At 32.9% G+C, this 60,948-nt stretch overlaps 2 protein-coding genes across 6 annotated transcripts; one reads left to right on the top strand and one right to left on the bottom strand.

Annotated features, from left to right (window-relative positions):
• Positions 1-2,908: 2,908 nt before the first annotated feature.
• Positions 2,909-14,355, bottom strand: LOC132730073 (surfeit locus protein 6 homolog). The gene is made up of 5 exons (XM_060715928.1): positions 14,256-14,355; positions 9,064-9,260; positions 7,423-7,578; positions 5,893-6,282; positions 2,909-4,536 (listed from the first exon to the last, which is right to left on the bottom strand). Exons 2-5 carry the CDS (start codon positions 9,203-9,205, stop codon positions 3,893-3,895), a joined length of 1,332 nt encoding a protein of 443 aa, XP_060571911.1. The 5' UTR covers positions 9,206-9,260; positions 14,256-14,355; the 3' UTR covers positions 2,909-3,892.
• Positions 14,356-14,381: 26 nt separating this feature from the next.
• LOC132730072 (calcium-binding mitochondrial carrier protein SCaMC-2-like) lies at positions 14,382-44,123 on the top strand. Of its 5 annotated transcripts, none has more exons than XM_060715922.1 (12): positions 14,382-14,654; positions 18,985-19,020; positions 20,036-20,068; positions 28,290-28,413; positions 29,527-29,614; positions 29,921-30,032; positions 34,895-35,053; positions 37,660-37,821; positions 38,675-38,782; positions 39,817-39,984; positions 40,690-40,834; positions 41,444-44,123. In XM_060715922.1, the coding sequence occupies exons 1-12, from the start codon at positions 14,499-14,501 to the stop codon at positions 41,614-41,616; spliced, it is 1,464 nt and encodes a 487-aa protein (XP_060571905.1). In that variant the 5' UTR covers positions 14,382-14,498; the 3' UTR covers positions 41,617-44,123. The 5 variants fall into 5 exon arrangements, with proteins under 5 accessions (XP_060571905.1, XP_060571906.1, XP_060571908.1 ...); XM_060715926.1 differs by having other exon boundaries at positions 14,600-14,654; positions 18,985-19,028; XM_060715923.1 differs by lacking the exon at positions 20,036-20,068.
• The last annotated feature ends 16,825 nt before the right edge of the window (positions 44,124-60,948 follow it).

The following is a 60,948-nucleotide window of genomic DNA, read 5'->3' as shown; positions in this document are numbered from 1 at the left end:
ATATCAATTTCGAGTGCATTGTTGAATAATGCACGCTTCGAGTTTAAATGCATTGGAATATAATTACGAAGGCCTAGTGCTGAATAATTAAAGCATCCTTAAATGGTTCAGTATTATTCCATCATGCATAACTTTCCTGACATCATTTGGTTGATTGACATTATATCTGGAGTCATATGACGTGTAATCATTCATACAAAGATTAAGCCAAGCCTTAAGCTCTGCATACAAATAATTTTCATTACCTCCCTTTACATCATTTATTACTTCCCTTTGTATCATAACCCACAGAGACACATGACCTATACAAGTGATGGATCTATTTTTATCAAGGACAACAAGGTGATGCTACATGCCAAAAATCTATGCTCTGAATACTGTAGGTTTTCTCTAAGAGACTTTTAATTCTTGTTAACTATATCAATGTATGTAGATTCAATCTATGTAGATTCAATATTGACTCAATCTATGTAGATTCAATATTGACTCAATCTATGTAGTTTTGATATTGACTCAATCTATGTAGTTTTGATATTGACTCAATCTATGTAGTTTTGATATTGACTCAATCTATGTAGTTTTGATATTGACTCAATTCATGTAGTTTTAATATGATTTTAATAAGGTACAATGGAAATCTACAATGCAATGCTTCATTGTAATTATCAAAGTTTAAAACATTTTTGTTTAACACAATAAGACTTAAATGTGTTTTATATGTAAATTGACCCCTGACCTGCATTTGGCTTTTCCTCTCATTACCATCAATATTTCTGCTAAATAGTTTTACTTTCCTTCAGTCAATGCAACAATGATAATCAATCAAGAGCAGACACACAATTTTGACATTCATTCATATTAACTAAGAGTGACATTGACCTTGTCTACAAGGGGCACATTCCTGCCAAGTAGTCTCAATTTCCTTCAATCAATCCATGCACATGGAATTGCTAACAGATGGACGAACATACGACCAGGGCATAACAATGAATCCTGAAATCTTTTGGGCATATAATAAAACTAAAGAAAGAACAAATAATGTTACTTTTTGTGTCGCCTCTACGGAGTAGTGGCGACATATAGGGATCACTTCTCCGTCGTCTGTCTGTCTGTCCGTCCGTCCGTCACAAAACTTGTCCGGACTACCTCTCATAAACTACTGGTGCAATTTCATCCAAACTTTACAGGAATGATCAGTATCAAGTCTAGTTGTGCATATTGTCAGCATTTTCCGGTTCAATGATTTTTGTCAGAGTTATGGCCCTTTAATAATTTTTAATTTTAAAGTTTGTCCGGACTACTTCTCTTATACCACTTATGCAATTTCAATGAAACTTTACAGGATTGATCTGTAGCTCAAGTCCTTGCGCATATTGCAAGGGTTTTGCGGTTGAATGATTTTTGGCCGAGTTATGGCCCTTTGATAAAAAAGGTGTTTTTTTCTCTGTGTTGCCAGATACACAAAAGCTTGTCCGGACTACTCCTCATAAACTACTTGTGCAATTTTATCCAAACTTTACAGGAATGATCAGTATCAAGTGTAGTTGTGCATATTGTCAGCATTTTCCGGTTCAATGATTTTTGTCAGAGTTATGGCCCTTTAATAATTTTTATTTTTAAAGTTTGTCCGGACAAGTTCTCTTATACCACTTATACAATTTCAATGAAACTTTACAGGATTGATCTGTAGCTCAAGTCCTTGCGCATATTGCACGGGTTTTCCGGTTGAATGATTTTTGGCTGAGTTATGGCCCTTTGATAAAAAGGTGTTTTTTTCTGTGTGCTGCCAGATACGCAAAAGCTTGTCCGGACTACTCCTCATAAGCTACTGGTGCAATTTTATCCAAACTTTACATGATTGATCAGTACCAAGTCTATGTGTGCACTGTCCGTCTGTCTGTCCGTCTGTCACAAAATTTGTCCCAACATGAAATTGGCCATTATGAGGCGACACATGTGATTACTGATCGCTCTTGTATAATTTATAAGTTTTAATTTTCATGTACACCAACAAACTTTCGTTGAACAATATCAATATCACCAAATATGAAATGTTTTTACTTTCTAGTGCCTGTCAATACAACTGTAATGCTATATGAATAAATTTTTTACCTGAACAATATAACAGATTCTAGTGTTATGCTTTGCATAAATTGAAAAAAATAATATTCAAACAGGTAACATTCATGTACATGAGAATACATATTCAGCTATCTGATACACATACTTGAGCAAAAGAAGAAAAAAATCCATTTCTGGTCCCCACCGACCTTTAAAGAGGAAAAGTAGGTAGGAACCCACCGTTTAAAGTATCCATGGGTGGCTAGAATTTGTTACCTTACTATTAACACAGTGCCCGTTTGATACACTATTTTCTAATATCCAAGTATTAAAGTGTTGAAGAAATTTGGCCCACAGGGGATTCTCTCATTTTTTTCCCTTTCCCACTACATATAAATATAACATGGGATACAACTCAAAATTGCTCAATTCATGAAAAAGTAAATAGAACGCAGTATACAACAGTTTTTTCTTTTGATTGTTGGACATTGATGAAAGGATCGATAATTTCAAAAAAAAAAAATGACTCACTTTGTTACATGGACAAGATATTATTAAAAATAACCTTTCAAGTTTCATTTTTACACACGTTCGTAAAATTTTGGAACAAATCTTATGCAAACGTTTGCTCATATAAGAAAGTTTAATCATGTAATCGGTTAAAAATCAATCATTTACCACCATCAATGATGCAATCATTAACTTCTGGTACAAATTATTGTAACAATTATTGTTTGTTTTGATGATTTCTATTCTTGGCTTCCATTTTGATGTTGCCCGTATGTTCCATGCGTAAATCCAACTTCTGTTAGTAACTGTCAATTTCATTGGCTAATGATAATAATAATCCGGATAATAACGGCGTATAGCCGCGACAAATAGCATTTTTTTTCCATCAGCCAATGGAAATACTCAGAACATAAACACACCTGCAAAATGGACGACAACTTGACAGCCAATGTAAATATTGAAATGTTAGCTATTTCCTGCAAAGTTACAGGTTTTAATGAAGAGTTTGTACTAAAACTTGGGTAATGACTCGTTCATATATTAACTTCTACAATAACTTTGATGGAATAAAGGATATTTTATACAGTTTACACGTGTGAATGCATTTTACGAACCTGTGTTGGTAGTGGCTACTAGTGCGAGGCCACAACATGTATCCCTTGTTTATATTATATATATAGATTTAATAAAATAATGACAGATTTCCCTGTGATTTGGCATATACAATAAATTTACTTCGATGTTTTAAAATTTATGCAATTGTTTTCTTTCTTAAGGAGAATATGATGAGACTTTATGGCATAAGAAATTCCAATGACTCTAGGACAGATGAATTTAGGGTACCCCATGAAACTTTTTTTTAATACAATTTCATATACATGTATAGTATGAAAATAATTTTGAAAATGCAGGCTGGTAATAAAACAATGTGTATGGTTGGTTGGCAGTTAAAAGAAGGGTAGGAGAGACCTGAAACGGACCTATTTTATTTTCCTTCTTCTCTCAACCTGTTGTATTCAGTATATATTAAGACACCATGCACCATTTTGGTTATTAAAGTTACCTTTCTTATCAATACAAATTAGTTCCTTACTTTTTATCGTATTAAGGCAAATTCCAAGTATCGAGGCAAATTCCAAGTATTTTCAAATTAAAAGGATTTCTGAGCCTATGGCCGAGTGGATCCAGTTTGCTTCTTAAATACCAAAATAAACTTAGTAACACTATGTAATGTCACTGTACAAGAATTAAATTTAAAACCTTCTTTTTTCTTCTTTTTTGTGTACAACATATGATAATTTTTCTATGATTTTTTTTGTACCTAAAACCCTGGTAGAATTCTTCCTTTCTTTTTCAACTGTTTCAATTTCTTATCTTTCATATTCTGTTTACGTTTCTGAATATTCTCTGTCCGTTTCTTTTGTTTCTCTTGTTTCTGTTTGTCTACATTCTCAACTCTATTCTCCCATTTCTTTTTCTTCTGTTCTTTCATTTTCTGTTTCTGCTTCAGCGCCTTTTTCAACAACTCTGGATTATCTTTCACCTTCTCCCCTTCTGCTTTATGTAAAACAGATTCCCACTTAAATTTATCCTCCAAAGCTTTCCCTGCATCCTCGTCCCTACTTTTCACCTTGTTAATTTTCTCGTTCCGCTTTTCGATCTTTTCTAATAACCGTTTGTAGTCCTTCCCGCGTAGGTCGGACTGACGTTTTTCCTTTTTGGCGGAATCGGTAAAATCAAACTTACTAAACACCATCTGGCCTTCTTTATTGTACACCGGCTTTGCTGGTGTAGTAGGTCCTTTATTTAAATTTCCTTTTACAGGCTTTGAGCCTGCACCACCTTGACTGTTTTGCTTGTTTTGCATTTTTTCTAATTTCCGTTTCTGTTTCAACTTCATTTTACTTTCCTGTCTTTTCAGTTTCTTTTTCTCTAATCTTTCTTTGTTACTAGGTTTCCTTTTGGCTGAAAATACAAAAAAAATCGCATTGTTATTGAATTACTTCTATGTGTTTTATCTCAATAAATATTTTGACTGTGATCTGAAATTGGCTATTTTTTTAGTTTGGGTATGACGCCACACCGACAAAGTATAGGTCATTTGGCGACGTTCCAGCTTTACTAGTGGAGGAAAACCTCAGGTGCCCTTCCGTGCATTATTTCAGGCAAGAACGGGCACCTGAGTAGAACCACGGATGTTCCATAAGCTAGCTGGATAGCTTCCTCACATGAAAGAATCCAAAAAGTCCCTGTCGGGATTCCAACCCACAGCAGTGAGGGGCAAGTGGTTGAAGTCAATTTGTTAACAGTTACCATAAATTACCAATCAGACATAATCTGATAGTTACCATAAATTACAACATATTAAACAACATTTTTATAGATTTAAATATTCATTTTCTACCATCAAATATTTTCCAAATAGGAAAACAGACCAAAAATTGTTTTTCAAAGCTAGGCAGAAGTACATAAGTTTACATTTTCTCACTTCCATAAAGCTTTCACCACTTACTATATCTCATCATCATATTCTACATCTCAAGCACTTAAATTCATCTTCAATCTAAACTTCACATTTATTAAATTTGGCACAAAGCTCCAACTCCTTTTGTAGTATTTATTGCCCTCTATAATGTGAACAATATGCCCCATATATTAATTCAGGCAAGGGTGGCACCTATTTAGAACCACAGACAACCCTAATCAACTTATTATGTTCTTGATGCAAAAGGAGTAAAGTCAACTACTTGCTTGTTGGGTTTTAAAGTCACATTGATAAGAAGTTTCAATAAATAATATTTCAACTACTCAGCTGCAGGACCTAAAGTTTGGCTAAACTGGCACTAGAATGCATTAGTTTATTCGAGTTTGTTTTATAGATTGATTGTGTTAGAAGCTATTAGCTTATTCAAGCTCTCTCAAATCTGTTTCTGGAACCAACCATTACTAAGCAAAGAGTCTAGTTTCTTTATCATGTAAACTAGACAGAGTTTGAACCCACATGGTCCTGTTCACCACTCGGCCATTCTGCCACTTATATATTGATACACTTTATATCAAATCAAAATTAAAACCTTGCTATATTTACATTATTGTTTTTAAATTCGTTCATAATACACTTATTCTGGAATTAAAAACATTTTTTCAAAGCTAATCCGGGGGTACAAACTTTTACAGTTGCAGCTTCGAAAATAAGAACAACAGGTTGACTTATCGTCAGTGCACTGTGAAGCTGTAACAGTAAAGGTTTGTTTGTTCTGGGAAAAAACCCATATTTGCTGTGTTCTGGTTAGTAACTATTTACAAAAAGAAAGGCTGTACCTTGTAATTCTTCAATTTTTGCCCGAAGTTTTTCCCGTTTATCTTCGATGCTGTTTATACTAGCAGCTTGTAGCATGTCACCTTCAGACACTGTTGTTATAGCACCTTTAGAAACAGATTGTCCAGCATCTGTATTGTTTACAGTACTTTTTTCAACCGAACTTTTGTCACTATCTTTTTTCACAGCAGCTTTTTTAGCATGAGGTTTCTCTTTCTTCTTTACATGTTTTACAGGAATGTTTTGCACTGGTTTAGACACGTTATTAGGCTTCGGGGAGAGTTGATCGGCATCCGATGACATCTCTGAGTCGGACGAGTGATCTACGTTATTTACAGATACAGGTTCCACTTTGTGATTTACTTTCTGCTTTTTAGGTTTTATATTTGTAACTAAAAATGAGAAGAAAACAGATTGTCAATTTATAGCAAGTGACATGAAAACATCAATAAACAAAGTTTTCAAAATAACAAAGGGTTATAAAATCCTGACTATGTCCAGTTGATGATAATTACCCTGACTGTGGAAGTTCACCAAGTCCATAAACAGAGTTTTGCCCAAGAAACCCTTGTAAATGATACATGTATATGGTATATAACTATCAGGACTTTTATGCCAAAGTGTTTATGACATGATTGTGTTTGTTTGTTTGTTTGTTTGATTGGGTTTTACGTCACATCGACACAGTATAGGTCATATCGCGACGAACGGGCACCGGAGTAGAACCACCGACGTTCCGTAAGCTAGCTGGATAGCTTCCTCACATGCAAGAATCCAAAGTTCCTGTCGGGATTCGAACCCACAGCGGTGAGGGGCAAGTGGTTTGAAGTCAACGACCTTAACCATTCGGCCACGGACGCCCCCAAACATGATTGTGTAAAGTTGAAAAATTGCAATATACCTGTACACAATCATAACATTGCATGCCATACCTAAATATTAAATATTGGCTGCCTTTTTATCAAAGTGAGAAAAAAATGGCCCATTAGAATCTCTTATTTCTCTGACCTGATTTTATCCCTAAAACAACTTTAAGCCTTACCAAGCTTAAAATGTTAAAAGGACTCAAGAGAGTATTTTTACAAGACGGGCCTAGAAATCTTTTTTCGATATTAATGTTCATTTGATGCATGTCTAGACCTATAGTGTTTCAGATCATTTGCTCACTCCATTTTTTCTTATTGTGAAAAATGTAATTTTCAATTAATTTCTGAAAATCTTTCTTAATTATCTTTTCTTAAGTTTATCTTTCTGCTTTAAAAGCCCAAGCTGATCTGTATATGAAATTCATTCTTTTTTCAGGAATTTGGACAAAAGTTCAGTTCCTTGAAATAAACTTTTATCTTTCAATCTGGCCATCTTTAGGGATGATTTTAAAATAATTCCTGACTGAATAACAATCTTGGTCTACATTAGTCAGATGGGCCAATTCGACTGGTGCAAGCCAGATAAGGGTTATACAAGGCATTGTACTGGTTGACTCTGGTCTAGACCGATTATATGCGAAGAATCAAGCAAGAATTTATACTTACAGTCTGAATCTTCCTCATCTTCCACATGTTTATGCTTCTTGGTCAACTTTTGTACATCTTCCTTTTTCGTCTCTTTTTCTTTTCTCTTTTTTCGTTCCTCCCTCTTTTCCTGCTTTTTCATCTTTTTCTTGAGCTTAGCTTCTGTCAATGCTTTCTCTAAAGATTAAAAAATATAAATAAAGAGAGATAGATATAAATAGCAAAAATTTAACTGAACTCACTACTTTTGTTTTATGGAAACAAGAAAAATATGTGAAAAAGATAATGATGATAAGCAAATATGTCAATCAAATGTTAGAATAATTGAATATATACACACAGTACAGCCTCTTCCAGAATCAAGAATAGTTAGCATTTGCCAGCAATGAAGAGCCAGGCTGGCCAACCAGTTCGATCACCCTCTATACTAAGTACTGGTAAATAAATTTTTGTATTTTGTTATTGAAATCCCTTTAAATTGGACTTTTTAAATTCAAAGCAAGGCAAATCCATTACTGGCATGCGAGCAGTTCCCGTACAGAAGCAGTACCCGTATTTTTCATTTAAACGCTTGATTTTTACTTGCATTCTTCAAAAATTCATTTCAAATCAAGCAGATACATAAACGAGACAAAATCTAAGTGTCAGTTCGGCAGTACGTATATAAAGTCTCATTTTAAATCACTTTCACCTGTGCGTCGTCAAAACGTGACCTTGTTTTCTCTGGGGGATTTCGTCCTTGTGCGCATGCGCAAAAATACTTACACATGAGGCTTGTTAAAGGGTTTTCCACTAATACCACCTGTTTACAAATAAGTAGGCAATGTAATGTAAACTTGTTTAATTATCAGAATGTTGACCAATATTACTATATATTATAATTTTATGGCTTTGATGCGTAAAATATAATGCATACAAGCATGCTATTGCATGTGAATGCGTTGGGGTAACGGTACCGGGTAATTGATACCCGCGTTTAGTCTACGCTCTATTTCCTGAATTACATCTATTTATCTCTTAGATAATGGTCTGTTCAACAATTGTAAATGAAAAATAGGTCCGATATAATAAAATTGTATAATTATAATGGGTTAGATTTTATGTACGGGAACTACTTCTCTTCATACAAAATAATGGATAATTTCGGTACCCCATATGAGGCCTCATAACTAAGGGTTATACTATGTTTAGAACATGATGGAATTTCCATGATTTGTGTGACGAGCTGAATATTGATGTGTAACATTCAAATTGTGGTGAGTGAGCGTAACAAAAAAATAATGTTTAAGTCACTACGATTTTTGTACGGGAACTGCTCGCATGCCAGTACACTTATTTAACATGTTAATGATTAAATATTTATAATATGCTTATTTAGATTGAAAGGTTATCAAACAAATGAAATTGTTCAACAGCAAAACATAACAGATCATTCATAATGAAAACAAATTGCTTAGCTTACAAATTTGTATACAAAGAAAATCAAACCCAGTCTCTTGCTATGTCATAATTATTGATAATAAAAACAACCTAAAATTGCCTGAAAGTAGAAAATCTGAGTAATTTAAAACTGAGTATTAATTTACCTCTAATATTTCACATTATTGCCCATATGAATTGCCTAAAAAAAAAGTTCTGATTTTTTTAACTTTCATCATTTACCATTATCATCTAGGTCTGGTTCCAGTTCTGCATAAACAAGTGGGGGAATCAGGTTCCACATCTTTAGGAAGTATTCATTGTCTTCTTTGATGTCAACAAGGTGTCCCGGAGACGCACCACCAGACTCTTCACTATCCACCATTATCTGTATTCTGATGTCGTGCTTTTCAAGATTGTTAGGTTTAGAATCTGTATACCTGAAGAAAATTAAATTATAATACACTAAATTTTGGTGGTACACACTCAAAAAAAAAAGACATAAAACATCATATGTTAAGAGCGTATTTTTCACATTCACATTCTTCAAAATAGTTCACTGGTTTGAATCTTTTCTAAGCCAAGAAAATTACTCTTGTCATTCATAATGCATTTATCTTATTTTAAGCTTGGGCAGACTAAAAAAAGTAGAGTGTCACCAGGGCTCATCCTGGGGGGAAATTTTAGGGAGAAGTGACTTCCTCGCGAAAATTAGGGAGAAGGGAAACAACCCAATGTGTATGCATTAACATGCATGGCTATACATCCTTTAATTATAATATAAACACAATTAACATCACTTATAATATTTCTCCAGTTTATTAATTAACAGTAGATTAATTAATAGTAGTATTAATTAAAAGTAGATTAATTAGTAGTAGATCTGGCAATGGCATCTAAATGTTTTTGAGCTGCAAATATGAATATAAAAATTTATTTTTGATATCTATTCATCAGCTATTAATAAGCTTTCTCTAAATATGTGTTTATATATTTTCATGTACATTTGTTGATAATAATGTGTAAGAAAAGATATGATGATAAAATAAATTTCATATGTTTTACTTTCCTCACTTTTAATAGAAGATGAAGTCACATTGGATATTGATTAATAATATCTGTTCTATTCTGTTCTGGTAACAGAAATTTCCTTCAAAGAACAGAATGTTGTAATGTCACATTTATATGCATATAATTATGCTTATAAAACAATTTTCAAACATCAAAGAATATGTAAAATATGTACTGCAAACATTTGTGCACATTATATTTGATCACTAAAATTACATACATTCATTTCTTATTGAAAAATTTGACTGAGAAATTGTAGAAAATTAATTTCTAATTACCTCCCTTTATTTTCATGAAATGTTAAATTCGGTAATATCTTTATAAATAATGCTTTTAAAATTAACAATATTGATAAATCTTAATCTGAGCGTCATATTTACGACATAAAAACAAATATATATATTGAAACAATAAGAACACTTCTTTCCTGACAAATTTTGTTGTTATATACGTTACATGATATACATGTACGACCCATATGTAGTTTAGACGATATGTAGTTAAGCCGATATGTAGTTTAGCGGGATGTCTTGCCCACGTGCGTAAACTGTGTCAAATTTGGCATTTCTACAAAGAGAACAATCTATCTACAACATACCTATTGCAAGATTTTTGCGAATCGGCTTTCTTAAATTTTCGCGTAGGTGTTTCGGCATTTCGCCTTGTAGCCATGACGTTAGCGTGTAAAAATTGACGTTAACAGACTGAAATCATTTAAAACTATGATTAAGTTTTTAATCCGGTCGCTGATCATTAATGAAACTGATTATTTTTAATTGACTAACAGTTTTGTGATAGCCGTGAAAAATCCATTGCACATCGCTTTTACTCGGGTTAAAAACCCATCATCGAAGTGCAACGTGTATATCAATAAGGGAAGATTGCACGTGTTTAGATAATCGGGGAAAAAACAATGTATAATTATTGCCAAATCCCGTATTAAACTCGCAAAACTATCACACAATTATACCGTTTCGGGCCGATGCTCTCATTATTTACTGTTTAGACTTTAAATTAGAGTAGGCGGTCTATCGCTTCGCTTACAGGTAGAAGGGTAGTATAAAGCGACGCTCTGATTGGATAATGATAATTAGCGGTCGTCATATGGGCGGATACAATCTCTGCTCTTTACATCGCTAAGTAATTACTATTTGGGAATTAAGATTTTATCGGCGATGTTGACTTCTCTTTGATCAATCGGAAGAGCGAAATTGAAATATACACGGCGAAGTTTTCGCCTGAATCGCCCTTCCGGATGAGCCCTGGTCACTGTGTAATTGTGATCAGATTGCGGCTCTATTCCCTTTTATGTTCAAGAATGTTTCCAAACATTATCAACTGCTTTACTAGTGTTTTTCCTTTAAAAGATAGCAGGCAGTTTCATTTCTAAACATGTTTTAAACAAGAGCTGTCAGGCAAGTGAGGAATGCCCCCAAAAGGTTTCTTAAGCATGCAGGTATTATGAAAAGAAAAGAGAATGAAAGCAACAAATTGGTTAATATTGTCCTTGTGAAATGAAGTGCTATTTATGGCAAACTTAACACATTGGGACTTGGTTGTGACATCATCTTGGATGTGGTAGACATTTAAGCCAAGTTATTATGAAATCCTTCAATTCATGACAATGTTAGTTTGAAAACTAATGTGTACCTTCAAACTCTTCTTATGAGCAAAAGTACCTTCAAACTATTAGTGACCTTGACCTTGAAAGTAGGAAATGGGTCTTACACAACACGTCATTTTGATGTGGTACACATTTGTGCCAAGTTATTTTAAAACTCGTCAATGCATGACAAAGTTATAGTCCAGACACAAATGTGTGTACCTACGATCTTTATTGTGATAGCGCGAGCCTTCAAAATATAAGTATGACCTTGACCTTTGAACACACAATATTGTCATGTGATAGACATTTGTGCAAAGTTATTTCACAGGAACTTGAAATTCTATCAAATAACCAATATTAATGATAATATCCAAATATACCCCTATATACTATAAATAAACACAAGGAATGAAACGCCTTTTCCCCACCCCAACATAATTTACGCCGAACAAATCAACAAAACAACGGATCAAAATATTCTATCTGGCCATTTCGATAAACAATACATAAATGCATCAAATACCACTGATAACTTTTTAAAATCGTGTAGCTGTGTAGGAATAATTCAACATTTTCTGATTCAGACTTCCCGAAAGTTGAAAAAAACTGTCAGACATTCGGTCTGACAAACCATGACAATCTGTCGGACCGAAAGAAAATCTGTCGGACCAAATAAAATTGATCAAAATCAAAGAAAAACTTGTGTTTGTATTTCTAAGACACTTTTTGTTTTTTATTTTTTCGCCGTAAAAATCGGCACAATCCGTACAGCGCATTTTTGCCTCCTCCCTGTCATACACCAATGATTCATGGTTCTGCTTCCATTTTTCATTAAATTTTGTCCCAGGTCTACTATTTTCATCCTTTTATTGCTGTTCTGCGCACTCTTCTGACATAGATTTTCGGTTTTTCCAAGGTTTGGCACCTTTAGCGACGCCATTTTGTATACATGCGGCTTGGATAAAAGCCGGACAGTCGGACCGATCCGGAATAAAAAATTGTCGGACCTGATCAAAATTTATCGGACATGTCCGTCGGACCGACGTATTTCGGGAAGTCTGTGATTATTTCCCGCGATCTGAGTTTGTCGCCGACTCCATTCCGTGACGTCACTGGATGTTGATTCGAGGAGAATAATATTTATTAAAATTATTTTTAATAAGTTCCAAAAAATAACAGGTATATTTAAAACTTTTATACAAATTATTCTATGTAAATAGATTTAAACATCTTCATGTAAAACCATTTTAACAAATTACTTTTATAAATACATTTGAAAGGGAAACCCCAAACAAGAATGGTAAATCTTTGAAATAGTACTTTCGTTTTAAAACAAAATTTGAGTACTCTATTTGATATGGCCCAGCAAATAAATTCAGCCATGTCGTAAGACAGAAAACAGTCATTTGTTCTAGTTTGACAGTCTTTTACTTGCAAACTTGTTATTTTTGGAACTTGTTGAAAATAATTTTACTAAATATTATTCTCCTCGAATCAACATCCAGTGACATCACGAAATGGAGTCGGCGACAAACTCAGATCGCGGGAAATAATCAGAAAATGTTGAATTATTCCTACAAAGCTACGCAATTAAAAAAAGTTATCGGTGGTATTTGATGCTTTTATGTATTGTTTATCGAAATGGCCAGATAGAATATTTTGATCCGTTGTTTTGTTGATTTGTACGGCGTAAATTATGTTGGGGTGGGGAAAAGGCGTTTCATTCCTTGTGTTTATTTATAGTATATACAATGTAGGGGTATATTTGGATATTATCATTAATACGAGGAAGTCAAAGACCGGCCCCGCGAAGCCCGGCTATAGACTACACGTGAATATTTAAAAGAAAATCAAATAAAAAACATTTAAAAAATATATAGAATTCTATACCTATCAATAAAATTTTCAGTGTCAGTTCTAGTCGGGCGCCGCCATTTACAATGTATGTCAATGATAATAGGCGGGGTATTCCGATAACGGAACAAATCTCAACTTTTCGGATTAGTAATAATCGTCGAGTGTTCCGAGTGAAAACGGAAGCGGTGTATGTAATATCGAATGACCCCTTTAAAACGGAAAGAATGAAAGGATTTTTTAACGACTTCCCCGTACATAGGCTTTGCCTAATTTCATATTATTGGTTATTTGATAGAATTTCAAGTTCCTGTGGTTATTTCAAAATGCCTCAATGCATGACACAGTCTGGACAAGTGGGGATGCACGGACGAACATTAACCTTAGCCGCGACACATCGTCTTGATGTGGTAGCATTTGTTTCAAGTTATTTTTAATCCTTCCATGCATGACAAAGTTACAGTCCGGAACATGAATGTTGAATGTGTATCTTCAAACTCTTCTCTAGAGAATGAGTACCTTCAAACTATAAGTGTGACCTTGACCTTGAAGGTAGGGACATAAGTCTTGGACTCAACATGTCGTCTTGATGTGGTAGACATTTATGCCTAGTTATTTTAAAATTCCTTTTGCGGAAGTGAAGGCAACTAGTACTGGTTAACTGCTTGCCAATGAACCGTGCGGTAGCTTAACTGTGTTCTGGTTAATTCAATGTGGCTTACTGCCGTGTTCCGGTGTGAAAACTACCAAAACCACCACCACCACCTGACCATGTCTATCCGAATATGACCCATCCGGAAACAATACATAAAGCTAAATAGTATAATCAGTATGATGGAAAAATCATAAAGGCATGAAATATCACTCGGTAAGAGAAATTAAATATATGACCGTCAAAAATCACCTTAATGTTGCATATATGTTTAAATCTATCAAGAAGACTGTAATTTCTCAATGCAGGAGAAATGCACATGTGCCACGGTGTTCGTGTAAGTAGAACGCTGTGATATTTAATCGAAGGAGAATTCTACAGTAACACCGTCAAAGTTGACCAATCAAAATCGATGTACTATTCTGGCAGAAACTGGTGAGGAAAGTGACAAAATGACAATTTAGTTAATATTTTTCATTAAATATCTCAATAACTATGTCCAAAGGACCTAACATATCCAAGGAAGATCAGCAGAGGTTTGCTGAATTGTTTAACACAATTGACAGAAACAAAGATGGGAGAATTGACATCAGTGACTTGAGTGCACTTCTCAAGTCAAAAAATGTTCCAAATGCCTCGGATCAAGCACAGGTGTGGATAATGTGATAGAATTAAGATAGATTTTTTAGATATATTTTTTTTACAAACTCTTTATGATAGTGGATGTGCAGTAAGTCGCAACACTTGATATGACACATGTATACGAATTTAACACTGCAACTGTAGAAATTTTATAAACCGTAAAATAAATCGGAACACTATATAGATCAATATTTAAATTCTATGACTTCTTCATGGGTCGCGTTTTCACAGGTCATATCAAGCATTGCCACTTCTTGTGATGTGTTGCATCAACCGTCTATCTAAGCGTCGGTATCGGCCTTGAAAGGCAACATATATCTACGACTGTCTTTGCACTCGCAGAAAAGAAAGATATAATGATTCTTGATATGACAATCATGAGAAATTACACGTGACAGTAAGACATGAGAACGATATTATTTTGAGTAAATGCAGGGCAATTGTATATTTCCTTACATTTGTTTATTTTTTAATTTATTTAATTTATTGCGATAACCCTGTTGAATTTGAGTAATGGATTTGCCCAGATTTGAATTAGAAACTGTGAATTTAAGTTTATAGAGATTGCAATATCAAAACACAAAGAGCTACTGTACCAACGGAATAGAGCCTGGTGAGTCTGCATGGATGTGCAAGCTGGCCTGGCTTTAATCTGGTGAACAGCCAATTACTTTTGATTTCAGCTGGTTAAGGGTTAAGTTTCCACGGTACCATGTAGTGTATTCAAGAATTAACAATGTTATATTGTGCCATTCTATACCATAGATCTACAGTGAGTGTTACTGTATAAGTAATGCAGTGAATGATATTGGACACTTTTAGAAGAGTAACATACTTTAACTCCCTGTTGACTTTAAATGACATAACTGTTTAACTAATTTTTATACAGTTCTTATTTGTTTATTAAATAAATATGCTCTGATAAAGAATTTTATGTGTAATTTAAATAACATAAGCCTTGTTACTCTGTTAAGCACTGACAAAGTTATTACACTGTAGTTAATGGTGAATCAATGAATAAATGTCCATAATTACTAAAATATTTTTTTGTTCAAATAAGGAGTATACTTATGTTGATAATGTTCATGATTTACATGTTAGTAAACTTGTGTTAAAAACCTGATGACAAGATTACTTGCTGTCGCACATGTATGAAACATTAATAACTATCATATATTATGAATTGTATAATTGAACATTATACTATTCAGTTTCACAGAAGAAATATTACATTTTGATATTGACAAAATTGTAATGAAATTTCAGAGCACTGGTGTATTACGTTCAGTTATTTCCTGTGTAAAGCTTTTGTATGATGCAGTTGATATTTTAGCTTATAACCTGTATTTGCAAAGCATGTACATGTATATTACTGTTACATGTATGTAGTTTGCTTACGTAATTTTCTTCCCTTTATAGTATTACACAGATTGCTTTCAACATGCGTTTACCGGGTAATTGCAAATTGCTTACAAGGTGAAAAAATCTGGTATATTGCTTATGGTGATTTTAAACTAATGAAAATGTTATTCTTTAAGGCTCTTGGCTAAATCAAAGAAAAACTAAAACGGCAGTTTTTTAAATTTCATGGATTATGGTGATTCAAACTACAATTTCTACTACACTTTTTTAGATTTTAGCCAATTATTTAAAAAAAGAAAGAATATTTTAAAAGAAGACAATGCTTTAAGATATTTTTTATTTAAATAACGGTAGTTTGTTATTTGCAAACAGGTTGGTAGTATGAAATATTTTGCAAGTTATCAATGTTTAAAGAAAATTAAGTTGCTCAATTCTAGAATTGTAGAATTAGAAGAATATGGCATATTGTGCATACATAATTAGTGTATATGTTGATAATTTAATTATATATGACATTGTGTATTAATATAGTTATTATAAGTGTTTGTATTGTTCAGTAACCATCTTGGTTTCTTGTTCATTCAAAATATAGAAAAAATATGCCAATTGTTAAAAAACCGATTGTTTATGTGAAGTGATGATACTTATTATATGAACAGAATTAATGTTTAAGTTAATATAATAGTTGATTAGTTGATGAACTTTAAAATAAACAATGTAATTCTTAGACTCAAAACATGGATTGTGTTAATACAATATAAATTAATTTAAACTTCTTTTCAAATTCATTTATTTTCATAAATGCAAAATAAATTCATTTGAAATTTTTATGACATTTGTTAATTAATATAGGCTTTCATCAAGTTAATGTCTCTGTAGATTTGTTTTTAATTAAGTTTACACTTCATTGAATTGTATGATATTTTGTAACAGGGTTTAATTGTGAATGAATATCTAATCTATATTGTTAATGATGACTTCTAAAATGTTAGAAAATAGTATCTTAACTGTGGAACTGTTTTTTATCCGTGGAGAGGTAGAAAAGGAAAGTACATGTAACTTGTTGAATACATGAATTAATAAGAACTCAGAGTCTCTCAAAAAGTGGGACATGTCTTGTGTTTTAGAAGTTTTAGCTGCTAATAACAAAATTGACTGATGATAAAATCCAAATTGACCCATTAAAATTTTTGACTGATAAGTCGGTGACCTTTGAGTTTCTGTGTTTACAGGACACACTGATATTTACTCAGTTATATATAACTGTTAAATTACTTTTCTGTCGTAAATTTCAATAATATATTTGTAGGGGTGATTGTTTTTTGTTGCGAGGGAAGATTGGTTTATAATTCTTTGTAACATAAAAAGGACAGTTGTGTCTTAACACTGAATTTACATGTTTATATCTCTTATTTCTTCTTTTAAATTTATTCTTTATTATATCAGAGACAGTTTTGTTGCTACTTGCTGATAATTAATTTATTTCTGGTAAGGTTTTGATAGGTTTGGTAGAATTTTTCTTGATATTCTGTATTTAAGAAACAATAACGGTCTCAGCAGTGTTTATCATCCAGTTAATACTGGTTTGTTGTTTAAGGGCAGTAAATTAATTATTTTATATTGAAAGTAATTTTTGTAAAGCGAAAACCATGCAGTTGCTGTCAAGACAAAACTCAAAGAAATTAAGTTATTGTATACTGATACTTTATACTCAACTGTACAGACTGATTTTTTCTCATTTCTCTGTCATGTTAAACAATTCTTCATTTCTTTTTTTTTTATTTTGAGACATATCAATTTTCTTCTTATTCTCTGTTTTTCTTCTAACTTATTGCATAATTGTATATCAGTTTTGATTCAAGCAACTCCCATTTAGAAAAAGAAAAGATTTTTTGCACTTTCATCTACTTTTAAATGAAAATCACTTTATTTTATGTTGTGGTAATTTTAGAAAAAAAAACACAATATATTGTTTTTATGGTATCTGCTTCAAAATTTTACTTTTTATAGTATAATAAGTAATTTAAAAAGTCAAGAAAAATTCTGCCATCATTAAGTACCAAAATATGGAACATTTCTCAATACTTTTATTTCCGAAGCTTTTCATCATTTAATACATGTACTCGTTTTCATCATACATTTATTTTCAAGTTAAACCAATCAAATTGTTGCTGACTTTATAGACTGGTCTAATTACTGTAGATTAATGGTTGAAATAATAGCATGTTAATTATTAAAGATAGAGAATCAGTCCATGTTTTGGTCTGAAGGCTGAAGGATACAGTTTTATCAAGTATTGCATAGGGCTAATGCTATTGCAATGTACAATAATAATAATAAATATATTTTTTTGACCAAATTTGGTTTAAGTATTCTCCCTGTACTTTAATATTCAGCATAATATCTTTAATTGGAAAAGAAAAGGTTCATAAATCTAGAAAATCACAGGCTAGCTTTGCTTACATTGCATTGGTAAAGAAATGTGTAAACTTAATCATTTAGTGAACCCATAGCCTGCTGGCAGCAACAAGTTCTCTTAAACCATGGGACCAGTGCAGACCAAGACCAGCTGGCACACCTGTGCCATCTGATCATAGTCTGCATGGGTCCTTATTAAATCAGTGCATGGTAAGGCCTGTTAAAGGTAATACACAAAGATGTCTAATATTTAGACTTCGAGTTAAAAGATACAAAAATTATTTCTAACTTCTTTTTATAATGAAGAGATTTTAAATGATAATTAAAAGCTTCTAGTATTTAAACTTGTTTGGGTTTATTTTACATCAAGCTGGTGATTATTTTCCCTCTGATTTATTTGACTATTTTTTTCCATATTTGAAAATATGCTACATAAATGTATCTGTCATTGAAATGGCAGCGAAAGTGATTTAATTTTGATAAAACGTGTCCTTCGGCATTCATACTTCAGTAGAACTTTCTTCTACTAACCGTGGCTTTCTGTTTATTCTATATATAGCATCATCACAAGCATCATATACAACACTGGGAAACGGTGAGTGCGTAAGTTTATTTCTACCTTTGAAACTTTTTTTGTGCGTTTTAACATTTACACGTTTTCGTTCCATTTTTACGTTACAATCATTTCTTTGTGTTTATCTATAACAGCCAATTGATTAAAGCTAAAAACTGTTGGCAAGCTTGAGAATTATACCATACTGAGTATTTTTATTTTGGACAATTTCAAAAAGAAGGTCGGAAACCTAACCATTGAAACGTCTGAACGATTACATTTCAATTGTCTGTTATGCATAACACAAAGTGTCCTAAATATGGACATTTATACTTATAAAATTATTGTAATTTTACATTTAAACTATGGCAATTGACCATTATAAGTTACGTATATTTCAAGATTACAGACTAAATTTTTTTATTAAAAAAGCAACACATTTATACATTTTATTTTTGGGGGCATTTATATTGTATAGAAGGACTATGAAAATTCCACCTCATTTTCATTTCTATGTGTATAGCACCACTGCTTTGTTTTGTGTTGTTTTTCCCCCAGAAAAAAGATTTAAGGGTTGGTTCTGATCCTACATTTAAAATGGTGATAGACCTGTTAGGTTATAGTTTGAATAGTGATGGACCTTAGGTTAAAGGGACTTGGCTGAGTTGGCTCTTGTGGTTAAGGTCACTGACTTTGCCATTTACTGCTTGCATTAGGTTCAAATCCCACCTGAGGGTTTAAATTTTTACGTGAGCATAATATCTAGCTAGCTTATAGAAGATCAGTGGTTTTACTCTGATGGCCCCTCAAGTCTGCTGTGAGGCACAGACGGCTACCAGGTACCTAAAATCTTCCTCCATGAAAAAAGCAACATATATCTACATACATGTATAAGCTTCACATTGTTCTAATCAAACTAGAACATCCCATAATTTTGTTAATTTGTTCAGTTTGAATAACTTTATTACGACCCTGTTTCGATTAAAATCTATAAAGAAATTTTAAAGCTGAGCGAAGTTAAGTTTAAGTGTTCTTGTATTTTTTTTCTTGTGTTTAGTATCATCGGCGTCATATACGACATTGGGAAAAGGTGAGTTGACTAGTCTGTTTGCCTGAACTTTTCTTCATTTGTGATTGGTAGGTATAAAAACAAACAAACAAAAACCCAATTGAATAATTACTCACATCACACCATAATACATACAGTATTATATTCAATTATTGTATTTAACTGGGGGCATTAGTTTAACCTTTTTGTACTGAAAATATTAAATTAACAATTTTTTCATACATTGTAGTCTTTATATGTGTAAATTTTTCTAATATTTTCGTACAAAATTAGATTATAAGAATTTTAAGTCATAGTAATTATAGATTTCTTTATCATTACTAAATTACTTGCCTTTTTTTTTATAAGCTTCTTGGCTCACTGGGTCAAGGTCACTATTGCAAAATATAGATTTTTACACTTTTGCTCGTACAGTCTTTATACATTGATAAAATTAATGTGTAAGTTCAGGAAGAATTGGTCACTATAGGCTCGATCGTCTTATAATATATAGCAATATTCCTGTTTTGAACAGATATAATACTTTTACGATTTTACTAAAATAGTTGTACTTTAATAAGCATAATAAAGATAAAAAGCTGTATTTTAATAATATAAATTGGTTAAGAAGAAGTTCTTATTTAAATGATATTTTTATTTCTTAACTGACATTCTGACAAGCTTTCAACATAAATTTTTTGTTGTTGAAAATCTAATCATCTTAAAGAAGTTATATTAATAAAACTAGATATACAATATACTCAGAAATAGAGGGAACAGATCAGAGTCATATTTAAAAAGAAAGTAGGCTATGTTAATTAAGGATTATGTGTACTAAATATATACAGAATATGGTGTTTTTGTTATGTGTAGTTTTACTTTGTGTTACTCTATAGATATATAGATATATCTTGTATGAATGTTGTTAATGAACAATTGTTTGTATAGTATATCAAAAACTTTGAGACTTTAGGCCTCAACAGACGGTAGGATTTTGAAGTACAACATCAATTAAAACTAAGATGTAAAGACAAATCTTAATGTGTGAAGGGTATATTTTCTTGATTCGGAAACTTATGTCGAAGAGTAAGGGATAGGACATGTTTCTATTTTGAAAATCTTGTCGTACCGATTTTTTAGATTTCCCCACAATGAAACAAGTAACAGATAACGCAAATTATCTCCTGATAATGGGTGTAATGAATGAAATTCCAGAACAATTAGGGGCTAAAAACGAAGGTAAACATAGTAGTAAGATGGGGTAAGAATGATGTTGAAAAACTCTTCAGGAGACCCAAAGTTGTTGTTATGTTCGAATCCCAAAATTATTCCGAAAATGATTATGTCACGGTATTGAATTGTTCTCTAATTAGGGGAGGGAGGTAGTTTGTAGGCGACCAGATAGCTTAGTCAGCAGAGCCGCAGTATGGTATTCCGAAGGTCCTAGGTTTGAGTCTCGGTCAGGCTTCACATTAAAATTTATATATATATATATATATTTTTAAATGGAGGTTTTCAATCATTACTCATGGCGAAAAGAGTATTTAGTGAGTAAAGTATGTAAAGGATCAATGTAAAGGGATCTTTTTAGGGAAACATCAGATGATTCTTAACAGTGTAGAATTACGTCTGAAATGCAAGTGTTGTAATAGCTTTGAAAATTGTAACATTTATCAAACTAATTAGTGCTGTCCAGCTAATCTTGACGTGATGTTGAGGCCCTAAAAATGCAATGTTTTGTTTTAAACATACTGGTGAATTTTAGAATCTTGTGGGTTATAAAGTGGGGCAAGGGTGGGGGGGGGGGGGGTTTCATAAATGTCCTTGAAAAGGAAAAGGTGGAAATAGAGACAGACCTTTTAACTGAAATTGAAAGGCATAAATTTCAGCTCTGTTACCATATTTACTCTAATGCTATTAGGGAAAGTATTGGAGAGCTCAGTAAAAGAGAAGGCAATTAAACCAGTTATGACCAAGAGAAATAGTTCCCAGCCCTGTACCAAGGGAGACCAATGCTTTCTAACTGGTCACACCTGTACAAGGACTTAGACTGGTAGTAAAAAGAATTTCAAGGAATTAAACCAGTTTAGTGAAGATTTAGATTTTTATAAGAAATCAAATACCTTACTAGAATTCAAAGATGTATTGGCTTTGTGAGCTCACAAGATTTTAAGAATCACAGTACAAACATATTAAATTGCTTATTGCATTTATCTAATCAGTGTTACTTACTCTGTTAATTGCTTTTTGCACTCATATTTACCACTATTATTACCGCAATTAATTTTTGCTTTTAGCACAATGGCTTTGCTTTCATAGCTTTAATCTGACCTGCTTTATTAATTAACCTTGCTTTAGTTTATTTATCATTGTACTTTGTTTTAGAGTGCTTTTCCTGCACTTCTGAGCATAAAAGCTTGCTTACTTGATTACTTTAGGTTTTCTCCATTTCCAGCTTGTTTTGTGTGTCTGTTTTTATTTGATATTCAGTCTGTTTTTATTTTGAGTCTGTTTTTATTTTGATTTTACTTTGAGAATGATATTTTAACAAGTTCAATTATTAGTCAATATACAGAATGCCGTGTGAACTGTGATATTTAAAACGATTATATTTACACAGAAAATATACTTTTAAATTAAAATTTTCATGACTCTAAAAATCATGGATTTTATTTTCAGGTTATAACAATTTTCAAAAGTTCAAAAATTTAATATGAGGGGGAAAAAAAAGATATTTCCTTCACTGAAATCAAAAATGTGATTATCATCTTACATTCATAAAATACCTTCGACATGAAAAATAAATGCATGTAGAAAAAAACTAATTTCTTTTTGCTTGGAACAGTCACTGTTTAAAACTTGGAACTTGTAAACTTTTGAATCTCCTTTTTTAAGCAAAGCTAATTTTAAGTTAAGGAAAGGTGGACAAATAGGAACAATACTCTTTGCAAGCCATGGAATATGGATAATACATGTACTAATGGTTGCATAACTAATTTCATATGGAAACCTCATCCAATGTGAATTTTAAAAAGTTTTTCAGTTGAAATTAAAGAATAAGGTTTTGAGGTATATAATTAAAAAAGTGATTTTTAATGTGGAGATGTGTCAATATTGAATGCATTCCTATGGTCATTTGATTATGTTTGAAATAACAGAATGTTGTTTTGGTTTGAGTATATTTGAGTGAATTAACTATGATTATGTGCTACATATTAACTATGATTATGTGCTACATGTCATATGTGGGCGTACTCACTGTGTATTATAATAGAGGGTTAATGTAAATTTTTTTCGTGCATTAACATCCGCAGGAGCACAAGGACACATTTAATGCCCAAACCCGCAGTGATAGGGCTATTCTTGCATAAAAGTGTACATCTAAATCTGAAGTTGCATTATCTGTATTTCGTATAAAGAAATCATTTTGCCATGCTTTACCACATACTAGTCTGTCATTTGACAGTTTGTGTGGATAATGAAGTTACTGGCGCGTGGTACCTTGAATTGATCTATCAGTTCTGCATGCACAGTTTTATGCAAGAATTTTAGTGTTGTTGCATTTGAATTTAAGTTAAACATAACATAACATTGGTTTAAATGGTTCTAGAATTAGTTTTTCTGCACATAATTAAGGGGTGAAATTGCATGTCTTTACTTCAAAATGAAGGGTTTAAAAATTTCATGAGCTGCTTTCGTTTAAAAGATTGTTTTTTTCTTTTTTCATCAAAGCTATGGTATTTTTGCTTTTAAGCCTCTGGAGATTTGAATTGCTATTAGTCAATATTTAAATGAAATTGTGGTTTGGGGTTTTCAGAAAATTTATTATGTTAAAGGAGGGTATTTTACACTATAATTGTTGTGGTCTGAACCAGTAATATTGACTGTTTTTAGTGTAATATTGGTTTATTTGTTAAGCATGATTTAAATTTATAAACTTTAGTGAGTATGGGGATAAGTCCCAAAAATTTTATAGGATTTTAACCAGTTACGGCCTTTAAGGTGAAAATTATTTTTTGGTAAAAAAGGGTGCAACAGACTTTAATGAAAGGGAAATTACTTCTTTTAGGTGAACATTAAAAATTTGAAAAGATGTGTAAAGAAATCAACGCCAAATGTTGTAAGTCAAGGGTTTTACGAAAAAGGTTTTTTAAGTTTTTGGGGGGAAAAATATAAAATTTTTTCATAAACTTTTAAATTTTATGGTGGGAAAAAAAAAATTAAATAGTATCTTCAGTTGTGCTATAATAAATCAGAGGTACCCTTTGATAAACGGGGTATTAAATGAGAGTCGGGAAGCGGGAATGCTGCAGGGGCATTTTTTTTAAAAACGTGAAACTTGTAGTATTTTTTAATCTACTACATTTAAAATTTGGGCCTGGTAATGGACTTTGAATTTCTTTGCTCATTTCATTGTTGAAAACACACAACTTGATTTATCTGTTTGACTAAATGGTTTTTTTCTGCGCTTGAATAATTATATTGTTTAACCTACTTTAAATCAACCACTTCTGTAATGTTTCATTTGCAAAGATTGACGCTCTCATTTGGGTTGAACATATATGAAGAAATATGTGGAATATGAAAAGCAGTGTAGTTCATACTGGTGTGCTTCGATTAAAGTTGTTGAATTCCATTAATTTAGGCCCTATATAACCTTTCTGAATGTGAGTGAAAATGTTAAGGATTGTCTGTGGTTCTACTTGGGAGCTGTTTTGTGCCTGAAAAATAATGTACAAAAGGGCAAAACCGAGGGTTTTGCTCCACCAGGTAAAGCTTGAAAAATTTATTAAATAACTAGCCCACTCTTGTCCATAATTAAATAGAAAAGACAAAACAGGAGAATTGTAGGGGATCCATGCCCAATGGACACATTTTGTTAAGTGAAGTTTTTGAAGCAGAGTCCCGGTAATGACAGTTCCTGTACATTAAAATTTAAGTTTTTTGGTTTAGTAAAAGAGAATGTAATACAATATAATATAAACAAGATTACTCATGGTAGCCAATTGTTTGTGTTTTATCTGTTTTGAACAGGTTGAATGAGTATTACGATTGTATTTTGATATCCTATATTTACCATTACATACAATATCTGAAAAGTTAATCTTTACCAACAGATTAGCATCTCATTTGAATTTCGCTTTTTGTTATTTTGATATTACAAAATTTGTAAAGACATATTCAATATGTTTTGGCAATACGAATTGATTGCGAGAAAAGCTAAGAAATTTATTTATATGTACTTAAATATCAGATGACCTTTGTGGGTGGAAAGTCATATTTGATTATACTTAATGGTTGTAGATGTATGATATCATTTTATGTTGGAGTGTTGACAAAAATTTTGATATATGGCTTGATAAAACCTATCTCATTGGGTCACAGGTTTAAAGATAATTCTTTAAATTAATTTTTGGGACATGATGTGTTCTCTTTTAATATAAAGAAAGTAAACTTTGTGACATTTTTTATAGTTTTAAAATGTAACAATAGGCTAATAAGTATGTAACAATTCTCCTTATGTTGTTTTGAATAAACTTGAAAATTTTCTGGGTAAAAACAATTGGTTAAGCATTGTCTGGGGGGAAAAAGATTGTCTAGGAAAACATTATCTAGAGAAATCATTGTCTGGGGAAAAAATTTGGTAGGAATACATTGTCTTGGAAAAACATTTTCTTGTGGCTAGGAAAACCATTGTTAAAGGCTAGGAAAAACATTGTCTGGGAAAAACATTGTCAGGGAAAGCATTGTTGCGGAAAAAGGATCTTAGTGCGTCTCTGAGACAATTGAGATCTAATTCATGAATGGCTGGAAAATTAGTCATGGACACAAAAAAAATATTCAGAGTTAGATTAACAGGCATTGTATAGTTTCAGTAGCAAAAGTATGGAGAAAAATCCCTGTTTGTACTATTACCTCTGAGACAAAAAATCTAGGTTATAATATTTAGTTTTAACATTTACAAAATGTCAATTGGCGATGTATTCAATATTGATGATGGTATTGTAGCATGTTGAGTATTGATCTGGGATATCAAAGCCATTTAACCCTCGCCAATATCATATCAAGTCATGTGACACAGATCACTAAAATAGCCTTGCAGCACAAATCTAAAAGCTCCATTAGGCCATAACACTATTATATTCTGGTCAATTCAATCAAGTTGACCATAAAACGAGAACGTGTTCTCCCTAGATGACAGTCTGGCAATAATATGTCAGTGACCATTGAAATTTCTTCCTTGCTGATAAAAATTACATCAAGCATGAATGAAATGTCATATTAATACTAACATCAAATATTTATCTTGGATTCAATATTCAGTGATCAAGATAAAATCATTTCATACAAAATAAACCAGCCTTTAATCAATGCGTCACTTATTGTTTAAAATTTTCCATGAAACTAGTTTACTACGCATCTTACAATAAATCATACAGTTGTTACACCTGTATTTATCTTCACTGTGAATTAGGAAGCTATCTGGCAGTTTTTTGTACAGTAACAGGATATGTTTTGTTACACTGACTGATTTATGTCACTTATTTCGGAGGTAACAGACACTAAAACAAAAAACAAAATTCAGTCAGAGGTAAATTTCGTGCTAAAAGAAAATTGTCTTAATTCATTACGCAGATAACAAGAGGACAGAATCAGAAATACTGAAGAATAAACATTAACTGCTACCTATTTCTGGGTTATATACAGAAATGAATGGCACAAGTAATGGTTACATCACCTTTGGAAGCAGTATTGGGATTTTGGTTCAAATAGGTTTTGAGCTTTCCTTACAATTAAGGTTTCGTAACTGTATTTATATTGAATACACCATACCAAAAAATAATAGGCCTAAAAGCATGTTATGCAGAGATGGTCTTAAAAAAAGAAATAAAAGTTTTAGCTTATAAGAGGTAAAAGTTTTATGTGTGTTTATATGTTATTTTGTATTTCTTTAATTACCAAGTGTATTTATTTTAAGAACCCCAAACTTTTAAATTTAGAAATTTTTATATCCGACACGGAACTTTTTATTTATTACACTTTTTACCAAACAAAATGTTTTCCCTATTTTTATTTCCTTATTTGGCCATGTTTAAATTTTAAACCCTGCCAACAATGGTTGTTTATTTCTTTTCCCTACAAGAGTTATTTAACCTGGGAAATGAAAATAAATTCCTGTGTTTTGACGTGAATGATGCAATTAATATTGTTGTGGTTGATGTTGTTTTTATTTGTAGTTTAAATATTAGTAAATTGTTTGAATAAAAGTCTATTGCAAGAGTTTTCTTTTTAAAAATATTTTTTTAGGTGTAAATTTAAGATTAAAAAGGTTTATTGACATTACAGGACTTGATATAAAAATTTTCGAGATTAATGTTCAGTTTGATGAAGGTCTAAACCAGAAATGTGTGTTAAATTTCAGATCAGTCGCTCACTTGGTTTGTGCAGAATTATTATTCTTATTGGAAAAAATTAAAACAAAATTTAAAAGCCTTAAGCACTTTTCACTCAAATTGAGCAAACATTTGCACAAAAATACTATTTGATTTTAAATATTTTTTGGAGTATATTTCTTAATTATCTTTTGCATATTTTTCTGTCTTAAGTGTCCCAGCTGATTTATTTAAAAAAAATCAAATTTTGTGTTTTTAGGGTGAAGTTTCTTTAAGAACTTACATCAGTACTTAAATCTTGAGTACATGCACTATAATGCTAGACTAGTCCTTCTGACTGAACAAGATTATTTAAAAGTTTGTTTCAGAACTCTTACATCAATAAAGACACAAGCCCTTACCCTCTGTTATAGAGTTTTGGCCAGTCTGCATATTTTAGTACTCAATGAAATTGATAATGAGCAAAACTTCTGCCAAATTTAAAGTACAATCGATAGACATACCATTTATGTGAAATAAAATTTGTAGAGACTTTAATAAATTGTTCTTTACTTGAATGTTTCTTGCGTTCTTTGATTGTTAAAAGAAAGTATTTATTTTTTTATCAAAATGATAATGAAAGAAAAGAATAACTACAAATGTATAATGAAGGATATTTCTAGAGAAGCTTATGATTTGTGAATAGAATAGTATTTCAGTATTTCAATTATATTTTAGAGAGTAGAGATATCTGGTAGTTATTTAAATAAATTTTAAAAACCATTCCCAGTTTCTGACAGGCTGTTCCTCACTGTTACTTTAATATACTATTTCCTATTAATTTTGTATTTTAAAAGACAGTGCTAATAATGCCAATTGTTTTGTTTCAGCAATTGATGAAACATGACGAGGATAAAGACGGGAAGATGTCATTTGACGAGTTTCTCAAGTACGTCACAGAACACGAGAAAAAACTCAAACTCTACTTCAAGAAGCTGGACACCAATCAAGATGGTAAACTTTATTATCATTTAGTGGTCTTTATTGGCTAGGTTGCTGAATTTGGTTCATTTACCCAATTTGGTTCATTTACCCAATTTGGTTCATTGCCTAATTTGGTTCATTTACCCAATTTGGTTTATTTACACAATTTGGTTCATTGCCTAATTTGGTTCATTTACCAAATTTGGTTTATTTACACAATTTGGTACATTTACCCAATATAATTCATTTAACCAGTTTGGTTAATTACCCAATTTGGTTCATTTAATCAATTTAGTTCATTTACCCAATTTGGTTCATTTACCCAATTTGGTTCATTGCCTAATTTGGTTCATTTACCCAATTTGGTTTATTTACACAATTTGGTACATTTACCCAATTTAATTCATTTAACCAGTTAGGTTAATTACCCAATTTGGTTCATTTACCCAATTTGGTTCATTGCCTAACTTGGTTCATTTACCCAATTTGGTTTATTTACACAATTTGGTACATTTACCCAACTTGGTTCATTTACCCAATTTGGTTCATTTACCAAATTTGGTTCATTTAGCCACTGATCCATTTACCCAATTTGGTTCATTTACCAAATTAGACTGTGGATTCTTTTTTGATCTGAAACTTTACAGGTTGGCATTGCCTGAAATAGTGCAAGGAGAGGCACAGGAGGGGTGTATTCCATCAGTTAAGCTGGAAAGCAATTGTAGCTGTATGACTAAAAGTGTCAATTTCAACAATTTCAATTTAAAGCAGCCCCAAGCAAATTGAATTGTTTCTTCCCTTTTGCCACTAATAAGTTTGGAATCAAACCAAGGACTTTTGATTCATTTTGTAAGGGCAAACTATAGTTTCTTGCTCAAGGAAAGAATGGCTTGCGCCTGATGGGGTTTGAACCCAATCAGCTAGCAATACTTAGATTACATTTTGTTGATAAGGGGGCTGGTACACTTAGATGGGGATATACATGTATTAGTACCAGCCAATTAAGGAATGCAAACAAAATTTACCAAACAAAGCCAGGTGGCTTATAAACATGTTGAAGGGGATATAACCCATACCAGGTGTTATCAAAACCATTTTGTTTGTGTGTTTTTATTCATGAATAAACAATGATTTTTATTTCAGGTGTTATTGATGCCAGTGAGATCAAAGCATCCTTTGAGAATATGGGTGTCAATGTGTCCAGTGCCGAAGCTGAAAACCTCCTGAAAAGGTGAGGACATGATATTTTATCACACCATTGTCAGGTTAAATGTTGCTTTAACTACCGAGTATTTTTACAAAATATAGAGTAAACTTAATTGTTCCCAGAATATACCCAAACAATGTTCGATAACAATTCTATAACAAAATATTACTTCCTATGAAGTCTACTTGATTTAGTAGAGTCTTTGAAAGTAGTTCAAAACTAGGTGAACAAATTTGTTGCTTTTCAGGTAATTTTGGAGTTTAAAAATGAACTTATTAGCATAGTAGATAATTTTAAAGACGTATGTTTAAAATGAATTTGTTACTGTAGAATGGACACAGATGGCACGTTAGCGATAGACTATGGGGAGTGGAGAGATTTTCTGATATTGTCACCTAGCAACAACCTTCATGATATTCTCCATTACTGGAGACACTCTACAGTATGTATATAGCTTAGTTATGGTTTAATATAACTATTATGTGAAAAATATTACCTTTATATTGAATGATATTAAACTGAATCTGACACCTGGCAGTTACAGTTGCTGACTTTTGATTTCTTGTCCCTTGTTACTATGTATCGACCTCATCGCTGTGGGCTTGAATCCTGACAGGAATTTTGGATTCTTTCATGTGAGGAAGCTATCCCATTTTTGGCCTGAAATAATGCATGGAAGGGTACCAGAAGTCTTCCTCCCCCAGTAAAGCTGGAAAGTAGCCATATTCTGTGTTGGTGCGATGTAAAACCCAATCAAATTATTATCGAATTCTGCAAATGGTGTTCAGTTCTTTCATTATATAATGATCAATTTTCTGGCTTACTGATGGTTGATGGGTCTACGCAGTTGCATGTTCAGAATGTGTATTTTAGGTCTGCAAGCACCAGTAACATTACTTAATGCCTTATTTATAATCTTGATTAAAAGTGATGATGTATCAGAAACTAAATTAAACTTTGTTCATCACAATTATATAAGCATATTCCGTCGGCAGCTTATTTAAGCATCCGCCAACAGTAACTTATTTTAGCATCTTCCATCAACTTATTAAAGGATCTTAGATCAACTTATTAAAGGATCTTCCATCAACTTATTAAAGTATCTTCCATCAACTTATTAAAGGATCTTCCATCAACTTATTAAAGCATCTTCCATCAACTTATTAAAGCATCTTCCATCAACTTATTAAAGGATCTTCCATCAACTTATTAAAGCATCTTCCATCAACTTATTAAAGCATCTTCCATCAACTTATTAAAGTATCTTCCATCAACTTATTAAAGCATCTTCCATCAACTTATTAAAGGATCTTCCATCAACTTATTAAAGCATCTTCTATCAACTTATTAAAGGATCTTCCATCAACTTATTAAAGCATATTCCATCAACTTATTAAAGCATCTTCCATAAGTATCCTATTTGAGCATCTTCTATCAGTAACTTATTTAAGCATCCTCCATCAGTTACTTATTTAAGCATCCTCCATCAGTAATTTATTAATGCATCCTCCATCAGTTACTTATTTAAGCATTCTCCATCAGTTACTTATTTAAGCATCCTCCATCAGTAACTTGTTAAAGCATCCTCCATCAATAGCTTATTTAAGCATTCTCCATCAGTAACTTATTTAAGCATCCTCCATCAGTTACTTATTTGAGCATCCTCCATCAGTAATTTATTAATGCATCCTCCGTCAGTAACTTATTTAAGCATTCTCCATCAGTGACTTATTTAAGCATCCTTCATCAGTAACTTTTTTAAGCATCCTCCATCAGTAACTTGTTAAAGCATCCTCCATCAGTAGCTTATTTAAGCATTCTCCGTCAGTAACTTTTTTAAGCATCCTCCATCAGTAACTTGTTAAAGCATCCTCCATCAGTAGCTTATTTAAGCATTCTCCATCAGTTACTTATTTAAGCATTCTCCATCAGTAATTTATTTAAGCATCCTTCATCAGTAACTTTTTTAAGCATCCTCCATCAGTAACTTGTTAAAGCATCCTCCATCAGTAGCTTATTTAAGCATTCTCCGTCAGTAACTTATTTAAGCATCCTCCATCAGTTACTTATTTAAGCATCCTCCATCAGTTACTTATTTAAGCATTCTCCATCAGTTACTTATTTAAGCATCCTTCATCAGTAACTTTTTTAAGCATCCTCCATCAGTAACTTGTTAAAGCATCCTCCATCAGTAGCTTATTTAAGCATTCTCCATCAGTAACTTATTTAAGCATCTTCCATCAGTTACTTATTTAACCATCCTCCATCAGTTACTTATTTAAGCATCCTTCATCAGTAACTTTTTTAACCATCCTCCATCAGTAACTTGTTAAAGCATCCTCCATCAGTAGCTTATTTAAGCAGCCTCCATCAGTTACTTATTTAAGCATTCTCCATCAGTTACTTATTTTAGCAGCCTTCATCAGTTACTTATTCAAGCATTCTGCATCAGTTACTTATTTAAGCATCCTCCATCAGTAACTTGTTAAAGCATCCTCCATCAGTAGCTTATTTAAGCATTCTCCATCAGTAAATTATTTAAGCATCCTCCATCAGTAAATTATTTAAGCATCCTCCATCAGTATCTTATTTAAGCATCCTCCATCAGTAACTTATTAAAGCATTTTCCATCAGTATTTTATTAAAGCATTCTCCATCAGTAAATTATTTAAGGCTCCTCCATCAGTAACTTATTTAAGCATCCTCCATCAGTTACTTATTTTAGCATCCTCCATCAGGTATTTATTTAAGCATCCTCCATCAATTACTTGTTTAAGCATTCTCCATCAGTAACTTATTTAAGCAGCCTCAATCAGTAACTTATTTAAGCATCCTTTATCATTAAATTATTTAAGCATCCTTTATCAGTAATTTATTTAAGCATCCTACATCAGTAACTTATTTAAGCATCTTTCATCAGCAACTTATTTAAGCATCCTCCATTTCAAATATTTCATCAAAAGTTTGTCTGATCGAGTTCTAGCAAAGTTTCATTTTCAGGACATCAGAAACTGGGTCATTAGATCATATTTTTTTTGACAGCTAACCATCATGACTCACTAATCTATTTCTGCAAGCTTTGGATTTTTATTTTGCTATCAGAAGTATAGGCGAAAGGTTAGAAGTGTTGAATGGTTGTTGTTAGGTCTACAAGGCAAGAATTTTTGTGTTATGCTTTAAAAAATTCTAGTACTTTTGACAGCTTTATGTTTTGCGTTAAGTGTGTTAGCTAGAAGAGATCATATAAAAGTTTGATGTAAGAAATAATGTTTGAATTCAAACCAGAATTACTTTAAGGCTCTCCTGAGCACATAGTGGCTCAAGTGAGCTAAAAAAAGTTGCTGGTTGTCTGGTGTCCGTCCAGAATTCCAAAATTTTTTCAAACAAGACAAGTGTATCTTTTAGGTGATTTATGAAACATGTCATGGGTATTATTAAAAAAAAACACTGGTGAGAAATAGGTGTGACATTGAGCTTTAAAGTCAAATTGTTGAAATATCATAAAATTGGCAATAACCACAATTTTAACTTGACTGAAGTAATTGACATGATATTGTAGATACTGTAAGAAATTGAACCTTCACTCATGAATGGCCTTGACCTTCAAAGTCTGTTCCTTGAATGTTGATAAAGTCAGCTTTAACATTGATATTTATTGATGTATTATATTAAAACTGTGACATGAAAGCTCTCAAAATAAACCTTTAAATAGGTCATATTTACTCAATAAAGTTATAATGTTGAATGACCTTCAGCTTCATATGTGCTAGACTTTCAAGGCCAAATCATTTAACTTTGCTAAAATCACCATAACTTTGTTATTAATATACAAATTTGGTTCATACTTGAACAATATTTTAGACTGCTCATCATGTGAAGTTGTTCAAATATGACCTTGACGCCTAAATGACTTTGACATTATTTTTAATTTTATCATGCTTCCAATAAGCTTAAAGATAAATGTTATTGTAGTTGTTACTCAGGTGAGCAATAAAGGTGACATCATGGCCCTCTTGTTTTCATTTCTATGGATTTAGCTTTTGCCTGTTGCCTACTTTGAGTTAATGCATGAAATATGTTTGCTGAAATTTTGCCTGAAGGTACTTAAGTTTTTCTATTGCTTAAACTTTTGCCCTGCTTGATTTATGTAACTGACTTGCCCTGCAAAATTTATAAAGCTGACTTGCCCTGCTAAAAATTGTGTGATTGAATTGCCCTGCAAAATTAATGTAATAAACTTGACCTGCAAAATTAATGTAACAGATTTGCCCTGTAGTATTTATGTAACAAACATGCCCTGAAAAATGTGTGTAATTGACTTGCCCTGCAAAATTTTGTGTAATGGACTTGCCCTGCAAAATGTTCTGTAATGGAGGACTTGCCCTGCAAAAAATTATGTAACTGATTTGCTTTGTAAATTTTTGTGTAACAGGTTTGCCTTGCAAAATTTATATATGAGACTTGCCCTGCAAAATTTATGTAACAAATCTGACCTGCAAAAATTTCTGTAACTGACTTGACTTGCAAAAATTTATGTAATTGACTTGCCCTGCAAAATTTTTATAAAGGCTTTGCCCTGCAAATATTTGTGAAATGGACTTGCCCTGCAAAATTTTGTGTAATGGAGGACTTGCCCTGCCAGGTTTTGTATAATGGACTTGCACTGCTTTGAATGCGGAGCTGTTCATTTGTACATGTAATTTAAGAAATAACAAAACTAACCAGCCAGCAATATTGAGTCTGATCAGACTGTACAGTGAATGCTGTAGTGATGGCATAGTAATCCAATTGTCTAGCAGTCTGGTTTTAAAAAGGTTATATATATTTGAGTGGTAAATGCCTCAGACAAGTAATCTAAGGATGCCTAGCTGCTTGGATTCAAACCCCATCAGCGGCAAGCCGTTATATCCTTAAGCAAAAGATTTAAACACATTGTTCAGTACTGGTTATTTTCAGGAATAAATTTAAGAGTGAGTTCATAAGCATAAAGCTTCCTACACTATTAAGCCGAAATAAATTCTGTATAAACTGAAAGGATGTCTTCCTCTCAGCTGTATAAATCATTTATGAATAAAAAAACAGAAAGGTACATAAAATTAATTGCTGCTTCGTTTTTTATGCAAAAAAAATCATTTTCTTTGTATTTTAATTTTCTTTTTCAAAAATGCAAACATAAATATGTATATGATCTAATGGAAAAACCATTCTTATTCAACACTCCCTGCACCTTCACATATATATTATATAAGACTGTAACAATAAAAAGAAATATTAATGATAAATTTGTGTTTGTCTTTTATGTAGATAATTGATATTGGTGAAAATGCAATAGTTCCGGATGATTTCACAGAGACTGAGATGAAGACGGGAATGTGGTGGCGCCACCTAGTGTCTGGTGGAGCAGCTGGTGCTGTTTCACGTACATGTACGGCTCCGTTAGACAGATTGAAGATATTGTTCCAGGTAAATGATGAAACTTACCGTGTATTGTTATGTTAGTTATAATCTCCCTTTGTTAGTCCCCTACCGGTTTAACCGGAGGGGACTTTAGGTTTACCGTCCATCAGTCTGTCTGTCAGTCCGTCTGCCACAAAACTGGATCCCGCGATTATGCAAAAAGTACTGAAAATATTTTTATGAAACTTGATATATGGATAGATGGCAGTATGGAGTTTATGCACGTCTTTTTTTTTTTCATCCTATGTTGAAAATTCTGGTTGCTATGGCAACAAATAGTCTGAAAATATGGCAAATTTAACACATAAACTGGATCCAGTGATAACTTTAAAAGTACTGAAAATATTTTTATGAAACTTTAAAATATGGGTAGATAGCAGTCTGGAGATTATGCACATCTTTTTCTTATCTTCCTATGTTGAAAATTCTGGTTGCTATGGCAACAAATAGCCTGAATTTCAAGATTTCTGATTTAAAATTTTCAGCTTTTTCACTATAAGTTCTTTATTTCTTAAGGTGTTTACTTCAAACTTTAAATATAAGTTTCTGGTCATCAACCACATCATATGTGACAAGGTTTACAACTCTAGCACAAAAATTGTCAGTATAACCTCCCTTGAACTTAGAATTTTTATGAAAAAAAAATGTTGTCTTTTTAGCTCACCTGTCACAAAGTGACAGGGTGAGCTTTTGTGATCGCTTTTCGTCCGTCGTCCGTCCGGCGTCCGTCCGGCGTCCGTAAACTTTTACTTTAAATGACATCTTCTCATAAACCACTAAGCCAATTTCATCCAAACTTCACAGGAATGTTCCTTTGGTGGTCACCTTTGAAAATTGTTCAAAGAATTTAATTCCATGCAGAACTCTGGTTGCTATGGCAACCAAAAGAAAAAACTTTAAATATCTTCTTCTAAAAAACCCAAAAAGCTAGAGCTTAGATATTTGGCATGAAACATCTTCTAGTGAGTGTCTACCAAGTTTGTTCAAATAAAAGCCCTGGGGTCAAAATTGGCCCCGCCCCAGGGGGTCATTGATTTTCCCTATATGCATATAGTAAAAACTTAAAAAATCTTCTTTTAAAGAACCCAAAGAGCTAGAGCTAAGATATTTACCATGAAACATCCTCTAATGGGTGTCTACCAAGTTTGTTCAAATAAAAGCCCTGGAGTCAAAATTGGCCCCGCCCCAGGGGGTCATTGATTTTCCTTATATGTGTATAGCAAAAACTTTAAAAATCTTCCTTGAAAAAAAAAACAAATAGCTAGAGTTTAGATACTAAGCATGAAACATCTTCTAGTGAGTGTCTACCAAGTTTGTTCTTATAAAAGCCCTGGGGTCAAAATTGGCCCCGCCTCGGGGGTCATTTATTTTCCTTATATGTGTATATAGCAAAAACTTAAAAATCTTCTTTGAAAAAACTCAAATAGCTAGAGTTTAGAAATTAAGCATGAAGCATCTTCTAGTGAGTGTCTACAAAGTTTGTTCAAATAAAAGCCCTGGGGTCGAAATTGGCCCCGCCCCGGGGGACATTAATTTTCCATATATGTGTATAGCAAAAACTTAAAAATCTTCTTTGAAAAAACCCGAATAGCTAGAGTTTAGATATTAAGCATGAAACATTTTCTAGTAAGTGTCTACAAAGATTGTTCAAATAAAAGCCCTTGGGTCAAAACTGGCCCTGCCCCAGGTGTGTCATTGTTTTTAACTATATGTGTAAAGAAAAAACTTGACCAGCTAGACCTTAGATGTTTAGCATGAAACATCTTCTAATGGGTGTCTACCAAGTTTGTTCAAATAAAAGCCCTGGGATTTAAACTGGCCCCGCTCCGGGGGCCTATATACAGGTGAGCGACTTCAGGGCCATCATGGCCCTCTTGTTTAAATAACTTCTTTATTTCCTAATGTATCTACTTCAAACTTCATAGATATGTTTCTTATTATCACTCAACATTTTTGAGAAGGTTAAATACTCTAGCAAGACTATTTCCAGAATTATGTCCCCCTTGAACTTAGATTTGTTTCGGGAAATTGGTATTTTTCACTCCAACTTCTTCATTCCTTATAGGATTTACTTTAAAATCCCACATCGTAATAATATGACAAGGTTGTATAAACATTATTTTCTTACTAGGCAGGGAAACCGAACACATTACTGTGATAAAGACAAACTTAGAACTCAAAAGATTTAAGTTCATTCATGTCATTCATTCACTGGTAAAATTGAATGGCCAATGGCCCATCAGAATGTTGCTGGGGTTCTAACTGGTAGGGGACTTATGGATTGCTTGCAATACTATGATGATTGCTTGTTCTTTAAATTTCTTGCTGTCTGCTTGCAATGGGTTCAAACTGTGTCACAAGAACTTGTGAATTTGATTAGATTACATAATTTCTGTTGTACTGCACAGGGGTCGGCTTTTGTTTGAAATATTCCATGAAATCAGCTTCATGTATGTTTCTTAGTTGAAAAAGGAGGGATACATACTTTTGGTTACGTAGAGAGAACGGCAGTAACCTAGTAGTAGTTGAACAAACTGCTTAATACAAACACTTTGTCATATTTATGTAGATGAATTCAAGGTATATATGAAATTTTTTCTTCTCCTTTGTAGGTACACGGGTCAAAAATAGAGAAGAAAAATAAACTAACTATAGGTGATGGTTTTCGACATATGTTAAAAGAGGGCGGTGTGAAGTCACTTTGGCGTGGAAATGGCATCAATGTGATAAAAATAGCTCCTGAATCAGCCATAAAGTTTATGGCATATGAACAGGTAACGGAAATAAATATTACTTTTTCCATACAACAGTCGTAAATCTAGAACTTACAGTGGGCAGTTTTTCCATAAATATTTCATATATTGAAATGTATCATTTATATATTATTATAAAATATAGCTAAAAAAATTTGTAAAAATTCTAAGTGATTTAGAATGAACATTATTTTGTTTTAGAACATTTTATTATCTGATATATGTAATATCAGATTGTGTTTCTAACACAACTGTGAACATCCTGTGGACCACTGAACTAAAGAATCCTTTCTCAGTGTTACAGCACTATTTAGGGGTTGGAAATAGCCGTTGAATGGTATTCTGAGTGTTCCGGGTTAGAGTCCCAGTCAGGCTGCACAATTTTCTCACCTGGTGACATCTGTATAGCAGTGACTGAATGTTTTCTCTCACTTACATAATTAGCTAGAAAAATGCTTTGCATATGTTTTGTATGAGTTTTGATAATAATCATACCCGTATACAACTGGTTTTGGGTTAAACCATGATGCTAGTAAATTAGACTACTGGTAAACTATTCATTATAAAGTTTAGTTGCCTCTGTGGCTGAGTGGTTCAAATCTTTTGCCCCTCGCCTTTGTGGGTTTGAATCCCGTTAGAGACTTCAGATTCTTTCATGTGAGGAAGCTTTCCAGCTAGCTTACAGAGGGTTGGTGGTTCTACTCAGGTGCCAGATCATGCTTGAAATAATATACTGGAGATAAATGCAGTCTTCCTCCACCAGTTATGCTGGAAATTCAACATATGACCTATGCTGTGTTTGTGCGGTATGAAAACAAAATAAAATTACTCGAAATACATTAAATTTGAGATGAATATTGTTGTTGTTTTTCAGTTTAAGACTATATTTAAATCAGAAAATAAGGAGATAGGACCTTTAGAAAGATTTGCAGCTGGTTCATCTGCAGGGGCATTTTCTCAAACATGTATATACCCCATGGAGGTAAGAAATGAAATTAATTTAATCTTGATGCTATCTTTAACTACGTTTGAACTTTTTGTGGCTTATTTCAATGGGGGTTTTTTTGTTGTTTTTTTTTTGTTTTGTTTTTTTGTGAATTAGTCTTTTATTTATTATACCTTAAAGATAGCCACCATGATTTTTTTCAAGTTGTTTTGAGTAAGATAATGAACTTTATGATGTCTTGTCACAATAGTTCACGTGGCTACACGCCAAAAATTATTAGGCAAGAATAGAAACTTATATAATGATAATTGAAATATTTTTTACATATAACATGGAACTGTATTCACTATCTTTTATATTATGATGGACATTATTGAGTGAAAAGAATTTTTGTATTAAACATTATACATCATACACACTTCTGATTGGGAGCAATGGAATAGTAATCAAGGTGACTGCCTCTCAACTCAGTAGTCATTGGTCTCAACCTGGGTCATAACCATGTTTACTTATATGATATGATATCAGTAATTTCCAGGAAGAAGGATTGGAAGTGATCAATATAATATAAAAGAACTTGTTTCATAATTGATTTGAATAAGTTAAATCTTATCCAGCTGAATTTCTGAAATCGAAATGAACTTGCAAAACCATCCTTTCCAAAGCTGGGCAAGGGCGTTGATGGCAGATTGGTTACGGTCATTGATTTAAAACCACTTTGCTCCTCACCGCTGTAGGTTTAAATTCTGCCAGAGACATTGGATTATTTTATGTGAGGAAACAATCCAGCTAGTTAACAGAATGTAAATGGTTCTTCTTAGGAACCTGTTTGTGCCTGAAATAACGGAAGGGCACCTGAGGTCTTCTCCACCTTTAAAGCTTGGAAGTTGCCATATATTTGGTGCGATGTAAAACAAAGCAAATAAAAAAAAATTGGTGATATTGAGATAAAAATTTTAATTTTTTTTAGTCAACAGTATAGTGCCTTGTCAGACTGCATGGACCTGCGTGTGAGATTTAAACATTTGAAGGGTTAGGATATAATGTTAATTTTATGTTTTGTATTTCAGGTATTGAAAACACGTCTAGCAATACGCAAAACCGGCCAGTATAGTGGCGTGATAGACTGTGCCATGAAACTCTGGAAAAACGAGGGTCCAGGTGTATTTTTTAAGGGTTATGTACCAAATATTATTGGTATAATACCTTACGCTGGAATAGATCTGTGTATATATGAGGTATATTATGTATTTGTGCTTTTTCCTATTTTACTACTTATTGATTCTAACTAGAAAGTGAATATAATTATTGCTTTACATTTGAATATTGCCATGGATACCTTTAAGTAAAGAAGCTATCCAACTTGTATATGGAAGTAAAGTGGTTCTACTTGGAGATGCCTGCTTGTGACTGAAATAGTACTTGAAGAACATCTGTGGTTTTCTTCAAATGCTAAACCTGGAAAAATGCACTGTATATATGTAAATAATAAAAAAAGATGAAAAAAATAGTTTAGGTCCTTTCATTTATATATTGTGGTATGAATGTGTAATATATATGTTATTTATAAGCGAAAATTCGCCTTGAATATGCATTGAATATGCAAATTTTGTTCTGTATACATATTTTGTGCCTTGAAATGCAAAGAATGCCTCATAGTGTAAATGGTGGGGTTTACTTTGCAATCCTTGAACATGAAACTTTACACTAAATGCTAGGTACTGCTAGGTTCCAGGAACAGATTTGAAAGTGTGTGTAAAGCTACAAGCTTCCTATACAATCAAAGTAAAGTAAATTCTGTATAAACTGTGTGTATCTCTGTACTTGAAATCACACTGGAAGAAAAAATCATTTGGAATGATAAAAAAGTTTTGTTTGTTACTCTAAGATTTGGCAGGATTCTTGCAAGAAATTCTTTCTTTCTTTATTTTTTTTGAATTTAGACATTAAAAAAGTTATACATGAGAAAATATAAGGACCAAGATCCTGGAGTGATGGTATTGTTGGCATGTGGTACGACCAGCTCCACGTGTGGTCAACTGTGTAGTTATCCCCTCGCCCTTGTTAGAACAAAACTGCAGGCAGACGGTAAGATTATAATTATCAATTAAGTGTTTGTAGCTTACCTTTGTAAAAAAATGTTTATTTTCTCAGTCATTCTTATTTAGTTTAAGAACAAAATCTTTGTTTATAGCTCACCAGAGCACAATTAGCTGAAGGTGAGTAATAGTCATCACTCACTCTCTGGCGTCCGTCTGGCCACAACTCTCTTTGAACTTTTACTTATATAGAAAATTCTTTTAAAATCACCTCTGAAGCCATAATGGTTAAAGCTTAGATATTTTGCATGAAACAATCATATTAAAATCAGATCATCGTTTTCTCTCCAATACTCTTGGCTACGTAGCGAAGGGTAGTGTAGTGGCAGTTAGGATATGATTTTAATTAATTTGGGCATGAAACATCATCTAATGGTCCTCTACCAAGCATATAAAAACAAAAGCCTTGGGGGTCAGAATTGGCCCTGACCTTTGGGGTCATAAGTTTTCCTTATATGGATATAGTAAAATATTTAAAAAAACATCTTCTCTGAAACTATAAAGGCTAGAGCTTAGACTAAACTACCTCTAACACTATAAATTCTAGAGCTTAGACTTAACTAATTGTTACAGGATTTTTTTCTTCTCTGTTTTTCAGCAAAATCCACACACACCATGAGCTCCATGTTCAAACAGATCTACACTCAAGAAGGCTTTAAAGGTTTTTACCGCGGTCTCGCTCCAAATTTCCTCAAAGTCGCTCCAGCTGTTAGCATCAGCTACGTCGTGTATGAAAATGTCCGCAAGCAACTCGGTGTGAAGTCTTCATAGGCATTTATCTTGTGCTATAACCATATCTAAACTCTGAATATAGTGATAGACTATACTAAGAAAAAATAATCCATAGAATATTTATAACTATATAACAGCACTCGCGGAAATTTGAATCAGTCGAAAAAAACTGATGTGTATATACCGGGTTGTATATATACCAGTAATGATCACTGCCTTGAGACGAATATACGGAGAGAGTAGAAGTTGTGCTTATTTTTTGTGTAAGCTGCAAGATGAGAAGTTGTTTAATGGATATAAAACAAGGTCTAATGTTAAAAATATTTTTATTAGTCTTTCTACCAGTTTTTAGGGGCTCTGTTCTGGATCATAAATGTTGTGAAGCATTGATTTTTCTATAGCAATATTGTCATAATTGATAAAAAAAAAGTTCTTTAAATTTTAAAAAAAGAAGCTTCTAATTGGTTTGCAGGAAAAGAAAAGGAAAACATTTTGTGTATCAATTTATCTGGCCTTTATTTGTATTGAAAATATGAACTTGAGGTTGAAGATTTATTGTAGTGTAAAACATTTGCCTGATTTATTGCAGAATTTTATAGAATATCCAAGACGTGTCAGTCAGTGTCACTTTGATGAATTTTTAAACATTTATTTAGGGGAAAAAAAAAGAGATCAATATTTGTATGAAATGTTCGTAGAAACTACTTTTGGGATTTTTTTTGTGAAAATTGAAGGAATTTCATTAATTTGTAAATGGAACATATTCTCAAAATCAGTTTTGGAATTTCTTGGCAACATTTTGCAAGTGTAAATTGAGGAAATTTCATAAATCAATAAATTAGGTGACCAAATATATGCACACAAATAAGTCAGTGTATTGCTTGCATTATGCTTAAACTTTAACTGTTTTGACAATGATAGTTATTCACACACAAAAAATAAAACAAATTCAAAAAAGTTAAGTTTTTAAATCTTGTATTTTTCAGTCTTTTGCACAATAGCAAATTTCGTATACGATACATATATATTTTTGTCTTTCTGGGCATTATGTTTAAATTTTCAAGGGATATTTATATCATGTTTTTCTTAGATGTGAAATAAATCACAGATTTTTGCAGTTGTGATAAAGTCACTCATATTGTAAATTTCACCACCCTGTATAAATAGGTTTTTTTGCCCCAGGGTTCAAAATATTTTCTGGAAGCTCTTCTGAAAAGTAGTACTGTTTTTATCCTAAATGCTGTGTAAATTCTGTTCAATGTTGTACTACCTCAAACGCTAGAGTGACACCTAACAGCATTTTGATTTGTAAGTTTAAGGTTCATTGCATAAAAACAATAAGTTACAGAATGATTTACTTAGACAAATATAAGAAATGATAAGAATACTAGTTAGTTTAAAAAAACAACAACACAAGTTGAATTTCTTAAAGGAACTCCACTGAGGTCCAAATACCTAAAAACATAAAATTTCAAAATCTAACAAATATCAAGTGAAACACTTAAAATGGACAAATCTGCAATTGATGACAAAGAATTATACTCAGATGTGAATTGGAAATCGATTTTTGTACAATTCTTAGTTGATTTTAAGCGAAAAGCGTTGCAATACTATTCATTTTTGGGTCCTTTTATATTGTAAAATGATCATTCTGGAAAGAGAGAGAGAGGGAATAAGCTGAAAATGTGCACACAAATAACTGGTCCAGACCTACATCTATTGGTACCAAAAAACCTCGCAAAAATATTTCCAGTCCTGGCTTGTCAAAATTCCTCAGTGGAGTCCCTTTAAGATGATCAACATCTAACATGCTGTAAAAACTGTTATGTAGACATTATAAAACTCATGTTTACTCTTTTTAAAGAAAGAAAAAAAATTGTTACTGGGACATAATGGGCCTTTAAACACATCAAGCAGGGAAATGAATGGCAATATTGGTAGTACCACTTTAGTGGATCAAGTTATGTAAATTATATACCAAAATGTTAACCAGATTTGATAGGTCTATTATCACATGAGCAGTGAATTGTGAGAAAAAGGAAAAACATACATTTTATGAGTGTATGACAAACAATTTTAAAATGTAGGAAATACTTTCAAAGTGAAGCTAAGCTTTTTGCATATTATACGAATTATCATCTAATAGTATAGTTTCCGATTTTAAAACTTGCAACAGGGGTACAAATCGATAAAGACATTGCAACATAAAAGTTTGTTGTAAATTTTCTTTTTTTCTCAGAAAATTATTTTGAGAAATATTAGAATGTAAAATTTTTTTTTCTTAAAACTTATAATTTTTGTAAAAGATCTGCAGTTATTTTTGTTATGATCCTGGGTGATTATCCATTATTGAAATGTGATATATTTTAATTCATGTTGGGTAAATTTGTGCATTTTATAGAAAACTTAATTATATGGTAGTGTACTCGTGTATTTCTTCTTTTTTTTTAATGTTATATGTTAAAATTAGACATGTTTTTGCACATATTAATCAGTGATTTACAGCACATACACTAAAAATCAGGCACCCAAAATATTGTCAGTTTTTAAGAAACATGTATATTTTCAGGACAAAGTTCTTTATTTTGTACTTTTTGTTTAACTAAAAATTTGCATTAAAAGACGGTTTTGCCACCTCATTCCTGAGATATGCACAAAAATGATTATTCCTGCCAATTTATACATTTTGTACAATGTATACATTCTATGATTTTCTTTGCAACCAAAGAATACTTCAAAGTGTGTTTCTTGCAAGTTAAATTATAACATTTTAAGTAATTTCTTTGCCATATTTCGTTTTCATTTTGTCATGCAAAGATCGAGGGCAAAGAAATTTTTGAGACAAGGGTTGACATTTAACAAAAACAAGTCAAAACGTTTACAGCTGTATTTTAAATTCACAAGTTTGTTTACAATTAAAAGATGCAGAGACTTTTGAAGATCAAAAATTGCAAGAAATTCAGGGTGAAATAAAAGTTTCAGTGAACCGTTTGAATACGTAAAGCATGGAATCAATATTTAAAAAAACCGGAGCACTTTAATGGAATGAAACATTAATTCGTCTTTTTTAGGAACCTATTCATTTAGCATTAGGGACATCAATGATTTTACCACAGAGGTGCCTGCTTATGCCAGAATTAATGCATGAAAATGTCTGCTAAAGCCGGAAATAATGCATGAAAATGTCTGCTAAAGCCAGAAATAATGCACAAAAATGTCTGCTAAAGCCAGAAATAATGCACAATAATGTCTGCTAAAGCTGGAAATAATGCAGTGCTGGAAATAATGCACGAAGGTGTCTGCAGTGCCAGAATTAATGCATGAAAATGTCTGCTAAAGCCAGAAATAATGCATGAAAATGTCTGCTAAAGCCAGAAATAATGCACAAATGTGTCAGCTTGTGCCAAAAATAATGCTTGATATAATGTCTGCTAAAGCCAGAAATAATGCAGGAATGTTTCAGCTTGTGCCAAAAATAATGTGCAAAACTGCCCCTGGGTTCATTCTGAACAATATTAGAAAGCTGAAAATGTATAAGACTTAATCCAACTAGTAAACTTGAATGAGATAACATGACATCCTGTATTACCCAGTGTGTTTTTATAATTGTCTATATAACCTCTACTTCACAGCTTGTATTGTGTAAACATTGCTCACTGTTAAAATTTTATTTTTTCTACTCTCCTTTTATTATTTGTTATTTCTTTCTGTGTTATGCTCACATTAGTTACGTATTAAGGTTGTTTTCACATGTTACAGCTCATGTCTACATGTTACAGCAAAAAAAAAAATGCTATTCTCAAAAATTAGATTGTTAAACGTTTTTTGTTTGTTTTTTCTAAGTGCTACTTTTTTAAAATGTTTTCATTGTAATTTTTTAAGTTTTTATGTCATAAATATTGGTGTAAATGGCACAGAGCTGACGCAAAAACCTGTTGAAACTAAATTGCAATAGATAAGGCAACTAAATTTGGCTGTTTATTGGTGCAGAATTTGATTTTCATCCATATTTGATAAGTTTTCTATGTTTTTCTACTATACATAATTGAACACAAACCTTGTTTTTGAGTGTAAAACAGACATGTCCTGCTTAACATTTGGAAATGTACTGTTATATTTCAAGAGATTTTAAGATGCAACATCATAGTTTGGTCAGATGGCAACAGTATGGTCAGGTTAGATGGCAACAATAAGATATTGTCTAATAATTTTGCAAATAATACTAAATGTGGAATTTTGTTAGCTTTCTTTGAAAAAGTAATTTTCATTAATACTCTTAGAAATTTCTCAGAAATAATGTCAGTGCAATCTACTTGATACTTTTTTGTTTTTGTTTTGCCTAAAATCATTTTGAATAGTGCTTACAGCTTAATGTATAGATTTTTTTGTTTTCGTTAAGATAAGTAAATGTTAATACTTGGAATTCATTGCCAAGAACACCAACTCTGTAAGGATGGCAAATCTAAAGAAAGATATCTCTTACTGTAAAATCATTATTATTCGTGGGACACGAATTTTCGTGATTTTCGTGGGTAGGTCAATCCACGAATTTAAGATCCGACAAACTTTTATCCCAACAAATACGTCTTACCCAGTCTCTGTTCTATATATTTCAAACATGCGTCGGCTCTTTTCCGGCCGGTATTTCGTGAAATGGATGTAAGTACAGACAGATAACCAGGTTAGTGACATAATAAATCCGTTTGCAATATTTAAGAAACTTGAAAGAAAACTCGACTTTATGTCCTCAATTTACTGTCACAAATGTCGCATATACGTACTTGATCGTTGTAGGACTTGATTGTGTTAACAAGAATACTTGACATAATCAAGTAAATATGGGAACCCAGGCAGTGCAATAATTAGCGCTGATAAAAATTGAGTTTGCTCTTATTAATTTAAAAAAATCTTTGATATTTATGTCGTAAGTACACAAAACTATAAAAAATACGATCGCTCCCAAAAACAGATTTATTGTACTTTCTTTTGTCGTTTTTAGCTCGACTATTCGATAAGAATAAGTAGAGCAATTGCAGTCACCCGAGCGTCGGCGTCGGCGTAACCACTTATGTTAAAGTTTTTGTAATAGTTCAAATATTTTCAAAGTCCATAGACATATGGCTTTGAAACTTTGCACACTTGTTCACCATCATGACCCCAACCTGTAGACAGGAGGAGGTAACTCTATCAAGCATTTTGACAGAATTATGCCCCTTTTTCGACTTAGAATTTACGTTAAAGTTTTTGTAATAGTTCAAATATTTTCAAAGTCCATTGACATATGGCTTTGAAACTTTGCACACTTGTTCAACATCATGACCCCAACCTGTAAACAGGAGGAGGTAACTCTATCAAGCATTTTGACAGAATTATGCCCCTTTTTCGACTTAGAATTTACGTTTAAGTTTTTGTAATAGTTCAAATATTTTCAAAGTCCATAGTTCAAATATTTTCAAAGTCCATTGACATATGGCTTTGAAACTTTGCACACTTGTTCACCATCATGACCCCAACCTGTAGACAAGAGGAGGTAACTCTATCAAGCATTTTGACAGAATTATGCCCCTTTTTCGACTTAGAATTTACGTTAAAGTTTTTGTAATAGTTCAAATATTTTCAAAGTCCATTGACATATGGCTTTGAAACCTTGCACAGTTGTTCAACATCATGACCCCAACCTGTAAACAGGAGGAGGTAACTCTATCAAGCATTTTGACAGAATTATGCCCCTTTTTCGACTTAGAATTTACGTTAAAGTTTTTGTAATAGTTCAAATATTTTCAAAGTCCATTGACATATGGCTTTGAAACTTTGCACACTTGTTCACCATCATGACCCCAACCTGTAAACAGGAGGAGGTAACTGTATCAAGCATTTTTTTTACTATCAAGCACTAAGAATAGTCGAGCGTTGCTGTCCTACCGACAGCTCTTGTTAAATGATCCAGTTTATATGAATTTTAATCTGTATTTGTGCGAATGCTATTCCGTAAACATCAAGGACGCCACCGACTTTTACAAGATCCACATATACTCATGTTATTTACCGAGAATAATTTATATGCATGTAAATTCACACAGTCGCTGAGATGTTGCGAGTAGTTACTGTCAAATATGTTAAGACCTATTCAGTGTGTTAACTTTTAAACTCGCTGGTTAAAACGTGCCAGGTGTCGTATAAATTATGCGATGTTTACATCGGCGAATTACAGAGGCAGTGTGTCCAATGGAGGTGCATATCATGTCACATAAATGTGTTAATTGAAGTCAATTATCTGCAGTAACTGTGCTAAATTAGAGTTATGCCCAGAGGCAAGGATTAAATTTATTGACAACCGCTGTGTGACAAGTAAAGATATGTACATGTTGTAAGTAAAAATGTTCGGCGATTAAGATTACTTTGCATTAGGTTACTGAATTTTTTTTCTAACAAGAAAACGAAAATCAACGAATTTAAGAACCCACGAAAATGCCCGTTTTGATAAAACCACGAAATTTCATGCCCACGAATATAAGTGAATTCGCAGTATATCAGGTCTACAAGGAGACGTAAATAAATATAAAAACTTCAAGGCTGTTATAAATCATACTCATTTTCAGTAAGAAAAAAAAAATGGAACCAGTCAATTGTTTTTGGTCTGTCATTTTTACTGTATTTTTGAGTCATTGTACTTATTTTGTTAAGAAATATGTTGGGTTTATTCTATGCATTTAGGTTTTTATTTTCATGTTAACAGAAAAGGTCATGGAGTGTGTTTATGGCGTCATGAAATTGTAAGAGATAAACATTCCAAAGTCATTGTACAATAAACCATGGTTATAGTGTATGTTTTATAATTTTTGTAGTCGTACAAGATTAGATTTGTCCGTTAGATTCCCATCTTTTTTCTATACTGGCATTAAGTCAAGTCTTCATTTATCTTCAATATTAGATTTATAGATGTTGTTCATATAATGTAATCAATAGGAAAAATGTGGGGTTAAGAACAATGTGGCACCGGACTGGTGCAATGTTTTTTTCTTGCCTGTCGGTTGAATTATGACAAATTCAAAGCGTGTAGTTTCGGTAGAGAAGAATTTTTTAGGTGGTTAATTATTGGTAAACTGTACTCTCTAGTATATGAACTACAACTGTACATGTAAATTTTCTTCTTCATTCATAATATATATATATATACTTTTTTTTTCAATTTTACACACCGGCATATATGAGATACACAATGTGTAGAGTAAAGGCATAGGCGAGACATTTTACATATGTGTATATGGAAGTGTAGTCTATGAAAAATTTATGAGTGTTGAAAATAGTTAATGTAGTAATGCTTTGTTATAACAAATAATGAATAAATATTTTCTACTTCTTACATGATTTTTTTTTAATTTTTTAATGATGTATAACTAGGGTGACTGTGGCCAAGTGGTTAATGTTGTTGACTTCAAACCACTTGCCCCCTCAATGCTGCAGATTAGAATCAGGCCAGAGATTTTGGATTCTTTCATATCAGGAAGCTATTCAACTATGTTATGCCAGTGGTTCTACTCGGGTACCTCCTTGAGCCTGAAATAAAACACGGAATCTTTCTTCACCAATAAAGCTGGAATATTACTTATGACCTTTACTGTGTTTGTGCAAAAGAAAAAATAACCCCACTTTAAAAATGGGGAGCATATTGTAAAGAGGTGGTCTGTCAGTGAATATTCCCACATCCCACTATCCTTCTCTGATCAAAAACTTGATAAGGAATATGTTGTGGTTTATGTTACATGGTAGGGACATCACCCATGGCCAGTAGAAAACACATATTTATTTTGTGGTCAAGGTCATAGTGATGGCTAATGTAAAATCCTGGGCTAATCAATAGCTTGAGAGGGTAGAAGCTGTGGTCTGTGTAACTTGTTAGGGAAATTATCAACATATTTAAATGTGCCAAAGTTTTGTACGTTGTCAGAATCTTGCTTCTAGATGAATATCAATAATGATCAGCTTGGTCAGAACTATCGTTAACTATGAAACATTTTTTTTTCGAAAAAATTTACAATTTTGACAATTTTTCAGTACTTTTCTTCGACCAACTTTCACATTTTTCACATTCTACAAGTTGTCCAATTCTATCAAACATTGGATTTGTGGCACTCCACAAGATGTCTTTCAATAAAATATCATTGAAGCCCTCACTTTACCTGCTCAACAGTCCAATAAACAATAATTGAGCCGCGTCGCGACAAAACCAACATAGTATGTTTGCGACCAGCATGGATCCAGACCAGCCTGCGCATCTGTGCCGCCTGATCAGAATCCATGCTGTTTGCTTACAAACCCTATAACAAGTAGAGATACTAATAGCGAACAGCATGGATCCTGATCAGACTGCGCGGATGCGCAGGCTGGTCCGGATCCATGCTGGTCGCAAACCCATTATGTTGGTTTTGTCATGACGCGGCTCATATATTGTATTCATCATAAACATATGTACTAACAGTGCTGTAAATTTATATCTTGTAGTAAAGGAAGACATAACTCAGTTATGATGAGACCCCATTGGGGTATTTATTCTTTTTTCATTATTATTATTAATATTATAAAGATTGCATTAAATGACAGTTAAATATATTGGGGGTAAAATAAAGACATTACACAATTAACACTGTATAAACAAACAGATCTATAAATCTCAACTTTCACACACAATCAAATATCTACACACACTGCAGAGTGGAACATGTGCAACTGTATACAATAAGTTGAAGTTGCACTAAAAATTTTCTACATTTTAGGAAAAAAAGGTCAATCTTTTTTGCTCAATATACAAAAATGATTTTTTTTTTCATATTCATGTACAAGACATGCTGCAGATTTCTGAACTTGAAATTGAAACATATTTACTAGCTGCATTTATAAAATGCTGTAAAATAGTTCTTCCCACAAATACAACAAGAGAAAAAACTTGCTTCAAAAACATTTTTCAAAACGCTCAAAAAAAATAATGTCATAAAAATTTCTAGCTAAAGGGAATTCTTGGGTTTTAAAGAAACCAGACAGAAAAAAGCAAAATACGTACAGAAAGGATCCTAAATTAGGAACAAAGAAAATATACAAATCGTTTCAACAGGTCTGGTGAGTATACCCTTAAGATATTTTCATAATATCAAATGAAATATATCCTGAATTTCCAATTTTGCTGCACCACCATGACAGATGCAATTAACATCATTTCAGGAAATAAATTTACCAAATAACCATGCAAGTCCTGTTATGAATTTTATCCCATTAACCATGAACTAATTGCCTTTTTCCATGGTAAAGGTTCAAATTTAGAAACACCATGATATTTCTATGATCAAGTGATTTTTCTTTGTTATTTCCAGACCAGGTCTGAGTGCGAACCCTGTCAAACCCTGTCTTTCCAAAAGAATGCTGTGGTAACATGTCTTTTTTACCCCTTAGACTTGTTGAAACAAAATGCATAACTGCTCATCTATTCTTGTAGACAATTATCAATTCACTTAAGGCAATACACCCTGGCTCCTAATTACATAATTTGTCACCTCAGTGCAGTTACGGGTTAACTCCTATTATATTTATATAAGGAGTTAACCCGTAACTGCACTAAGGTGACTATATTAACACCATTCATCTCTTTTAATTAAGGCATAATATATGAAATCAATGATATATTTACAAAGATTGGAATGAAAAAAGTGCTTCAAGTCAAAGACATTTCAAAAGTTCTGATTGAAAAAAAAAGGTCTTTGAGTCCTTCTTGTAAAGAACTTTGTAGATGTTTAATAAAATTTTGGGACAGTACTGAAGTGCTTTAAAGAATGTTGGACATACAGTCAAAGCTGTGAACAAAGGTAACCCAAGAGAGAGAGGCAAATAATGGTCTTTGTAGACAGTTGGTCTTTTTTTTTTAGGTTACATTATCCCATTATATCAATGAAGGGTTATCAAAAAGTGACCTTATTTAGCAGGGTTTTCATTATTCAGGAGTGGTCTTTAACACTGGTTTGACTGTAATTCTGAATGCAATTCAGAGTTTAGGTGACAAATTTGCCACCCCACCATCCCCTCGCTAATTAAACTTATCTCTCTCGGGTTAAGTTGGTTGGGTTTTACCTTGTACCAACACTATAAAGGTCGTATGGAATACCTCGGGTGCCCATCCATGCATTATTTCATATATATCAAATGGATTTTAATAAATTTAATTGAATATTTATTTTCTTTCATTCTCTTATCAGAACTTTTAGAATGTCCTTTTTCTATGTAAATAATTTTTCTATTCTCTCTAATTCTATGTTTATTCTACAGTCCACACGTCACTGTTATATATAATAGGTGCTGTATCTATATACAATGTTTTGACTACATTTCCATCAAAAAAAAATTATAAAAAACATTTACTGGTGTCCAGTAAAGTACAGTATAAATTATATATATATTAACAGACCTTTATAAAAAAAATGAGTTTGTTTATAAAAAACATTGGTGAAATAATAGTTAATAATATGAAATAAGTGTTGACTAATGGAAAATAAATAAGTGGTTGTTAACGAGGCTTAGATTGTTGACTAAATGGCTTAAAGGTATTTCACATCATCAACAGATCATTTCTATTTTCTTAAAAACTTACGCAAGATTTTTCCGGGCCAAGATTGGGCATACAAACTTCTACAATTTGTTATTTAACTGTAGGAAAATATCATTTAAACAAGATATGTTTGTAAAACATGTATGCCCCCTGTCGGCAGCCAATTAGTCATATGATCAGGTTATTATGCATGACTTCTGACCCAGTGAACAAACAATTTATAAGGGTTATCTAGTATCTACTGGTCATGACTAGTCACAAGGTAATAATTATTGTGACCCTTTAGGTTGTGTGCAGCAATTTAAGTTATTACAAATCTTACCAAATAATATATGCATAAATTTTATGAATCATGTAGGCTTCATTAATGACAGCCAAGTTGTTATATTACATAAGACCTTCAAATGTGTATACCAAAAGCATTTTTAGTTTAATATAAAAATATCAAACAAGGCAACTTGAGTAGTTGAGTGAGTAGTTGAGTTATTGGTCAGAAACTGTCATTAAGTACAAGGTCAATATTCTAGGCCTAAGCATTCTTTAGTTATTGATCGGAAACCGTTTTTACCTACAAGGTCAATGTGACCTTGACCTTGGACCCCTTGACCCCAAAATCAATAGGGGTCATCTGCTGGCAATGACCAATCATCATACCAAGTATGAAGTTTCTAGGCCTAAGTGTTCTCTAGTTATTGATCGGAAACCGTTTTTACCTACAAGGTCAATGTGACCTTGACCTTTGACCCAAAATCAATAGGGGTCATCTGCTGGTCATGACCAATCACCATACCAAGTTTGAAGTTCCTAGGCCTAAGGGTTCTTTAGTTTTTGATCAGAACCTGTTTTTACTTACAAGGTCAATGTGACCTTGACCTTTGACCCCTTGACCAAAAACTCAATAGGGGTCATCTGCTGGTCACGCCCAATCATCATAGAAAGTTTGAAGTTCCTAGGCCTAACCGTTTTTAGTTAATTGATCGGAACCCGTTTTTATCTACAAGGTCAATGTGACCTTGACCTTTGACCCCAAAATCAATAGGGGTCATCTGCTGGTCATGACCAATCACCATACCAAGTTTGAAGTTCCTAGGCCTAAGGGTTCTTAAGTTATTGATCGGAAACCATTTTTACCTACAAGGTCAATGTGACCTTGACCTTTGACCCCAAAATCAATAGGGGTCATCTGCTGGTCATGAATCAATCACCATACCAAGTTTGAAGTTCCTAGGCCTAAGGGTTCTTAAGTTATTGATCGGAAACCATTTTTACCTACAAGGTCAATGTGACCTTGACCTTTGACCCCTTGACCCCAAAATCAATAGGGGTCATCTACTGATCATGACCAATCACCATACCAAGTTTGAAGTTCCTAGGCCTAAGGGTTCTTAAGTTATTGATCGGAAACTGTTTTTGCTTACAAGGTCAATGTGACCTTGACCTTTGACCCCAAAATCGATAGGGGTCATTTACTGATCATGACCAATCACCATACCAAGTTTGAAGTTCCTAGGCCTAAGGGTTCTTTAGTTATTGATCGGAAACCGTTTTTGCTTACAAGGTCAATGTGACCTTGACCTTTGACCCCTTGACCCCAAAATCAATAGGGGTCATCTACTGATCATGACCAATCACCATACCAAGTTTGAAGTTCCTAGGCCTAAGGGTTCTTTAGTTATCACTCGGAAACCATTTGGTCTACGGACCGACAAGTGCAAAGCAATTTCACTGTAGTTCTAATACATGTGAAAAATTTGCAAATAGCCATTACATAAAAATATTTCCTTCAACGTTATTGTCAAAGAATTTACCAAACCCTATGAATCTAACCAGTATATCAACTTGCCTTGCAGGGTGTTTTGTTCTTCGTCATGGTTATGTTCTTCTTTTTTTTCTTCTTTTTTTTTTTCCATCATCATGATATATATATATATGAATAAATTATTTGGTGCATGATATGTAAATAATTTGTTTGCTGACATTTTGCAAAGAAGAAATAAATACCAAATTGTAAGCTAAAAACTTACATGACTTTACACATTGAGATATGTAAAAAAAATTACTTCACAACATTCAAAGACAATATAAAACAGTAGTGGAATTAAAATGGATGAAAAGATTATAATATTATGCACTGGTCTGAAATATTAGTTATGATAAAAATTGGCTCTCAGTTAACCCTAGAAAAATTCCAGTTTGACTCTTGAAAAATCATAGTTCAAATTTTGAAAATTCAAGTTTGACTCTTGAAAATTTAAATGATGGGTCATTGAGCCATGAGGTTTTAGAGGTTATAAAACACCCTGCAAGGAGAAAAGCAAAACAATCTGTTGATGGGAAAAAATACCCCTATAGGCAAGATTATATTTTACAAGGTAAGGTTTTGAAAGTTGGTATATCAAAGACAAAGCTGAATGAAAAATTATCAATGGCAAGTTATCAACAATTAAAACTTGAATAGCCTTTACTTCAACAATATAAAAAGTTTTCAACTTTTGTATACTGGATTAACACAGTACTAAAGTTTTTCAACTATTCTATGATGTATTACATTAAATAGAAATAATGCCAAGCCTTTTATTATACCCGATTTAATCTTGATAATTCTAATACTGAAAATCAAATATCATAATATATGCTAAACGATAAGCCCTAGAGATTAACAGTGAGAGATAATTGATATCTTTCACTGTTTTATTATATTTAAGTACAGAACAGTAAAGCCTTGCTCTACATTGTTGGAACAGGAAAGTCAATACTGCTTCCCCTAGCAATCAAATGGTTAAACTGTTATAAGAGTTGTATTGAGAGAAAAAATGTCCTTGTAATGGATGAAAATATCCACTACTGTATTAAACTTTATGGTATAAAAGCACTATTTTATCTCCAAAATTTAACATATCTATGTAACATAATCAGTATTTATTAGAACACTGGCCTTTAACTGCAACTTAACCTTATTTACATTAAGACTTTGCATCTGTGTAACACTGCTTCCTCAAAGCAAAGTAACAAAATGGAGCAACACAGAATACCTAAAGAACGCTCAAAATGCCAAATTTGAAAAATGTTACAGACTCGATACCACTGATATTGTTTAAGGACAAATTTGTACGAATGGTTTACGGTTGATGCCTAGCATATTGTTGACAATTTTAAAATCTGACCAGATAGATGATTTCTGACATGACGGTAAGTAGACTAAAATGATCTTTCTAAACTCAGCATATATATCATTACCAAGCAGTAGAAGAATTCTTAGGCCAATTTATGAAGAAAGAACATATTGAAAATTAAATAATAAAAAATATGTTAAATAAGTCAGAATTGTACAGAAAAACAAGAGGGCCATGATGGCCCTAGATCGCTCACCTGAATTATCAAACTCATCCAAACAATTACCTAGACAAGCATTCTGACCAAGTCTCATGACAGGTGAGTCAAAAATGTGACCACTACAGTGTTAACAAGGATTATCCATATTTGAGCAGTGCGACCTAGTTTTTTACCCAGGTGACACATATTCAAACTTGACCTAGAAATCATCAAAACAAACTTTCAGACCAATTTCCAGGATACTTGGATCAAAACAGTAGCAACTAGAGTGTTAACAAGATTTTTCTATTTTTAGCTCCGGTGACCTAGTTTCACATGCGATTTCGAACTCATCCAAGCAATTACCTAGACAAACATCCTGACCAAGTTGATGATAATTGAGTCGAAAATGTGACCACTAGAATGTTAACAAGGTTTTTCCATATTTGGGCGGTGTGACCTAGTTTTTCATCCAAGATGACCCATGTTCGATCTTGACTTAGAAATCATCAAAACAAACTTTCAGACCAATTAACAGAATATTTGGATCACAACAGTAGCCACTAGAGTGTTAACAAGATTTTTTCTATTTTTAGCTCCTGTGACCTAGTTTTTCATCCGAAATGTCCCATGTTCGATTTATTCCCAGCAATGACCTAGACAAGTTTCCTGACCAAGTTTGATGACAATTGAGTCAAAATTGTGACCACTAGAGTGTTAACAAGGTTTTTCTATTTTTAGCTCCTGTGACCTAGTTTTTCATCCGAGATGACCCATGTTCGAACTCATCCGAGCTATCACCTAGACAAGCATCTTGATCAAGTTTGATGATGATTGATGCAAAAATGTGACCGCTAAAGTGTTAACAAGGTTTTTCTATTTTTAGCTCTGGTGACCTACTTTTTCATCCGAGATGACCCATGTTCGAACTCATCCAAGCTATCAACTAGATAAGCATTCCTGACCAAGTTTGATGATGATTGATGCAAAAATGTGACCACTAGAGTGTTAACAAGATTTTTCTATTTTTAGCTCCGGTGACCTAGTTTCACATGCGATTTCGAACTCATCCAAGCAATTATCTAAACAAGCATCCTGACAAAGTTTGATGATGATTGGGTCAAAAATGTGACCACTAGAGTGTTCACAAGGTTTTTCTATTTTTAGCTCCTGTGACCTAGTTTTTCATCAGAGATGACCCATGTTCGAACTCATCCAAGCAATTGACTAGACAAGCATTCTGACCAAGTTTGATGATGATTGGTTCAAAAATGTGACCACTAGAGTGTTCACAAGGTTTTTCTATTTATAGCTCCTGTGACCTACTTTTTCATCCGAGATGACCCATGTTCGAACTCATCCAAGCTATCACCTAGACAAACATCCTGACCAAGTTTGATGATGATTGGGTCAAAAATGTGACCTCTAGAGTGTTCACAAGGTTTTTCTATTTTTAGCTCTTGTGACCTAGTTTTTCATCCGAGATGACCCATGTTCGAACTCATCCGAGCTTTCAACTAGATAAGCATCCTGACCAAGTTTGATGATGATTGAGGCAAAAATGCGACCGCTAGAGTGTTCACAAGTAATTGTGGACGGCCGGACGGACGACGGACGACGGACGACGGACATTCACCGATCCTAAAAGCTCACCCTGAGCAAGCTCAGGTGAGCTAAAAAACTTTATAGGAAAACTCTTTTCATAGAACAAATTGCATTTAGCAGCTGAACGTGTTTTTGTTGTTGTTGTTTTGCACTATGACTTAATAATCAGTCTTAGTTTCCAACACAATCAATAGAAACAATAAATTTTCAGAAAAAAAATTCTTTTAGATCATTTTTTTTTCTGTTTAAACATTTTCCTTCTTTAAATTCAAAATTTAATTTTTTTCTTTTACATAATATCTTTTCCTCCCAATAAATCGATTATCAATCATTCATTGGCTTATTATCAGAATCGGTTTTCAAAACATAATTGAGCCGCGTCACGACAAAACCAACATAATGGGTTTGCGTCCAGCATGGATGCAGACCAGCCTGCGCATCCGCGCAGTCTGATCAGGATCCATGCTGTTCGCTATCAGTTCCTCTACTTGTAATAGAGTTGGTTAGCGAACAGCACGGATCCTGATCAGACTACTCGGATGTGCTGGCTGGTGTGGATCCATGCTGGTCGCAAACGCACTATGTTGGTTTTGTTGTGACACGGCTCAATTATCAAAAACATTACATACAAAATATATACAAAAACAGTTTTGTTAAAAAGGACGCATTTTCTTTGTACAAAAGTTGACGAGTTGAACTATTTAAGAAACATTACTTTCAAATACTTAACATTGAATTGCACCAATCTAATGTACAGACAAACTTTATACAATTCTGAACATATAATAACCTTTTTTTGTAGACACATACAAAAAAATTCTACTCAATTTTGTATATTATACAAGACCATTTCAAGAACATCAAACAGAGAAAAATATAAACACAAGAAACATGGCAATGCCATGAAACCAGGTTTTCAATTATCACCATTGTAGATAAATATGTTGAAGTTGAAATACAAATACAAGCAACAAACAATGTAACTATGTGCAATGTAAATCATGAATAATGTAGGAGGAATTGCACACAGAAGAAGTGTTCACTATATATTCTGTATATGGGAAAAAAACAAAGGGCCATAATTAGGTCGAAAATTATCCAATCACAAAACCCCAACACTATGTGCCAGGGCACTTGATGACAAAGCTTTTGTGAAAGTTAGAACACAATACGTTGAGAAATGTAGAAGTTAAGCATAGAAGAAACTGTTCCTAATGTATACTGTATAAGGAAAAAAAAACAAAGGGCCATAATTAGGTCAAATATTATCCAATCAGAAAACCCGACAATATGCGCCAGGGCACTTGATAACAAAGCTTCTGTAAAAGTTTGGTCAAAATATGTTGAGAAATGTAGGAGGAGTTGCGCACAGAAGAAATTGTTCACTATATATTCTATATAAGGAAAAAAAACAAAGGGCCATAATTAGGTCAAATATTATCCAATCACAAAACCTTGACAATATGTGCAAGGACACTTAATTACAAAGCTTCTGTGAAAGTTTGGTCAAAATCAATTAAGAAATGTAGGAGGAGTTGCGCACAGAAGAAATTGTTCACTATATATTCTATATAAGGAAAAAAAACAAAGGGCCATAATTAGGTCAATTATTATCCAATCATAAAACCCCGACAATATGCACCAGGGCACTTGATGACAAAGCTTCTATGAAAGTTTCGTCAAAATCCATTGAGAAAGGTAGGAGGAGTTGCGCACAGAAGAAATTGTTAACGCCCACCCGTCCGCCCGCCCGCCGACATACCTCAATCTAATAACCAGTTTTTTCCTTCGGAAAACCTGGTTGAAAATCAATTGCCATCAAGTAATAACAATTTCTACAAGGTCGCCTTTAGAAAAAGTGCCAATTAAATCCATTTATCCTACGCATATTTGTTTTCAGAATAAAAGACAACACTTCCTTTATCTCATTATTTTTCTGTTGTTATAAACCACATGATCAATTCACCCCTAGACTATAAACAAAACTCAACACCAATATTGGTCCTCTACACCATGGGTGAGGCTTGACCATTGGTAAGGCTAGCCTATAAGTCAGGCTAGACCATTGGTAAGGGTAGACTATTATTGAGGCTAGACCATTGATTAGGCTAGGCTATTAGAGAAGCTAAACCATTGGTATGGCTAGCCTATTAGTGAGGCTTGACCATTGGTATGGCTAGCCTATTAGTGAGGCTTGACCATTGGTATGGCTAGCCTATTAGTGAGGCTTGACCATTGGTAAGGCTAGCCTTTTAGTGAGGCTAGACCATTGGTAAGGCTAGGCTATTAGAGAAGCTAAACCATTGATATGGCTAGTCTATTAGTGAGGCTTGACCATTGGTAAGACTAGCCTATAAGTCAGGCTACACCATTGGTAAGGCTAGCGTATAAGTCAGGCTAGACCATTTGTAAGTCTAGCCCATCAGTGAGGCTAGACCACTGGTAAGTCTAAACCGTTGGTTAGGCTAGACCATTGGTTAGGCTAGCCTATTATTGAGGCTAGACCATTGGCTGGACTGTTGGTAAACAAGAAAGAAAGGGAGGGTTTATGTTTTCTTTGGATTTCATACTATACATATTATAATTACAAAATAATGCAAAAGAAATACAAACTATATAGAATTAATAATGAATTTATCAAGATATGACTACAAAGTATAAAAAAAAATTAAATAATATATATATAGTTTTCTGAAATTCAATAAAAATGAAAAGTATTATGTAACTTGTATGTTAAAATGTATATGAATGGCTTTAAAATTTTATATCCAATTAACTAATCACTAATTATTACATGACCTGCTCATGTATGATTAAACCTTTGCTTATAACCACCTATAAACCACATACAGAAGAACCTGTAACTGACATCCATCGTCTATGCAGTAAATCTATTGAATCTAAGACTAACTTTTTAATTGGGAAAGACTGACCTTTAAAGACACATTTAGCTGTTCTTCTGTTTAAAATTTGGTTTATGTTAAAAATATAAACCTTTATCTTTGAAGGTAGATAATTTATTTAATATAATTCAGAAAATATATAAATTTCAATTAACACAATATTTAGTATATCATATTTTTATACATGTACATTTGTTCTATATTTCTTTAATTAGCACATACAAATACATATAGTGTACTTGTACAAACTAGAACTATCGCTGAATGCGATTCATACCCCCACCAATGTCCTTGACAGAAGACAACTTGGAAAGGTGGTTATGGGAATAACTTAAGTGACACAAATACATAAAAAGAAATTATCTCTGGTGAAAAAAAGACATAATTGTACAGGTAATAGTAAAAATATCTATTATCAAATCATGTTCGAAACAGTTACAAATAACCTTTCATTTTCCCAATATACTAAACTTTTTATAAGTCAATTTTTGACCTTCAAGTGTGGCCTTGACCTTCAGCTGGCACAAGGGTAAGATGGGTTCTGCACATCGCCCAATTGGAGTGAACATTTGAGTAAAGTTTGAAGAAAATCCTTCCATTAGTATAGAATTTATAGAGCGGACACAACATATTGTCTAGTATTGATTGTATGTAAATTTAAAGACTTAAAAAGGGGCATAACTTTGTCAAAATCCAATACAGAGTTATGAAACTTGACCTGCATATCGTAATTGTGACACCTCATATATCTTTTAAGTTTCAAGCAAATACCTATGCTAGTTTCCGAAATATTCAAGAACATGTTTTAATCTAAGAACATTTTCTAAGTCAATTTTTGACCTTCAAGTCTGACCTTGACCTTTAGCCTGCACAAAGGTGACATGGATTCTGCACATAACCTTGTTTAAGTAAAACATTTGAGAAAAGTTTGAAGAAAATTCTTCCATTAGGATAGGATTT

The sequence above is a fragment of the Ruditapes philippinarum genome, unplaced genomic scaffold (genome assembly GCF_026571515.1).
Source record: "Ruditapes philippinarum isolate M1 unplaced genomic scaffold, ASM2657151v2 ctg3869_1_1_1_1, whole genome shotgun sequence".
Classification (NCBI taxonomy): Eukaryota; Metazoa; Mollusca; class Bivalvia; order Venerida; family Veneridae; genus Ruditapes; species Ruditapes philippinarum.
The sequence above is the reverse complement of the archived record's forward strand: the minus strand, read 5'-3'. Positions and strand labels throughout refer to the sequence as shown.

What these genes read in the sequence shown, in the direction of transcription:
- LOC132730073 (XM_060715928.1), bottom strand. Translation starts at nt 9,205, where the DNA reads ATGGTGGATAGTGAAGAGTCTGGTGGTGCGTCTCCGGGACACCTTGTT. An exon ending in AGATGAGGAAGATTCAGACT is followed by an intron (nt 6,283 to 7,422) that starts GTAAGTATAAAT and finishes TCTCATTTTTAG; the next exon opens with TTACAAATATAAAACCTAAA. An exon ending in AAAAATTGAAGAATTACAAG is followed by an intron (nt 4,537 to 5,892) that starts GTACAGCCTTTC and finishes TTGTATTTTCAG; the next exon opens with CCAAAAGGAAACCTAGTAAC.
- LOC132730072 (XM_060715922.1), top strand. Translation starts at nt 14,499, where the DNA reads ATGTCCAAAGGACCTAACATATCCAAGGAAGATCAGCAGAGGTTTGCT. An exon ending in ATGCCTCGGATCAAGCACAG is followed by an intron (nt 14,655 to 18,984) that starts GTGTGGATAATG and finishes TTCTATATATAG; the next exon opens with CATCATCACAAGCATCATAT. An exon ending in ATATACAACACTGGGAAACG is followed by an intron (nt 19,021 to 20,035) that starts GTGAGTGCGTAA and finishes TCTTGTGTTTAG; the next exon opens with TATCATCGGCGTCATATACG.